Source organism: Hyla sarda, chromosome 3 (assembly GCF_029499605.1).
Source record: "Hyla sarda isolate aHylSar1 chromosome 3, aHylSar1.hap1, whole genome shotgun sequence".
In the NCBI taxonomy this organism is placed as follows: Eukaryota; Metazoa; Chordata; class Amphibia; order Anura; family Hylidae; genus Hyla; species Hyla sarda.
This window is the reverse complement of record NC_079191.1, coordinates 226,279,588-226,351,676: the sequence shown is the minus strand read 5'-3', so window position 1 is coordinate 226,351,676 and position 72,089 is coordinate 226,279,588. Positions and strand designations below refer to the sequence as shown.

The window sequence follows — 72,089 nt, the reverse complement described above, 5'->3', positions numbered from 1 at the left end:
ACACAGGAAGACAACTGCCCAGTATGAGTGCTGATCCTTTAGACAGGTCAAATATTGGGAGGGAACACATGCATGAGCAATCACTCCATCATTTATGTATCTAAAATGAAACATAAGAAAAAAATCTGGATTGACGGCACGATCCACCAAATAAGTAGATGATTTTTCCCCCCCTACGATTTAGTGAATTGTTCCAGGTTTTTATTTGTTTCATTTTGGATTTATTGCACTTTTTGGCTGGCACGCTCCACGCCGATCCTTGGAAGGCTGTATCACCCCACGCGCTTGCTAAGTGGTTGTGTCTCTCTACACAACCCAACAAGGTGAGCGATTTACAATTTGGGGGTTCCCTCACCCACCTACAGCACTCCACTCGTTGTCCACAATATACTTTCCTATGAGAAGATCTGCTTCTTTTTTGTTTTTTTTAGATTGCATCCATCATTTATGCGGCTGTTCATTTCCATTATTGTCAACAGCTAATCCCCTGTTTACATGGAGAGATGTTATGCTGATTTTTTTTTTTTGGGGGGGGGGGGGGGGGGGGGTTGTAGCGAAAACTGGGTGCTCCCGTATCCGGCCCATATGTAATGCATTTCAGTGAGCCGACCGGAGTAAACACTCTAATACTGCATGTACTAAATACTGATAGGCTAAGGATAAGAAGCAATTACAGTTATCACAAACTCTGGGTATGGTGTGTTTTTTCTTAAGCCACATGATCAAGACTTGTTAAAAAGCCAAATAAAAAATACCTATACTAATACAATTTATTTTTGGAAAGCCACAAAGACTGTATAATGGAGGAGAAAAAATTAGCAGGCAGTGTTCCGAGGACAAAAAACAATGCTAAACAAAAGTTATGTCTTTTTGTAGAATAAGTCCTGTAGACTAAGAAGACTCTGCTCTTACTGCCCAACCTTTTTATTTATTAAAGGGGTTCCATCCTATTTTCTTATTATTTTGCTTCAATGGTTGTGTGTATTGTAGCTGTCTTACCATTCCTTTTGTCTCCTCTTTTTTTTTTTTTTTTTTTTTTTTAACCTCAGTTGACTCACCGTTCGTCTTTTGGTTTCCTTTCCCTTCCTTCCTGTTTGTGGGCTATGTGAAACTACATTTCCCATCCTCCCAGTGAGTCTTTTTTTTTTTCTTTTGTGTCCTCCCTTTTTTCATCTTTGACCTTTCCTACTCCCTTTTGTGTCCACCCCAGGCTTGCCTTCCTTCATTAGTCTGCCATCTGTGTCTTTTTTCCCATCCCTGTTGCCATTTTGTTCTTATTGGCTCTTAACATGTGATCCTCCTTTAGCCACCATGGAATAGCTTCATGCGCTGCGCATCATGTGTAATTGGTGCAGCACAAAATTCATATCACAGCATCATTTGATCGCGGAAACGAGGCTGAAAAGTCACATGACTTTTGCAAAACCTTGCAGTTTTCTAAGACGAGGCTTGCTAAAGTCACATGACTTCACGGAATGTTCATTGGTTGAGCGAAGACGAGGCTGTAAAGTCATGTGGTCATGTCCACGGGCAGAAGGAGGATCACAGAACGAAAGTATGAATAATAAACAGATGGGCGGCGGGAGGCGGAACAGAGAAGGCAGGCTCAAATCACGGAACCCATCCCCATGAGGACAAAACGATCACTGAAACTCCGCAAGGTAAAAAGAAAAAAGGGCTCGGCATGAGCAGGAAATAGCTGAAACTACCAGACTTACTCCAAACGACAAAGGTCAGACAAAACAAACTATACACACATTTATAAAAACAAAAAACAAATAAAAAAAAACTATAATATAGCTCAATAGGAGATAAAGCATGGAACACAAACTGTTGCCATGGTAGTACCCCTTTAAAGGAAAAAAATCTCTCAGGGAAACCCAGCATATATATATTTTTTTAGTAGAGAAAACAAAATACTAAAAACAAGTAATATGCAAAACGTCAAGATAAATTCAGCTCCAAGTCAGACCCTACAATTACAGAAGTTGTCCAGAATTATGAGTTATAATGGCACACACACATCCTGTTTTTTTTTTTTTCTCGAGAAAGAGGTACCACAAATTGCTTTTATGTTGCACAAATACATTGCATGACCCTGTCAAAATGGGATACCACTTAGACTTTAAAGGGGTATTCCAGGCCAAAACTTTTTTATATATCAACTGGCTCCGGAAAGTTAAACAGATTTGTAAATTACTTCTATTAAAAAATCTTAATCCTTCCAATAGTTATTAGCTTCTGAAGTTGAGTTGCTGTTTTCTGTCTAACTGCTTTCTGATGACTCACGTCCCGGGAGCTGTCCAGCTCCTATGGGGATATTCTCCCATCATGCACAGCTCCCGGGACGTGACATCATCATTAAGCAGTTAGACAGAAAACTTCACAAGCTAATAACTATTGGAAGGGTTAAGATTTTTTAATAGAAGTAATTTACAAATCTGTTTAACTTTCCGGAGTGTGTTTTAGTTTCGTATCCTACAGTACAGCAAATCATGCTTTACAGTTGAGTCTAAACACACATACTTTTGGAAAATGACCCAAACTTAGTAACTAGCTGATGTCAATCAGGACTATAAAGTGTATGGCTGTGCATGGATATGTCAGTATCTAACTTTGACAGGATGCTGACGTATCCATGCAATATAAAGGCAAAATTGTGGGATGAACCTGGCCTTAATTTAGTTTCCAGATGTAAGAACCTACAAGTAATTGAAGACCTCAAACTTCAGAACTTACAGTTCAGACTGAGACCCAAAATTATTTCAAGCCCTTGCAAAAAAACACATTCTAACTCCACAAGTCTCCCAGACATCACATTGCACAATTAATTCCGTCTTGCATCCTCTCTAAGGTACCTTCTCAGTAGACAAGCCCCCACACCTAACACAGAAGTCCTGGCCACTTGTAGAGACGTTATTTGGGACATTGCTCCTGCTAGTAGAAGGGGTTCTTAAGTAAGGGGACCTCTAAGTGTTATATGCTGTAATAAGGTGTATGGACAGTAGAAAGGTTGTTTAAGACGGCTCACCTCAGTAATGCTTCCCACACCTGCGCACGGACTAACCGGCAGTGCCTCCGGTCCAATACGTAATAGCAGCCGAAGAAGTATCCAGCGCGGTGGAGTGCAAACAGGAAACTTTTATTAAAGATACATGGACAGCACAGGTAAAACCTGTGCTGTCCATGTATCTTAAATAAAAGTTTCCTGTTTGCACTCCACCGCGCTGGATACTACTTTGGCTGCTAAGGTATATGGACAGTTGTCCTACCTATGATGTTGATTCTCTTAAAGGGGTTTTCAGGGAGCAGAAAAGGTCTTTCATGTTACCTCTGCCTTTGATGCGTCGGAATTATACGTTCCAAGACCAAATCTTCATGTGCAGGCAAAACCACACCCGCATGCGATGTCCAGTGGCTGCAGGATGTCACTACAAGCTGTTGGCCAACACATGCAGGTGTGGTTTTACCCCCACGCATGTTGATCGCACTGGCACCAGCACCTTTTGTCTCAGAAGGTATACTCTGAAGACGTGCAGAGTGCATAACGGTGCATGCACACCCCTTTTTTGCAATCCAGTTCCCGTATCAGGTTTTTGATGAAAAACTGATTCCTCAAAAATGGACTAAACTGTATCAAAACGTGTGTACAAATTTCAACCAGTATACGGTAAAAAACTGTATACGGTTTGAAAAATGATGTCCGATTGCATCCGTTTTTATCTAAGAAACAAAGTATACATTTTTAACTTTTGACTCCATTTTGAATAAAGTTTCACTTGTTTGATTGAAATTCCAAGAAAAAAAAAACTGTGCAAAGTCAAAAACCGGATGGTGAAAACCGGGTGGAACCATACGCACATACAGTTCTGTACGGTTGCCGTTGACTCCCATGTTAAAAAAAAACAAACAAACATATACGGTTAAATACTGTTTTTCACCCGGACCAAAAAACGTGGTAGACTACGGTTTTGGGTACGGGTAAAAAAACTGGACAAAACCGTATAAGACTCAAAACCGGATGATGCGTTTGACATACGGTTTACAATGTTAAGTCAATGCATACAGTTTCTATACAGTTCCATACAGTTTAACTTGAAACCGTATACGGGAACTGCATAGCAAAATTTGCATGCACCCTAAGTGGGTGCCGGAGAACAGAGAAAGTGAGACCTTTTCTGCTTCACAATTTCCTTAACAATAGATACATATAATTTAAAACTTTATCTTCGTACATTGTTTTGTCATTTTCTCAATGTATAATATGCAAACAAGCAATGGTAAGGTCTGTAAAGAGCGAGTATTTATTTTGAGAATTGTTTTGTTTTTATATTTTTTTTAATCTTCAAGGGAAAAAAAATGTACCTATCATAGCTGCTATTTATTTTTAGATGTGATATATAAATTGTGCAAATACTGTATTTACATTGTTGTCCAGTATGCTGGTAATCATCTTTTTCCTGATGTGCCTCATAAAGCAAATACAGCAAATGCAATGTGTGATGTAAATAAAAATGTATTTTGTTGACCACTTGTTTTATTTGTCATGGTTATTATTGCATCTGCAGAGGTGAAACATTTTTAGAAATTTGCAGAACTTCAGTCATCACACTCTTGTCAGCAGCTGAACCAAGATGACATAAAGGTTCGTGCTGCGTTGTATCCATATTACAGAGACTCTACATGAAAAATCAAGATGATGACTATTCCTACAATGTCATTTTACACTGACATATGGAACAAACAAAAAGCCTTCATGTTGACTTTCCATCTCTGGAGAAGGGTATTAAAACAACCCATTTTAAAGGGAACCTGGCAGCGGATTTTACCATATATATAACATGTTGTTATATAAGGTAAAATCAGTTCTTACCATGTCCTTATGTCCTAGATTATGTCCTCCAATGTGCCGAAAATCAGCACCGGTGCACCAGACCAGTACACAGACATACTGCCTCCAGTCATATACTGCATATGGCTGGAGGCAGTATGTCTGTAGGGGCACAGAGGGTCTACAGCTTCAAAAAGGGGGAACAGAGGGGATCTACAGCTATATATGGAAGCACAGACCAAAAGTTTGGACACACCTCATTCAAAGAGTTTTCTTTATTTTCATGACTATGAAAATTGTAGATTCACACTGAAGGCATCAAAACTATGAATTAACACATGTGGAATTATAGACATAACCAAAAAGTGTGAAACAACTGAAAATATGTCATATTCTAGGTGGAAAGTGTCACCAAGTGCAGTCACAAAAAACATCAAGAGCTACAAAGAAACTGGCTCACATTCAGACCGCCCCAGGAAAGGAAGACCAAGAGTCACCTCTGCTGCGGAGGATAAGTTCATCCGAGTCACCAGCCTCAGAAATCGCAGGTTAACAGCAGCTCAGATTAGAGACCAAGTCAATGCCACGCAGAGTTCTAACAGCAGACACATCTCTAGAACAACTGTTAAGAGGAGACTGTGTGAATCAGGCCTTCATGGTAGAATATCTGTTAGGAAACCACTGCTAAGGACAGGCAACAAGCAGAAGAGACTTGTTTGGGCTAAAGAACACAAGGAATAGACATTTGACCAGTGGAAATCTGTGCTTTGGTCTGATGAGTCCAAATATGAGATCTTTGGTTTCAACCCCCGTGTCTTTGTGCGACGCAGAAAAGGTGAACGGATGGACTCTACATGCCTGGTTCCCACCGTGAAGCATGGAGGAGGAGGTGTGATGGTGTGGAGGAGGAGGTGTGATGGTGACACTGTTGGGGATTTATTCAAAATTGAAGGCATACTGAACCAGAATGGCTACCACAGCATCTTGCAGCGGCATGCTATTCCATCCGCTTTGCGTTTAGTTGGACCATCATTTATTTTTTCAACAGGACAATGACCCCAAACACACCTCCAGGCTGTGTAAGGGCTATTTGACCAAGAAGGAGAGTGATGGGGTGCTGCACCAGATGACCTGGTCTCCACAGTCACCGGACCTGAACCCAATCGAGATGGTTTGGGGTGAGCTGGACCGCAGAGTGAAGGCAAAAAGGGCCAACAAGTGCTAAGCATCTCTGGGAACTCCTTCAGACTGATGGAAAACCATTTCAGGTGACTACCTCTTGAAGCTCATCAAGAGAATGCCAAGAGTGTGCAAAGCAGTAATCAAAGCAAAAGGTGGCTAGAACCTAGAATATGACATATTTTCTGTTTCACACTTTTTGTCATGTATATAATTCCACATGTGTTAATTCATAGTTTTGATGCCTTCAGTGTGAATCTACAATTTTCATTGTCATGAAAATAAAGAAAACTCTGAATGAGAAGGTGTGTCCAAACCTTTAGTCTGTAAAAAAAAAAAAAATATATATATATATATATATATATACATACATACATACATACACACACGGGGAGTTTGTAAAGAGGTGTCTTCATGACACGGTCCAGGCCAGATAAAAAATTAAAAAAAAGAGGAAATATTTACGACTCCGATCAGAGAAGCGGTCCCATATGCTTTCTGCAGAGCGCTTGCTGGTATCTACTTCTACATGATCAATATGTGGAATTATTGGCAAATTTTTGGGCTGATTTTTAGGGAGGATTTAAGTATTCAGAATAGCGTATATTAGTACAGTGCAGAAAATAACTTTGCAGCACAGTGTTTTACTGCACCGCACTCTGCAATAATGTAATTAGAAATATAGGATTATAAAATGGGGGGAACTCAGGGGCAGGCTTTGAGCTGTGTAAGGGATGGCAGCCCTGACCGTTTTCAGCACATAAAAGTCAGTGGGTTGAATTTAAAAACAGGTTCTGTTTTTTCTTAGTTCACATTTGTGTATTTAGATCCATTTGGTGCTGCTGTTGGTGATATATAACAGGCTTCCTGGCTCTGCTGAAGAACCAAGGTGTTACCCAGGTAAGCTATAAAGCGTTTAGATTACTTTTATTCTGTGTGATACAATTCAGCTGCACATTTGAACTGGTCCATCTGGAGTGCTGAACCTAGGGCTCATTCTTATTCATGTAGCATGCAGGAACCAAACCAAGAAACATAGGAACCACCAAAATCACACTGGAGGGGAACTGATGGTCTAAAGTTCTGGTGCTGCACCATGTTTCAGTCTATGGGGCAATGGATGGCCTGCCGGGTGCAGAAGTTCCAACCTATTTCATACATCGTTCCTATCTGGACATATATGTGAACCCAGCCTTAAAGAGAATTATCGCCTAGATTTTCTTTTCTCTGATTAAAGCCAGATGGTGAAACATATTCTTTTTCTCTTTCTATTGTCTGATTGTAACTTTTTTTAAAGGAAAACTGTCAGCTTGCTCCCCCCGCACTAACCAGCGGTACTGGCTGTTAGTGAGGGGGATGCTGATCAGTTTTATGCTTACCGTGCCCGGATCCGCCGTGCCGTTCGGACGTAATCTTCAATTTTCGCTAAATGCTAATGAGGCACTGGCACTCTGACGTCACCACCGCCCAGCTCATCAATATTCCTCCCCTCTCTCTTCATTACAGAGTGGGGAGAGGCGGAGGGAGGGGAGGAATATTGATGAGCGGGGCGGCTCTGCAGCCAGCGGCGCTGACGTCAGAGTGCCAGTTAGCCCGGCCGGTTCCAGTTAGCACCTCATTAGCATATGCCGAAAATTGAAGATTACGGCCGAATGGCACGGCGGATCCTGGCACGGTAAGCCTCAAGCTGATCACCATCCCCCACACTACCAGCCAGTACCACTGATTAGTGCTGGGGAGCAAGCTGACAGTTTTCTTTTAATCAATTTTTTGTAAGTTATTATGGGGGCAGCCTGAGCTGTTTTCAGAAGCATTTAGTCATATGCTTTACAGCAGGACCCATGGACATTAACAATAGACAGAAGCTGTTGTAATTAATTGGAAAGGCTTCTGGGCATGCTCTGAGACCTTTACAGGCGTGTAGTTCAATCTCAGTCTCAAAATCTTTTCTTGATACATCTACTGTAAGGCAGTTTAGGATCAGAGATTTTATAAATTGTAAATCGGAGGGTATTATCTATCTTGCCCAACGTGAGTGCCCTTATGACTATGTAGGCAAAAAATGAGTTCTACCAAAAAAATTTAGACCACTACAACTATATAATTAACAATCGTAATACAGCTGTAGCTCGACATGTACATACATTTCACAATGGTGATCCAAACCCCATGAAATTTACAGGTATCCAATCGGTACCAAGAAATGTAATAACCTCTTATCCCAGTTTCCACTTATTACAAGTCAAATGCAAGTGGATATACGAGAAGGATTTATTGGAACCAGATTGGTCTAAATGAATCTCTAAATTTCTCCTGCTTTATCGATAACATTAATAGATACATTGGCCCAGATTCATCAGGCTGTGTGAGAGAGAATAGAGTGATTTTACCCACATCAACCAATTACAGATCAGCTTTCACTTTACCAGAGCTCATTAGCTGAGTTGTGATTGGTTACTGTGGGAAAAGCCCTCTATTTTTCTCTCGCACAGTTTGATAAATCTGGGCCAGTATCTCACATAAGTGAGTTCACCCCTCAGTTTTCTATTTAATATTTTATTATATGTTTTCATGCGACAACACTGAAGAAATGACAAGTAGTGAGTGCACAGCCTGTATAAGTGTTTAATATTGTGTCCCCTCAAAAAGTGAGTACACCTAAAGTGTCAATATTTTGTGTGGCCACCATTATTTTGCAGCACTGACTTAAAAGGTGTACTCCACTGCTCAGCATTTGGAACAAACTGTTCCGGACGCTGGAGCAGGGAGCTCGTGACGTCATAGCCCCGCCCCCTCATGATGTCACGCTCCGCCCCCTTATTGCAAGTCTATAGACTTGTCATGAGGGGGCAGGGCTATGACATCACGAGCTGCCGGCTCCAGCGTTTGTAACAGTTTGTTCCAAATGCTGAGTAGCGGAGTACCCCTTCAACCTCTTGGACGCAGGGCGTATGCATACGCCCTGCATCCCCGATCCTTAAGGACTCAGGGCGTACCTGTACGCCCTGGTCCAGTATAACGGGTTAAAACCGTTCTCATCGGCTGAGAACGAGTTAAACCCCATGGGTCCCGATCCCGGGCATTAACCCTTTAGACGCCGCGATCAAAGTTGATTGCAGCGTCTAAAGCAAAAGTAAAAATCTCGCCAGCTAAGCAGAGCTGATCGGGACTATCTCGTCAAAATTACGATGTCCCGATCAGCTTACCGGACGACAGGAGGGTCCTCACCTGCCTCACAGTCGTCCGATCGGCGATCTATTGCTCCATGCCTGCAGAGCGCCGGTTCCACTGATCAATGCTGTGCAATGGCATAGCATTGAACAGTGTAAGCAATCAGAAGTATGCATGTTGTAGCCCCCTATGGGGGCTAACATTTTTTTTTTTTTTTTTTTTAAGTGTAAAAAAAAAATGGGGTTGACTGAAGCTTATCGGTACAGCTCACCCTCCTTTCTACACCGCGGCACAGACAAGACCGGACCCAGGTCTCTTGGAATAAATAGATAGAGTAGGCAGAGTCCAGCGCAGTATCAAAGCAATGCATAAAGTTTATTCAGCAATCAGCCAACATGGAGAACAGGTGACGCATTTCGGCCACTGTAAGTAGCCTTAGTCATACCCTAGTATGACTAAGGCTACTTACCGTGGCCTAAACGCATCACCTGTTCTCCATGTAGGCTGATTGCTGAATAAACTTAACGCATCGCTTTAATACTGTGCTGGACTCTGCCTACTCCATCCATGAAAAAAAAAAAAAAAAATTATAAAAGTTTATTAACCCCTTCCCTATTAAAAGTTTAAATCACCCCCCTTTTCCCATTTTTTTTTTTTTTTAAATAAAATGTAATAAAGTATAAAAATCATCATGTGGTACCGCCGTGTGCGTAAATGTCCGAACTATTAAAATATAAGGGCCAAACTGCACGGTTGATGGTGTACACGTAAAAAAATACCAAAGCACAAAATTGTGCATTTTTGGTCACTTCACTTCATATACCATTAAAATATTAATAAAAAGATCAAACAGTCCCATCAAAACAAAAATGATACCGATTAAAACTACAGACGACAGCGCAAAAAAATGAGCCCTCATAATTCCCCGTACATGGAAAAAATAGAAAAAGTTATACGGGTCAGAACAAATTTGTGTGCATGTAGTTTACAATTTTTTTAAGTATTAAAATAAAATCTATATAAATTGGGTATCCTTGTAACTGTATGGACCTACATAATAAAGATAATGGGGGATATTTATCAAAGTTGTCTATGTCCCGCATCAATATAGACCAAACTACAGAGGGTTAGTCTGGTCTATTGTGCACCTAATTTATGAAATGGCGCACAGCTCTTGATAAATTCTGTGCACAGATTGCATGATCTATGCTTTAGTCTATATTTAAACCTGCTCCAACATGGTCTGACATTTCGGCGTACTTTCAGCCTATGCGACTTGTCGCTGAAAAGTCGCTTTTGATAAATTCAGCACCAATGCATTTTTCAATGCATTTCAGTCTAAAATAGACTTGCATGCATCATGTTCTAAAAATCCTCTAGAGCAAAAGTCGCAGAAAAGTCGCACATATTTAGACTGCGACTTTCTGTGCGACAAATTTAGACAAGAAAAACCAGTCTAAATCCTTTGATAAATCTCCCTCAATGTGTTATTTTAACCAAATATTGCACGGCGTAGAAATGGGAGCCCCCAAAATTTACAAAATGGTGTTTCTTTTTTTGTTTCACCCCACAAATATTTTTATTTTGGTTTTGCTGCAGGTTGTATTATAAAATAAATTAAGTCAACAATTGATGACGCAAAAAACAAGCCCTTATTTGGGTCTGTAGGTGCAAAATTGAAAGAGTTATGATTTTTAGAAGGGGAGGACGAAAAAACAAAAAGGGGTACTCCGGTGAAAACCTTTTTTCTTTTAAATCAACTTGTGCCAGAAAGTTAAACAGATTTGTAAATTACTTCTATTAAAAAATCTTAATCCTTCCTGTACTTATTAGCTGCTGAATACTACAGAGGAAATTCTTTTCTTTTTGGAATTCTCTCTGATGACATCACAAGCACAGTTCTCTCTGCTGACGTTATTATAATAATAATAATAATAACTCTTTATTTATTGTTGTCCTTAGTGGGATTTGAACCCAAGTCCCCAGCACTGCAAGGCAGCAGTGCTAACCACTGAGCCACCATGCTGTCCTTAGAATACATTTGCTATGCACAGTTGCTAAAATGGACAGAGATGTCAGCAGAGAGTACTGTGCTCGTGATGTCATCAGTGTTCCAAAAAGAAAGGAATTTCCTCTGTAGATTTCAGCAGCTAATAAGTACTGGAAGGATTAAGATTTTTTAATAGAAGTAATTTACAAATATTCTACGAGTGTGTTGGGCTGTATTGGGTGGGTGTATGTATTTATAAGTATGTCAATGTGTATGTATATAAATGTGTGAATGAGTGAGAAGAGAATGAAAGAGAGTGACAATATAGTAAATCTGCTTGTGGTTAGAGGATGGTGGTTGAAAATGTGGTTGAAAAAGCCCCCAAAAGTTACAAAATGGCATTTTTTCTTCGATTTTGTCGCACAATGATTTTTTTCCCCGTTTCGCCGTGCATTTTTGGGTAAAATGACTAATGTCACTGCAAAGTAGAGTTGGTGACGCAAAAAATAAGCCATAATATGGATTTTTAGGTGGAAAATTGAAAGGGTTATGATTTTTAAAATGTAAGGAGGAAAAAACTAAAGTGCAAAAACTGAAAAACCCTGAGTCCTTAAGGGGTACTCCGGTGAAAACCTTTTTTCTTTTAAATCAACTGGTGCCAGAAAGTTAAACATATTTGTAAATTGGGAAACCCTAAAGCATGGAGGTACTCTATCTAACCCCATAAAAATCTGACCGAGAATTTAGCCAAGGAGTGATACCCTCTCAGCACTCCAGAAAATAGTGGAAATAGACAATCAGTGGTTTGGCTTCTTCTCCAGGGCTAGATATGTTACGAGTGTGTTGGGCTGTATTGGGTGGGTGGGTGTATTTGTGAGTATGTCAATGTGTATGTATATAAATGTGTGAATGAGTGAGAAGAGAATGAATGAGAGTGTTAATCTGCTTGTGGTTCAGAGGATGGTGGTTGAAAATGTATTGTGGGTTAGTTAGAATGGGACTATGTAGAGGTGTGAAACTATGTAGGTGAAAAATGTGGTGTGACTCTGTATCAAATAAATCAATGTCTATGTCCAAGATATGAAAAATTATAATTTTATTGAACTACAGTATAAAATTACATAAAATGGGAGTGCAGGATCCTTGCACTCACTAAGGCAATTACACTAATCAGATACAGTAAGTTGTCTAAGTTAGAATTAATAAAACATGTGCGGCAAGTGTGATATATGTCCAGATAATAATTAGTACCAGTGGAGTGTGGTAAGAGCGCCGGAGTTGATCACTGAGGAAGGTCCTAGGCTGATCCATACACAGATAATATTAGCACCATCAGCGAAGCACCCTGCAACTCACCTTACTGCACCGGGACCCAGACCGGCATCACAGCTGTATTTCCACCGCACGCACCGTTCCTCCACATAGGCACCAGACCTAGGAGCGGGCGTTACAACTTAAGACCTACATCTGGACTCCGGACCGTGCTCCCTTGCACCCGGACCCTGGGCTCGACATCGAGGACTGCCATATCCTCTGACTCCAGCAGCGCTGCAACCAGACTCTGCATTGTTGCGCCCGACACCATCTTTGAGGACTGTCATATCCTCCGACTCCACTACTGTCCGGCCGCTGGACCGCTGGAACCTGACCCTGCACCGCTGTACCCGACTCCAACACTGAGGACCGCCACATCCTCCATCTAAGGGTAAGTGGTACTGTGTACCAGCCGGACTTCATCTCATGACAGCTGCCGTGCTGCCTATATTCACCTTATCATACAGCCGCCGCGCTGTTGTGACCCAGAGGGCCGGTGGATTCAGCTAAACCTATTGACTATACTTGTCTATTGAACTGAGTTGCTCTTTGCACAAACAGTGGGCTCCAAATAGGGGGCCTCCAGCGCCTGCAAGTGCACTGCAGGCGCTCTTACCACACTCCACTGGTACTAATTATTAATTATTATCTGGACATATATCACACTTGCCGCACATGTTTTATTAATTCTAACTTAGGCAACTTACTGTATCTGATTAGTGTAATTGCCTTAGTGAGTGCAAGGATCCTGCACTCCCATTTTATGTAATTTTATACTGTAGTTCAATAAAATTATAATTTTTCATATCTTGGACATAGACATTGATTTATTTGATACAGAGTCACACCACATTTTTCACCTACATAGTTTCACACCTCTACATAGTCCCATTCTAACTAACCCACAATACATTTTCAACCACCATCCTCTGAACCACAAGCAGATTAACACTCTCATTCATTCTCTTCTCACTCATTCACACATTTATATACATACACATTGACATACTCACAAATACACCCACCCACCCAATACAGCCCAACACACTCGTAACATATCTAGCCCTGGAGAAGAAGCCAAACCACTGATTGTCTATTTCCACTATTTTCTGGAGTGCTGAGAGGGTATCACTCCTTGGCTAAATTCTCGGTCAGATTTTTATGGGGTTAGATAGAGTACCTCCATGCTTTAGGGTTTCCCAATTTACAAATATGTTTAACTTTCTGGCACCAGTTGATTTAAAAGAAAAAAGGTTTTCACCGGAGTACCCCTTAAGGACTCAGGGTTTTTCAGTTTTTGCACTTTAGTTTTTTCCTCCTTACATTTTAAAAATCATAACCCTTTCAATTTTCCACCTAAAAATCCATATTATGGCTTATTTTTTGCGTCACCAATTCTACTTTGCAGTGACATTAGTCATTTTACCCAAAAATGCACGGCGAAACGGGGAAAAAAATCATTGTGCGACAAAATCGAAGAAAAAATGCCATTTTGTAACTTTTGGGGGCTTCCGTTTCTACGCAGTGCATATTTCGGTAAAAATTACACCTTCTCTTTATTCTGTAGGTCCATACGGTTAAAATGGTACCCTACTTATATAGGTTGGATTTTGTCGTAGTTCTGAAAAAAATCATAACTACATGCAGGAAAATTTATAAGTTTAAAAATGTCATTTTCTGACCCCTATAACTTTTTTATTTTTCCACGTGCAGGGCGGTATGAGAGCTCATTTTTTGCGCTGTGATCTGAAGTTTTTATCGGTATGATTTTTGTTTGATCGGACTTTTTGATCACTTTTTATTAATTTTTTAATGGTATAAAAAGTGACCAAAAATGCGCTTTTTTTTACTTTGGAATTTTTTTTGCGCGTGCGCCATTGACCGTGCGGTTTAATTAATGATATATTTTTATAGTTCCGACATTTACGCACATGGCGATACCACATATGTTTATTTATTTATTTTTTTTATACTGTTATTTTTTTTATGGGAAAAGGGGGATGGGGTAGGGAAGGGGTTAAATGACCTTTATTAACACTTTTTTTTTTACTTTTTTTTTTTTTTTTGCAGTGTTATAGGTCCCATAGGGACCTATAACACTGCACACACTGATCTTTTACACAGATCACAGGCGTGTAAAAGTGTTATCGGCGATTGACTGCTCCTGCCTGGATCTCAGGCACGGAGCAGTCATTCGCCGATCGGACACCGAGGAGGCAGGTAAGGGCCCACCCGGTGTCCTGCAAGCTGTTCGGGACGCCGCGATTTCACCGCGGCGGTCCCGAACAGCCCGACTGAGCAGCCGGGTCACTTTCACTTTAGAAGCGGCGGTCAGCTTTGACCGCCGCTTCTAAAGGGTTAATACCGCACACTGCCGCGATCGGCGATGTGTGGTATTAGCCGCGGGTCCCGGCCGTTGATGAGCGCCGGGACCGACGCGATATGATGCGGGATCGCGGCGCGATCCCGCTTCATATCGCGGGAGCCGGCGCAGGACGTAAATATACGTCCTGCGTCGTTAAGGGGTTAAGGTGAAAATAGAAGAGTCTCTAAGGGGTTAAGTCTTATGGGCATGGAGTTCAACAGAGCTTCACAGGTTGTTACTGAAGTCTTATTCCACTTCTCCATAATGACATAATGGATGTTAGAGATCTTCCGTTTGAGGATGCCCCACAGATGCTCCAATAGGGTTTAGTTCTGGAGACATGCTTGGCCAGTCCATCACCTTTACCCTCAGCTTCTTTAGCAAGGCAATGGTTGTCTTGGAGAAATGGGTTGGAGTTATCACGTTGGAATCCTACTCTGCGGCCCAGTCTCAGAAGGGAGGTGAACGTACTTCAGTATGCCACAGTACATGTTGGCATTTATGGTTCCCTTAACCCTTATGTTTCTCAAGCGTGGTCCTCAGGCCCCTCTCCCCGTTTTCAGGATTTCCTTAGTCTTTCACAGGTGATATAATTCTGGTCAGTAGACATGTGCAGAAGAAACATTTTCGGGTTTTTTTTTCGTTTCGTTTTTTCGGTTCAGTAATATTATCAGTTTTGATTTTCAGATACATTCGGTATTCGGGTGTCCAGGTTTCAATTTTTTTCGGATACATTCGGTATTCGGGTGTCCGGGGGCTCATTTTTTTTTCGGATACATTCGGTATTCGGGTGTCCGGGGGCTCATTTTTTTTTCGGATACATTCGGTATTCGGGTGTCTGGGTTTGATTTTTTTCGGATACATTCGTATTCGGGTGGGTTTGATTTTTCGTATACATTCGGTATTCGGGTAAATCTTTTTTAAGCAGGGGACCATTATCGGGAGTGTGTGTGTGCAGGAAAAGAGGGCAGCCGCAGAGATCGGAACATTGGAAGACAGGTAAGATAATATAATTTTATGTGATTTATATTAATACATAATGTAATGTTGAATGAATGAATAAATGCTGTATGAATGATTGTGTTTGATTGTCGGGTGATTTAGGACAATGACATGCATAGTAATTGCCGTGGGAACATTTTTCATTCATAAAACTGCAGACTTAATTGGATAATTGCAGTGTAGAATGTTTGGTGTCCTAAGCGTTCTACACGGCAATTATCCAATTAAGCCTGCAGTTTTATGAATGAAAAATGTTCCCACTGCAATTACTATGCATGTCATTGACCTGGTAACCCATTTCTGACAAAAGCCAGCGGAATTTGAAAATGAATTAAAAAGCATTGCGCGAATGCGTGTGTTAGCCAAAGTGTGCCTCCAGCTGTTGCAAAACTACAACTCCCAGCATGCCCAGACAGCCGCATGCTGGGTGGATGTTGTAGTTTTGCAACAGCTGGAGGCACCCTAGGAACAGTAAAACAGTAACTAACAATCAGAAACAGTGTAGCGCAAGGAACAATAAAAAAAATTAGAAAAAATTCTTTACTTTCGTTTTTTTACCACATGCATTCGGAGAATAACGAATGCATTCGTTATGTTGCTATTCGTTTTATCGCTGCTATTCGGAAATATTCGAAAAATGTTTTCGTGCATTCGGAACGGCCCGAATGCAAGAAAACGGCAAAATTCGGTAAATTTGACATTTGTGCCGAACCGAATTGCACATGTCTACTGGTCAGTGAATCAGGCATCACCCCATTTATATTGCCTGTGAAAGACTAAGGAAATCCTCAAACCATAGCGAACCCTTGGCCACGCCTATCTGACCTGCTGCTGGATACTATAGTGTTTATTGAGATAATAAAACCAGCAATAAAGTAGATACAGGTAATGCTGGATTGATATTCTAAGCCCATTTAACATACTGTTGTTACTTTATATGGCCTAAACGGCATGAAAGTTGTGCTTTAAGCCAAATGGGCCGGGTTAATGAACTGTAGCTCCCAAGAGACAGCAGCATTCATGCAGCCCCGGCCATGACACCACCCCTACACTTGACTGTAGGCAAGACACTCTTTCTTTGTACAACTCACATGGTTGGCATCATCTGAACCAAATAATCCATGTCCTTAGTCTGCTTACCTTTAGGAAACTGTAGGCTTTCTTGTGCATCATTTTTAGAAGAGGCTTTCTTCTGAGACCATAGCCACGCGGACCAATTTGCACATGACTGAGTCTGAGCTCTGACAGGCTGACTCCACTTTTACCTCTGTAGTAATTCTGGCAGCACTCATATGTCTATTTCCCCAAAGACAACCTCTGGATAGGACGCTGAGCACGTGCACTCAACTTCTTTGGTAATCCAAGGCGAGGCCTGTTCTGAGTGGAACCTGTCCTGTGAAACCACTGTATGGTCTTGCCCATCGTGCTGCAGCTGTTTCAGGGTCTTGGATCATTTTATAGCCTAGGCCATCTTTATGCAGAAAAACTATTCGGTTTTTCAGACCCTCCGAGAGTACTTTGCCATGAGGTGCCATGTTGAACTTCCAGTGACCAGTATTACATAGTTACATAGTTAGTATGGTTGAAAAAAGACATACGTCCATCAAGTCCAACCAGGGGATTGAAGGGAAGGATGTAAGGGGATAAGGGAAAGGGATGTAGTTAGAGAGAGAACATCAAATTTGTAACACTTGCTCCCCATCCACACCTGAGATCTTGTAACACTAATGAGTCACATGACATCTGGGCGGGAAAATAGCTAATTGGGTCCAATTTGGCCATTTCCACTTATTATTATTTTGTTTATTTATATAGCGCCTACAGATTCCGCAGCGCTTAGGCTATGTTCACATGCCAGAATTTCTGCATGGAATTCTATGGCCCAGATTTATCAAACTGTGTGAGAGAAAAAATATTGATTTTCTCACAGCTGCGCAGTTAAAGAGTACCCCTTTAACTGTAGTGAGGCTCACTCCATTCTAAATGCTGCTGTACACTCCTTCCCCAGTACCCCAAACACTGGGGTCCCCTGGAGGATGGGGGGGCCCTGGATATTTGCCGTTAATCCTCCCCAGCACTGGCCCTGTCCACAGGAATCATGCACATTTCCCATCACTAGTCAGACAGACTGGGTCATGTGATCACACATTTAACCCTCAGAAAATCCCAGTGCTTATCATGTCAGAGGAAGTAGTTTGTCCTGGGTCAGCTGACTCCCTGTGAACTATAGGATAGCATCATTACTTATTAACTCCCTCCTGCTAGCTCAGAGACCCCTCCCAGCTCTAGCTGTATACCACTGTTATCTCTAAGGCAGTGGTCTCCAACCTGCTGACCTCCAGATGTTGCAAAACTACAACTCCCAGCATGCCCGGACAGCCAACGGCTGTTTTATAGTAGTTATACATGAGGCTGAGTTTTTTTTCAGTTTTTGCCATGATTTGGGGGAAAAGGTGCTATTTTAACCCACGCTTGGCAAATGGCAGCAGAAATAGCCAATATGAAGCAAAAATGGCTGAACAATGCAGTAAAAATTTAACAGATGGACACAACCTAAAAACATTAAAACTTTAGTTGTGCAATTGTGACTAAAGATTAAATCACTTTTGTCTCATAAAAAATATTTGAATAAAAATAAATATTTGAATAAAAATAAAAAAAGGCATCTAAGCTGTTCATTTGGGTGAAGTCTAGAATTAGCGGCTTAATGAACAGGTGAAGAGATCAAACTCCACACCCAAAGCTGTTCATGGGAAATGTAGGCAGCATTATAAAATCACTTAAGTGCATGCCACCCCAGCTACAATAGGTAAGCACAAGGCATACACAAGAATTGCTATATAATTTTCAAATAGCCTATGTTGCACCAAATAAGCGGATAATATAATGAAATTGATAATAAGAAAAAATATATATGTTTAACATTTACACGTTATTCAAACACTAGGTTATATTTCTTTTACCAAAAGAATGTTGCAGCTTTTCTTAGTATTGTATTTAGTTTTCATACAATGTCACGTCAGTATTTTACACTACATGGCACATTGTAGTTTTTGGTTTTCTGTGGTAATAGAAGTCGTCCTCAGTGTACTTATCACAGGTGAGACATGCGAGAAGCTGGCATGGAGCCCAGCCATGTGTATGGGGGTCTTCGCTAGATAACAACCCTACTGTGCCACCACACGCCGGGCACCACCTCATCTCTACTGTGTCTCCAGCACAAACTGCACTTCCTATGGTGCAGCCTGCAGAGGGCGCCATGACGACCGTTTCCATGCGCAGACAGTGGCCGCCTCTCCTCCACTCCTCACTGCTGATCACTTCCGCTCTCCGAACCAACAGCGCCATATTGTGTGGCAGGAGAGCTCGGCCGCCATACAAGGACCCGGCGCTATCGGAAGAGGGGCGGTTAGCACGCGTCAGCAATCGGATTGCCCTCGGAAAGGGTTAATATAGAAATCTAGCGTACGCTGCATGTAAGTAAGTGGCGGGCTACGCGGGACATAGCAGCGGCGGCGGCAGTCGGCGGGGTCGGGGCCTAGCACGCAGGCGCTAAGGGCAGAGTGTTGCAGACCGTGTACAGCTCGCAGCTTGCTCTTATGGTTCCCAGGGGCGGCAGGCCCGTGTCTCGGCGGGAAGGGGAGCGGCTCTATATGATCTGCACCGCCACATGGGGCACACAGAGTGCCATTCACTTGTGTTACATAGACGTGTGTGGAGATGTATATTCAGCCCCTTTAAGCTGCAGGATCTATACATGATTATATTGTGTTATATAGACGTGTGTGGAGATATATATTAAGCTGCAGGATCTATACATGATTACATTGTGTTATATAGACGTGTATGTGGAGATATATATATATATATGTATATATATATATATATATACATATACAGCCCCTTTAAGCTGCAGGCTCTATACATGATTACATTGTGGAGACCCGCTGTTGTCCCTGGTTACCAGGCAGCCCCCACAATGTATATAGAAGCAGCATGTAAACAAGGGAGCTTCACAGTGGAAAACTATATTCTTTGTCAGGGAGAGTTTTCTATAAATGGACAATCCCCATTATAAGCATTGATAGCAGGTTCTGAATCTGGCAGCAGCTTCCCCCCGCCAATCCAGAACACGGCCAAGAGTTAGATGTGTGGCTGGCAGCTATATCATATGCATGGCCAGCTTAACCCTTTCCGTACTAGTGGTCTCCAGACTGTGGACCTCCAGATGATACAAAACCACTCCCAGTATGTGCAGCCATATATTGGCCATGTTAGCAGTTGTAGTTTTGTAACATCTGCAAGTCAACAGTTTGGAGAGCACTGTATTAGAGCATATAGATGCAATAGAGCGGGGGCTTGGGAACAAGAATGGGGAGCACTCTGGTGGACTAATGCCATTCAATGATATACCTTTGTTTACAAGCTGCAGTGGCTAATAGTCTGTAGTTTACATGAGATGTCATTTAGACCCTGGAGCCTTATTGCATACATGTAGGTGATAGTACAGGGGTCTCAAACTCGCGGCCCGCTGCACAGAGGGGTACTCTAGCATGGTGGAGCAGAAGCCATAAGCTCCCGCTCCTCCATTCACTAACCTTCAAGCTGTGTGTACACAGCATGTGAGCCGCGGGACGCGATCCGGAGCAGCCTGGCGTTATGTCACATAATCGCGTCAGCAATCCAGATTCTGTTCCCGCGGCTTGGAACATGCTTAGGGCCCAGGGGACATTATGGTACACCGCGAAAAGGTAATATTTAATGTGAGGGGTGCATGTGGCCCCCAGATAATTTGAGTTTGAGACCCCTGGGATAGTATGACTGCAGAATCAGAGTATGTTTTCCAGTTTGTTACTATAGGAGAGCTGTACATGCAGCATTAGAGGTTTCTCATATTTGGCGTGGTTATGTGGTCCACACTGGGCTGTCAGGTTGCCAAGGCAACTGCAACACACAGTGAGTTCCATGCACAGATCCTATGAATTAGAAATGGGTTCAAAACCTGCAGGGTATCATATGGTTGCCAAGGTAACTAACGGCATAGCATGCGTCTCTACGTGTCCAAGCTTAGAAACAGGCGGCAGATCCACTTTACCAGAACACTTTTATAATGACTATTTGCGAAGTTGCACATTTTTATTTTGATTATTTTGGGACAATACAAAGATGAAGCTTTCACCATGAGTGGACTGTGTTTCTGTTTTATTTAAATAGTATTAATAACAATACTGCTACTCTTGCTTGCAGGTGGTGACTTGCTGACTACGTGGCAACCATGTGGGATCAGGGTGGACAGCCTTGGCAGCAATGGCCATTAAACCAGCAGCAGTGGATGGAATCATTCCAGCACCAGCAAGATCCCAGTAAGTGTTCAGACCCCACCGCAAGTAAGTGCTCTAACTTTTAGTTCCTCTTAATACCATATATACAAGTATTATGTGATGTTGATGTGCTCAAATCTGTTTTATTCTTTGGTTTTCCTGTATAGGCATTTGAAACAGGTGTAATTTCATCATTAAATCTGTAATGTCCGCACCCCACTTCATATAGAGAATCTTGTCACTACGGCAGGCCTATTAAAGAATTTGTCCTGTGAACACTTTTATTTAACTAGTGTGCACAATAAAAGCTTTAACTCAACTTTCTCACTCCCTCGTAGCCTCCGGTATGAGGACACCCCGTCTGTTGCGGGGTCTCTGCTGACAGTCTGCTTTCGGGAGCTGTAGATGTGATGTCACAGTGCCGCTCTGCCAATCACTGGCTGCAGCAGTGTCCCACCTCAGTCAGTGACTGGCAGAGCGGCACTATCAGTTACTTAAAGGGGTACTTGGGGGAAAACCTTTTTTTTTTTTTCTTTTAACTGGTTCCAGAAAGTTAAACATATTTGTAAATTACTTCTATAAAAAAAAAAAAAATCTCAATCCTTTCAGTACATTTTAGGAGCTGTTTGCTACTGAGAAAAATCTTTATTTTTTTAATTTCTTTTTTGTGTTGTCCACAGTGCTCTCTGCTGACACCTGATGCCCGTATCGGGAACTGTCCAGAGCAGGATAAAATCCCCATAGCAAACCTATGTTACTCTGGACAGTTCCTGACACAGACAGAAGGGTCAGCAGAGAACACTGGACAAGACAAAAAAGAAATTTAAAAATAAAAGAATTTCCTCTGTAGCATACAGCTGCTAAAAAGTACCAAAAGGATTATGATTTTTTTTATAGAAATAGTTTACAAATCTGTTTAACTTTCTGGAACTTTCTAGTTCATTTAAAAAAAAAGTTTTCTACCGGAGTACCCCTATTAACCTGTTCAGGACCCCGGGCATACAAGTACGTACGTCTTAAGGACCCAGGATGTACATGTACGTCCGTGGGAATTTTGGTCCCCGCCACGCGCCGGGCAGAGACTGGACCAGGGTGACTGCTATCGATCAGACGGCACCCCGTGCAAATGCCCAGGGGGGTCATCAGACCCCCTCATGTCGGCAATCGCGGCAAATCGCAAGTGAAGTCACACTTGAGATTTGCGCGATTCCGGGTCTATGGAGACCCGGAATATAAAGGGGATCGCGGTTGTCCAGGACACCGACGATCCCCCCTAAGGGGATAGGAGTGAGGTGGCAGGGGTGCCACCCCTCCTATCCCTGCTATTGGTTGTATAGAAGTGACGACCATTAGCAGATCGGGGGCAGGGGGGTTACTTTCGGTTTCCCCCTTCTGCCCACCCACAATAGGCGGGGCAGGACGGGGAAACCGACAGGGACCGGCACCGAAGGTCACTTACCGATCTGCGGAGGCTGATAGGTCAGACAGTGTAGGAAAACGACCTGTCTTACCTATTGGGTATCAGGCTTTAAATGCAATTGCAGATAAAGAACTATAAAAGGCTGTTGCTACGGGTCACTGCAGCTGCTAATTAGGGATCGACCGATTATAGGTTTGGCCGATATTATCGTCCGATAATCACGATTTTGGGCATTATCAGTATCGGCAATTACCTTGCCGATAATGCCCCCACCGCACTGCGACCACCCCCCTGACCCACCGCACCGCGAACGCCCATCTAAGCCCCACCCCCACACGCACCTGTTCCCGTGGCCCACGCTACTTCTAGCTCCTGCTGCGTTACGCTGTGCGCAATGACGAGTGACGTGCGCAGTTTGACGTCACCGGCAGTGCGCACAGTGACAGCTCAGGAGGACGCCACCGGAGCCAGATGTAGAGTGGACCCCGGGAACAGGTAAAACCTGGGATGGGGGAGGCAGTGGGGTGGGGGGGGGGGTCGCGGCGTGGTGCGGCGGTGGGGGGAGCGGTGGTGGTGATAGGACTCAGGACCCCCGGACAGGTAGGGGGAGGGAAGCGGGTGGCGGCAGCATATGGCACCGCAAAAGCCACTGCAGTGCATTGATTTAAAGCGCCCGCTGCAGCGGTGTCGCAGGGGGATAAATAGCCGATAACTTATACCGGAATATCGGTATAAGTTATCGGTATCGGCCCTAAAAAAAAAGATATCGGTCGATACTGCTAATCCACTAACATCAATTTTTTTCTACTGCTGCTATATTGTTACGGACTTTTTAGTTAATACTATCCTGGTGGACTGATTTATATTGCAATTTTTTATTGCTTTCATTATGCACATTTTTATTGTGATGGTCACATATATATATTAATTTTATCTTTATTATTACCATTCTATTAGTGAATATCGTGATATCACAAGGGCCCTGTGAATCACTGGTACCAATGTTTATTACACTATCTTGTATATTTTTATAAGATCTTTAATAAATAATTGTTATTCATACCTACCATTTGGATCCACTATCTTTGATCTTTGAGCCCCAATTCTTTATATACCAATTTTAACAATATTTTTGGACACCGTGAGTATCGGTGTCACTATTGGGTTGCCCAGGTCTATATTGGTTTAGATACAACAAGAGCCACTCCGCTTTTAATTTTATTTGGAATTTTCATTAAAGTTGGATGGGAAAATGAAGAAAAAAAATGTTTCCACTAAAATGCTGTTACCCTAAAGTTTTCATTTTCACAAGGGAAAATAGGAAAAAAAAAAGCCTCCCAGAATTTGTAACCCCATTTCTTCTGAGTAAGAACATACCCCAAGTGCTCTGCGGGCGCACTACAATGCTCAGAAGAGAAGGAGCGCCATCGGGATTTTGAGGAGAAAATTTGTCCGAAATTGAAGGCCACGTGTGTTTACAAAGCTCCCATAGTGCCAGAGCAATGGACCCCCCCCCCCACATGTGACCCCATTTTGGAAACTACACCCCTCATGTAATGTAATAAGGGATACAGCGAGCATTTATGCCCCACAGGTGTCTGACAGATTTTTGGAACAGTGATCCATGAAAATGAAAAATGTAATTTTTCATTTGCACAGCCCACTGTTCCAAAGATCTGTCAAACGCCAGTGGTCGTTAGCCAAAAATTAACTTTAACGGGTAGCTCCCACCATCCTATATTTTTTTTTTCTGTCCCTGCCTATTGCCCATCTATCCCTAACCCCCTCCCTGCTTTAATTTTTTTGTTTTACTATATTAAAAATAACTTTTTGTCTGCCTGGTAGTGTGCTCACTACCAGGCAGACTTCACCAGTAGGCACAACGTCACTGATGCCTACTGGGGGGGACTTCCGCCCTTAGTTCATCTACACAGGGTGCCTCCAGCTGTTTCACCACTACAACTCCCAGCTTGCCCTGACATCTATTGGCTGTCAGGGCATGCTGGGAGTTGTAGTATTGAAACAGCTAGAGGCACCCTGTGTAGATGAACTATAACTTAGTGCCATGCGGCCCTACGCCCGCCGCCACATACCCCGTTCCCTCCGTTACACACAGCCCCGCATACCCAGTTCCCCCTGTCACAAACACATACCCAGTTCCCCCTCCTTCTGATGCTTACTGATACTGCAGAGTCTGGCAGCGGGCGTGCAGGGTCAGCGGCGGCGACGACGACACGTGCGGGAGGAGTGGCCTCCCAGCCAGTGGCCGGGGAGCCAATGCTCTCGCTCCCGCCTGTCTGATTGACAGGCAGGGAGCGAGAGCCGCCTAAATGAAAAAGGACTGATTGCCAGGCCAAAATCAGTCCTTTTTCAGGCGTGACGTCACGCCAGGCTGCAGCCGGCCACTAGGAGGGTGACCCCTAGTGGCCGGTTTTCAAACGTAAAATAATAATCAAACTCTGGTCATGCACCCTATCATGGGACAGCTCACCTACCCCGAACGCGTTTTCGCTTGCCGCTTCGTCATAGGATGCCCCCTAGCATTTTTGTGAAAAAAAATAATTTACACATCCAACTTAAACGAAAAGTCGTCAAACATCTGTGGAGTGTTAAGGCTCACTGGACCCCTTGTTACGTGCTTTGAGGGGTCTAGTTTCCAAAATAATATGCCATGTGGTTTTTTTTTTCCTGCTGTTCTGGCACCATAGGGGCTTCCTAAATGTGACATGCCCCCCAAAATCTATTTCAGAAAAACTCACTCTCCAAAATCCCACTGTCACTCCTTCCCTTCTGAGCCCTCTACTGTACCCGCCGAACACTTGACATACACATATGAGGTATTTCCTTACTCAAGAGAAATTGGGTTACACATTTAGGGTGATTTCTCTCCTTTTACCCCTTGTAAAAATTCAATAACTGGGTCTACAGGAACATGCGAGTGTAAAAAATGAAGATTTTGAATATTCTCCTTCACTTTGCTGCTATTCCTGTGAAACACCTAAAGGATTAACAAACCTTTTGAATGTCATTTTGAATACTTTTAGTGGTGCAGTTTTTATAATGGGGTCATTTATGTGGTATTTCTAATATGAAGGCCCTTCAAATCCATTTCAATACAGAACTGGTCCCTGAAAAATTTCGGTTTATAAAATTTTGTGAAAAATTGGAAAATTGCTGCTGAACTTTGAAGCCATCTGGCGTCTTCCAAAAGTAAAAACTCATCAATTTTATGATGGAAACATAAGGTAGACATATTGTATATGTGAATCAATATTTAATTTATTTGGAATATTTATTTTCCTTATTAGCAGAGAGCTTCAAAGTTAGAAAATTGCTAAACTTTCAATTTTTTCATCAAATTTTGGAATTTTTCACCAAGAAATGATGCAAGTATCGACAACATTTTACCACTAATATAAAGTAGAATGTCACAAAAAACAATCTCTGAATTAGAATGAAAGGTAAAAGCATCCCAGAGTTATTAATGCTGAAAGTGACAGTGGTCAGATGTGCAAACACCGTTTATAATCAGTCCCCGGAGCGTGTTCGCTTCGGGTCTGATTACCGTCGACCACAGGGCCGACGGTGTGTGACGTCACGCTCCGCCCCTCAATGCAAGCCTACGGGAGGGGGCGTGAAAGCTTCCACGCCCCCTCCCATAGACTTGCATTGAGGGGCGGAGCGTGAGGTCACAAGGGGGCGGAGCCGTGACGTCACTATACTCCATTCCCGTGATCGCCAGTAATCAGACCCGGAGAGAATTTTTGAGAATACAAATTATTATTTCAATCATACAAAAAATTCTGTTAAATGTAGTAAAAAAGATATACATTTGGTATCGCTGTAATCAAAATTGTTACATGGCAGCATGTTTAGATACACATTTCGTGGCACATAGAAATGTTAAAATGGTGGATGTTCATTCTCGGATTTGTGTGTAGCCTACATATAGAAATTCCAGCAGATGTGTGCGCCATAATTCATAAAGACCTTCATATGGAATACTTTGCCTGTACTGTTACTCCTAAACCTCTTTTGGCCATATCTGATATGTATGCAACAGTTGCATCTTGTTGCGCCAACCCAAAAGTAATCCATCTATGTTTTTGCAAAGTCATCCAGAGTGACTTATTGTGACCAAAAAAGGCCAAATGCTTTGCTCTTATAATTATACAAAAAATCCACTATGACCAGATAGTGTATCCAGTCTGTTACTTGTATTTACTTTTTTCCAGATACCTTTTTATCAAACAGCTTTTTTTTTTTCCTCGTAAACTTAAGGTCAGATCGATTGGGCAGCTTTAGCCCAGGCATGGATTGCACAGCGTGAGGCTACAGTGCAAGGAGGAGTGGAACAGCAAGGGATGATGTCTAATGGACAGGATCTGCCGCCAGTTCCACAGATAGAACCTGCCCCCAACAACCATAACTTTCAGGGTGACCCCAGTTTTAATCGAATGTGGCAGCCAGGTAAGTGATTTTGTTTCCATTTCTTCAGATTCTCTCTCCGACAGCAAGTGTCAATATCGCCAGTACTTAAGTTTTTCCCTCTTTAGTCAGCAGAGTAAGAAAACAGTTTTTTTGCTGACAGCCATCCTGGCAGCACCATTGACATCTTAGGATCCTGACAGCACCATTGACTTCTTAGGATCATGGCAGCACCATTGACATCTTAGGATCATGGCAGCACCATTGACATCTTAGGATCATGGCAGCACCATTGACATCTTAGGATCATGGCAGCACCATTGACATCTTAGGATCATGGCAGCACCATTGACATCTTAGGATCATGGCAGCACCATTGACATCTTAGGATCATGGCAGCACCATTGACATCTTAGGATCATGGCAGCACCATTGACATCTTAGGATCATGGCAGCACCATTGACATCTTAGGATCATGGCAGCACCATTGACATCTTAGGATCATGGCAGCACCATTGACATCTTAGGATCATGGCAGCACCATTGACATCTTAGGATCATGGCAGCACCATTGACATCTTAGGATCATGGCAGCACCATTGACATCTTAGGATCATGGCAGCACCATTGACATCTTAGGATCATGGCAGCACCATTGACATCTTAGGATCATGGCAGCACCATTGACATCTTAGGATCATGGCAGCACCATTGACATCTTAGGATTCTAATGCAGTTTACAGCTTTTGCATTCTTTTAAAGGCACCAGATGACACCAGGTTTCTTAGCTAAATTTGAAGCTTGTTTTTTCTTCTGTTAAGATTGGGGTGGAATGCCGCACCAGCCACCACCTCACCATCCTCCCCCTGAGCAACCTTGGATCCCCCCAGCCCCTGCACCAATGGATATTGTACCCCCATCTGAAGACAGCAATAGCCAGGATAGTGGAGATTTTAATGACAACAGGCACATGTTCAACCAAAATAATCACGGGTTCAGTGGACCTCCTGAAAACTTTCCCATGGCACCAGTAACGCAGTACGATTACCAGGTTAGTTATTTTTACTTGCATTTTAAAATTAGTTTTGTGTACATTATTTAAGCAACTAGTTTATATGATTTCCTTGAGTTTAACTTCAACTTTTTTTCTTTAAGCATGGTTCTGGAGGATATGGACCTCCTCAAGGCAGCTTTCATCCTCCGTATTGGCAGCAAGGGCCACCTGGACCTCCAGGTCCGCCTGCACCACCTCCTAATAGAAGAGAAAGGCAGTCTTTCAGGGAAAGACAGCGTTCACCTATACCGATACCACCAAAGCAAGAGCCTTTACAGATTGGTATGTATGGCATTCTACTATGTGGCCAAATACTATTCATATTGATAAAAACTTGTGGCTGTGTTGATTGGGGTGCATTCACACAACATTTTAGGGATCTGGCGGGAGACTTTAAAAACCGACTCCTGCCATACCTGTGCTGTCCCCCATTCACTGTAATAAGCCAGGCAAAGTCAGCTAGTGACTCCGGTCATCTAATTTTTGAACAGTATGTGTTTTGTTGCCGGACTAAAAACCACAGTCTGCCAACATCTCCACTGCAGTCCGTCAACATGCCTATTAGGGCTGCACGATATATTGCAATCCCAATCAAATTGCGATTATTGCGGATTGCGATAATTCAATTTGGCCCCCAGGAAAATCTTGCGATTGCCTGCACTGGCGGCTCCCATATCGGCAGTGTTTCAGACGGCGGCAGCAGCTTCTGCATAGGCTCAGCCCGGCTTCTCATGTAGCAGCTGATGTGCGGCGGCAGCAGTTCAGACATTGGTGGTAACAGCTCAGGCGGCATGTCCCGGCTGATGGGTTCCGCAGCATGCATCAAACTTTTGCTACCTCCCAGCAGTGCTTAGCACTGGAAGTGACTTGATGGTCACTTCCTCTCAGCGCTCTATAGTGAAGTGAAGCCGGGTGGGAGGAAGTATCAGCTGGAGAGTGTGCATGCCAGGTACATGAAATGGGGAGGAGGAATAACAATTATTCCTCTCCATTTTATATACAAATCAATGAACAGGACATAAGGGATAATGGGGGCTATATAAGGGGGAATGGCTTATTTAAGGGAAATGACTTATTTGATGGGGATTTGGAGCTATATGAGGAGGAATGTGGGCAATATGAGAGGGAATGGGCTTTATATGAGGGGGAATAGGGGCTTTATGAATTTCTTATATCCCATTCCCCCTCATACTGCAGTTCCCTCTCCTATAGCCTATATTCCCCCTCATACAGCTTCTCCCTCTCATATAGCTGTTGCCCAGCATACAGTCGTTCCCCCTCCTAGAGCCTATATTCCCCCCTCCTAGAGCCTATATTCCCCCCTCCTAGAGCCTATATTCCCCCCTCCTATAGCCTATATTCCCCCCTCCTATAGCCTATATTCCGCATCCTATTGCCATTCCCCCTCATATAGCCATTCTCCATCCTATTGCCTATATTCCCCCTCATATAGCCATTGCCCAGCATACATGGTTCCCCCTCCTATAGCCTATATTCCCCCTCCTACAGCTTCTCCCTCTCATATAGCTGTTGCCCAGCATAGTCGTCGTCCCCCCCCCCCCCCCCCCCTGTAGCCTATGTTCCCCCCCCCCCTCCTGTAGCCATTCCCCTTATTTCACATAGCCTTTCATAATATGAAATGAGGGGAATGGCTATATGAAATAGGGGGATTTCATAATTTTGTTTTTTATATCGCAATCACATATTGAAATCACAATATTTACCTTCATATTACCAATCGCACATTTTCCCCAAATCATGTGGCCCTAATCATGTTAGCAGATATATACGTTGTTGGCTCTTGAGTAAAGTCTGTTGAATTTTGCGTTTTTTTTGAGTGTCTCATTTTGAATAGATGATTTTATTAGTGATTGTCTTCTGTTTGACCCAGCTGATTCTCTAACTGCAAGGGCCATAGACTTCTAATTACAGATCTATGACTTGCAACACAGGTTTGGGCTGGATTACAGCTGTAACATTTCCTTTTGTAGATGCTGTTAAACGCAGGACTTTACCTGCATGGATTCGTGAGGGTTTAGAGAAAATGGAGAGAGAGAAGCAAAAGAAGTTGGAACGTGAGAGAATGGAGCAGCAGCGTTCACAAATGAAAAAGGAAATAAAGAACCAAAAAACTGAAGAGGGGGGTGATGGTCCACGTTTGCCGCAAAAAAGCAAGTTTGTAAGTAGGACCGGGAGATCTAGAAATCATATAATTTTTTCTCCTTTGTTGAAAATGTTGACATTTAAAGGGTTTATCTGGAAACTTTGAGTGCCTGGCTTTGCTGGCATGATGGCAGAATGGGTCGTGGCTTGACAAGCTGGGATAGAGGGGGTGGTTTGGATAATGTTAGAAAGGGGGCATGTTTTGTCTATATGCTACCAGAAAGGGTGTGGTTTACAACACAACGCTAAAAGAAAGGACAAAGTGTCACATGATCTCTCTGTTGATGAGGACAAAAAAGAGAAGGAAGAGCGCTCCACAGCGTAATACCGCCGGTCACAGGAGCAAACAGCCAATATAGGTTTGACCCTTACCGAAGGCGGTACAATGGTCAGCGTGATGTGAGCAATAAGCCTGGTCTTCAGCCTTCCCAGCCAGGTGAACAATACCAAGGGACAAACTTCCAGGGTTGATGGGAATCAGCGGCGCTGACCAGGAGTAGACACGTCAGGTAGTTAAAAGAATAATTTATTTTCCTATAATGCAACGTGTTTCACCGCGCTTGCGCGGCTTCATCAGGCATGGCATGCCTGAAGAAGCCGCGCAAGCGCGGTGGAACACGTTGCATTATCGGAAAATAAATTCTTCTTTTAACTACCTGACGTGTCTACTCCTGGTCAGCGCCGCTGATTCCCATCAACCCTGGAAGTTTGTCCCTCAGTTGATGAGGGGAGAGAGGAGACAAAGGATGGCAGGTTTGTCTTCACTTCCTGCTTGTCACTGCATTTTCCAACAGGGAAAATTATCCAGTACAGGTAATGGTCTGGCCATAAGGTGACAAGATATGAATGTTTTTTTTTCGGAGTATCCCTTTAATACAGATCCATCTGGGAAGTATTTTTGCTGCTAAAGATAAATGGCAAATTTGGTTACTTTCCAAATGGAAATGTTCCTTTTCACAGTGCGTTGTCATGTTCATTGTTCAGTAAGTTATGGTTGTTTTTGTTTTTTGTTTGGTATACATGTATTGTATAGTATGGAACCCTGAAGTAATTTTCGGTGCTGCCTTTCTTTTCAAGTATTGTACAAATTTTCTGTTTACGCTTTTTTGTTTTTGGTTTTTTTAGGACAGTGAGGAAGAGGAAGAGGATGATGACCATGAACAGGAAGAGGACAAAGCTAGTCCACATGGCAGCCGCAGTCCTTCTCCACCTGTGCAGGAAGAGAATAGCGAGCCAGAAATAACTGAAGAAGAGAGGGCCTATCAATTGGTAAGTGTTTTCTTAGTTGTGCAGTGTCCACATCAGAAAAGTTTTGGGTAATCCCCACCCAAAGGCTGAAATATATTTTCCTGCTCTACTCGCCTTTCACAATTATTTTCCACTGGCTAGGGCAGTGTTACCCACCCAGGGTTCTTCCAGCTGTTGCAAAACTACAACTCCCAGCATGTCCGGACAGCTGTTGGCTGTCCGGGCATGCTGGGAGTTGCAGTTTTGCAACAGCTGGAGGCACCCTGGATGGAAAACACTGGGCTAGTGTGTGGGAGATTTGTGTGTTCACTGATCTTGTTATTGGAGGAGTTCTGACTTGTCTTAGAAACTCACACAAATCCTTTCTTAAAGGGGTTATCCAAGAAAAAACATTTTTATATATATCAACTGGCTCCAGAAAGTTAAACAGATTTGTAAATTACTTCTATTAAAAAATCTTCATCATTTCAGTACTTATGAGCTTCTGAAGTTGAGTTGTTCTTTTCCAAGTGCTCTCTGATGACACGTGTCTCGGGAACCGCCCAGTTTAGAAGCAAATCCCCATAGCAAACCTATTGTACTCTGTGCAGTTCCAGAGACAAGCAGAGATGTCAGCAGAGAGCACTGTTGCCAGACAGAAAACAACAACTCAACTTCAGCAGCTGATAATTATTGAAAGGATTAAGATTTTTTAATAGAAGTAATTTACAAATCTGCTTAACTTTCTGGACCCAGTTGAGAGATAGAGATAGATATATATATATATATATATATATATATATATATATATATATCTATCTCTCTCTCTCTATCTCTATCTCTCAACTGGGTCCAGAAAGTTAAGCAGATTTGTAAATTACTTCTATTAAAAAATCTTAATCCTTTCAATAATTATCAGCTGCTGAAGTTGAGTTGTTGTTTTCTGTCTGGCAACAGTGCTCTCTGCTGACATCTCTGCTTGTCTCTGGAACTGCACAGAGTACAATAGGTTTGCTATGGGGATTTGCTTCTAAACTGGGCGGTTCCCGAGACACATGTTTTTTCCTGGAATACCCCTTTGAACTATTTTATAAACTTCTCTGCTTGTCGCCAAAGGATGCATTGAAGTAGCTTTACCCATTTACTGATATCCCAAATGGGAACGCGGGTTTGACATACGCGGGAATTATATTTTCTGATGATGTATTTTATCCTGTCTTGTTGCTATCTAGATGCTAATGACAAAAATGCTGCTGACAGAAATTCTTTTGGATGTCACAAATGAAGAGATTTACAGCGTGGCCAAAGAGACTCATCGTAAAGCAACTAAAGGTAGATGTTTCTGTTTTCTCCTGCATGCATGGCTTAGTTAGTGTGCTTTGGAGTGAAGCTTCCGGTTACCTGCGCTTCACAAGTATAAGCGATACATGTAGCTAAGCATTCAACAAGATATTTCAGTCTCCAAAAAGTAATGGTTTATTGTACGGATCTATTCATAATTATGCTTAATAGCTGACCCGCTGAGACTGCACTTATTCTTTTGTGTCTGTCTCTATTGAGATTTAAGCCCCCGATCTGTATTTATAGCTTAACAAGTCAGTTTGATTTAGTTTTTTCTTCCTGTTCAGTTGGCTGTTTAGGACTTTTGCAAAAGACTGCATGTTTTCCAGTGGATATTGTATTTTAACCTTTCTTCTCTCCCCCCAAATAGCAGCACTAGTAATAAATTTTGCATAGAAGCTCATGACTTTGCGGTCGTGGCTATGTGTGTTAACATGTTGTTCCTGTTGTTGATGTGATACAAAGCTCCTGCAAAGCAGCTGGCACAGTCCAGTGCACTGGCTTCCCTTACTGGACTTGGTAAGTATGTTTCACTGTTTATTGGGTGGGGTTATTTGGTTTATCTAGTGTGCATGACTTTGCCTAAACATGTCCAGTATATGTCTTGGCATAGCAGACTGCTCATATTTGCGTTTTGTAGCTTTTTCAACAACGGAGTTAGCTGCAGAATTGGTTAAGATTCCTTACTGAGCAGTTTTGTTATTGAATCAGTTTCTACATACTGGATATGTGTTGTAGCATAAAATGTTTGGTTAAGATTGAAGCTGTATGCCTTAAATTCTGGATTTCTGATACATTTGTCAGGAAGCATTCCCTTCTAATACCTACACACTCTCTCGTTTGGCCTATGAAAGATGGCACTTCATATAATTTCCTTTTTAGTTAATTTCTTTAAGTCACCTTTGTGTAGGTGTATATCAATAATTAGTCTTTGTCCTTTACATCCAACGGATGACCTTTTCATTATTGGTTGCATTTTCTTGCCAAATCTGTGCAGTAAAGTAAAAAGGTGCTGTCATTTCGGCTCCTCTACTTTTTGGCACACGATACATGATTGTTTTCATGCAGATAAAAAAATGTAATAAAAAAATAATAATAAAGTCTTCTATTTTTACATGGAATGCTACTTTTTCTTGTCTTATTTTGACGTGTCTTTAAGATACTGCATTCTGTTTACCTTACATCATACACTGTAAATACATTAGATTGGCTTTTACTTTGGCACTAAAGTATTCTGTACTTTTTAGGGAATTTCCCTAAAGGATAGGGGATAAGATGTCAGATCGCTGGGGACCCCCGGGATTTCCACTGCAGCGCCCCGCTATTATTACTGCACAGAGCAAACTCGCTCTGTGCGTAATGACCAGGCGATACAGGGGCCGGAGCATAGTGACGTCACGGCCCGCCCCCACAATACAAGGCTATGGGAGGCGGTGTGGAGGCCATCACGCCCCCTCCCATAGACTTGCATTAAGGAGGTGTGCCGTGACGTCACGATGCTCCGGCCCAAACTGGGTCATTACGCACAGGGCGAGTTTGCTCTGTGCAGTAATAAAAGCGGGGCTCTGCAGCAGAGATCCCGGGGGATAAGATGCTAGGGGCGGAGTACCCCTTTAAATAAAATGAATGCCCATATTGAAGTCAGCATCTCCTGTTGGGGGGGGGAGCATGCTTTCTTTTGAGTCTTAAAACACAGAGAAATGGGTTGGGCTGCATTTCCACTTGTCAGTTTTATGGAGAACTGCCACTGCAGTTTTTAGGCCAAAGCCAGAATTGGATCCAGCAGGATGAAGAGAAAATATATATATTTTTTTTATTGCTTTTGAATCTACTTAGTTTAAAAAAAAACAAAAAAAAAGTTATGAACCAATCATAAACGTTCTGCTGTAAAGCTAGTGAGTTAAAAAAACAAAACACACAGCTCTGCTTGTGGTAGCAAATCCAATTAACAATAAACCTTATCAGGAAATTGCTATGTATGTGATTTAATAATTCGCTTCACATTGTTAATGACTTATTTAAGTTCACATTAAGCAGATAAAAAAATCAAAAGTTTGGTCATTTTAGATGCATTTTATCACTTTGATATTGCTTAGAAAAATAATAATTTCTTGGACTTTGGTGGATGTTTCCTGTGGTCAGAGTATAGTTTTAGGAGAACTTGAATGGTTAGTAGATTTAAAGGGAAATCCAGTAAACATTGGCCCTGATTTATCAAAATGTGTGAGAGAAAAACTGGAGAGATTTTGCCCATAACAACCAATCACAACTCAGCTTTCACTTTACCAGAGTTCATTTAGATATGAAAGTTGAGCTGTGATTGGTGTGGGTAAAACCTTTTATTTTGATAAACCAGTGCCATTATCTTTTGATACGTCCTAGCTATGTGGGGAAATGAATCGGGTTGGTTGGTTGAATCTACTTTCGTTCTGCCTTGATCGTCAGAAAGTTCTGTAGATGCTTTTTTTCTCAGAGAATAGGGTTTTTTTTTTTTTTTCTAGATCTGACAATCAACGTCAAGAATATTGATTTGAATTGCACTTTGCTTAGAATTAGTTTTCCAGAAACTGAGCAGTGCCATTTGGGTCAGTGATGGTCCTGAGATCAGACTACAAAGTTCTTGTTAGATTCTTTAAGCACAGGAAACTTCAGTAGTGTATCCTGCTGAATGGCTTCAAAATTTACCATATATATAAAAAAAAAATAAAAAAAAATTGTTGCTTCTTTAGAGACTTTTTAATCGGACAAATTTGTGGCACAAATTATATTGCTGTTTGCTAGATTGGGCTTTATGTATGCAGGTGGACTGGGTGGTTACGGGTCAGCGGAGAGTGAAGATGAGAAAAGCGACAGAGGCTCAGAATCTTCTGATACTGATGAAGAGGAACTCCAACACAGGATACGACAAAAGTTGGAAGCATTTAAGCAAAAGGAAAAAGAGCAACAGTTACTTGAGAGACAACTTGAAGGTAAGGACCAGTCTTGTAGTTTTTCTGTAATGGTTATTAGATCACTTAAAATCAGTGTTAGGGTGCTTTCACACTACAATTGTAGTGTACGGTTGCTGGTATGCCACGGTTTTAGGTTCGGTCAGAAAACTGTATACGGGGCAAAAATGAGACAACCGGAGTCAGCGCTTGATTCCGGTCGGCTCATTGAAATGAATGGGGTTCGGGCTGGATCCGGCTGGGATACGGGAGCGGCCGGTTTTCGCCCCTCCCAACCGGATCCAGCAACCGTACACTCCAATCGTAGTGTGAAAGCACCCTTAGGCTACTTTCACACTATGACACTAAGTGGCCGTTACAAACCGACATTAAAGGGTACCTCTCATCAAAAAAACTTTTGATATATCATAGATTAATGTATGCAGAATAACTTCACAATTGCATGTTATTAAAAAATATGCTTCTTTCTATTTAATTTTCCACTTTGAAGAAATGACCACTAGGGGTCTCCCTACCAGTCCTGGCAGCAAGCATTTCAGACTCATGCTGGAGTCCTAAACACTAAGAGCTGCCAGTCTGCTTTGTTCACAAAGGAGAACACTCTGAGCTGCCAGCCTGCTTTGTTCACAGCCTGTTTGGCTGTGAACAAAGCAGACTGGCAGCTCTGAGTGTTTAGGACCCCAGCATACAATACATACAATAGAAAGAAGCATATTTTTCATTAACATGCTATTGGAAAGTTATTCAACATTCATTAATCTAAAATATATCAAAAGTTTATTTGATGAGAGGTACCCTTTAAGGGCTCCTTTTTTTTTTTTCTCTCACTTTGACTGCCCTTAACGTCCGTTATTGTAATGGAGCATAACGCGAGTCATAATGGGCAAAGAGGATCCCATTCACTTGAATAACCTTCCTCTAACGTCCGTTATAACTCCCGTTGTCGCGGCCAAAGATAGCAGGAAATTTAGCATGCAAATTTTTTTCCCGCTATCTTCCTAACGGATGTCACCTACCGGGCAAAAACGGTAGTGTGGGTGAAAGGAGCCTTACTTTCTGTTCAAGGAGAACTCCCATTTATAAAAACTTATTCCCTATACTAAGGATAGGGGATGTGTCAGTGTCAATCTTCTGAATGGTGCATTTTTTTATTTTTTTTAAAAATGGGAGTTCTCCTTTTACGTAATTTTTGTAATAGGTTGTCAACACTTTTTCAATATCTAAAATTAGACTAAAAGATTATCACTATTTACTTTAGGAGTTTGTATTCGGTTGACTTATTTTAAGAATTTCTTTAGAATTTCTTTCTTAGAACCTTACACTTAAACTAAATCCATACTGTAGATTTAGTCTACTAAAATCTTGACAGTCAACTAAAACAGATTAACACTGCCTACATTCTTGAATACTGTACAAAACTACTCCCCCCACAACCCACCTAAATGACTACTACAGTAATCAGTAAATCATAAAGGAAATCTGTCTCCAGTGTCACCTCTACTAACCTGTCAGTACCAACAGGTAGTGCAGGTGACACTGATGACAATGGTACTTACCTTGTCCCGTTCTGCGCAAGAGATCTCCGGTAATCTTCTTCGTTTGCTTCAGATCCGGGCGCAGCTTGGGCCATAGGCGGAGCTTAGTGACGTCACCACTGCTGTTCTTTAGCAGCAGGACCCAGCGGAGAACAGCAGTGGTGACGTCACTAAGCTCCGCCTGTGCCCAAAGTCGGGTCCGGAGCTGAAGCTAACAGAGATTATTACCGGAGATCCCCTGCACGGAACGGGACAAGGTGAGTACCGTTGTCATCATTGTCACCTGCGCTGCCTGTCGATACTGACAGATTAGTGCAGGTGACACTGGGGACAGATTTCCTTTAAAATATGCTTATTGCTAATTTGCTAGTTGCTAATTGCTAATTTTTTTGTGTAATACAATAGTATTGGTGTGTTAGCCCAGTATAACACACAAATAGTTTTTGGTGTAGGTCTGTTTTCTGATAAACTTTTGGGAGCTTTTCCCTCAGGGCTATGTAGAATGGTTTAAGGGGTTGTTAAAATATCAACATTTCAATATAACAATTTCTTTTGTTTTCAGAGGAGAAACATAAAACAGAGGCACATGATAATGAAGCAAATGAGCCTGTTACAGATCTTCCAAACAATTTAGAAGTACATGAAAAAAGAAAATTTGAGGCAGATTTGGAGGTTGATAAGAAAAAAGTGAATAGTGAGACATTACCTTTAGCTGATGTCAGCAAAGAACCTAAGGAAAGAACAGTTGCTAGTAAGTCCAGAAGCTCAAGCAGTAGCAGCAGCAGTAGTAGCAGTAGTAAAGACCGCAGCAGTAGTAGCAGCAGCAGTAGTGTGTATAGCTCTAGTTCTTCAAGCAGTCTGAGTTCATCTCCCTCTTTACCGAAGAGGAAAAAGAGACGGAGTCATAGTATGTCACCATCACGTAAAAACAGACGTAGCAGAAGTAGGAGTACAACACGGAAGAGTCGGAGGGAAAGGAGTAGAAGCAGGGAAAAAATTAGTGAACGTAGAAGGTCTAGTAAGAATAGTATTGAAAGGGAGTGGCGTAGAGATGATAGCCGCAGCAGAGAGAAAAGGGCAAATCACTCCAGGGACAGACATGGTCGTAGTAGAAGCAGAGAAAGACGTAAAAGTGATGCTCATCGTAGGAGCTCTAGCAGGAACAGACACAAGCATAGGGGCAATAGTCGAGAAAGGGAGAAGGCAAGGAGCAGAAGTGTTGAGTTGGATAGGAAGAGAAGGGAGTCAGAAAAAGACAGGAAGAAGGAGAAGCTAAAGAGGGAAGATAAATCTAAATATACAGTTCAAGATGATGAAAAAGTTAAAAGTAGGAGAGAGAGTGAAAGGACATTATCCCGCAGTGAGTCTTCCTCCTCAAAGGTGTCTCGGCAGGATTCTAGGCAAGATGGTAAAAAAGGCTCTACCAAGGAAAGTAAGAAACGGGCATCTTCTAGTGGAAGAAGCAGTTCAGAATCTCCTGTTTACAAGGATAAAAAATCTAAGAAACTGAAACGTAGCCGGTCCCGATCTGTGGAGAAACCTCAAAGGTCTGGTAAGAAGGCAAGCCGCAAACACAAGTCTAAGACCCGATCAAGGTAGTACACTTTTTCAATATGCTGCTTAATATAATTTATGTAGATTTTCTGTGTGTGATGGGAATGGTTATGACTAGTATTTCCTTTATCAGGTTTATTTATATTTTTTTTTTTACCAAAATATTTCCACAAAGCTCTAGAGTAACTTATGCTCATACTGTGTTTGTTTTTGTTTTGCAGATCATCTACTCCTGTTCGTCGTAAACGCTGATGGCTCACAGACCATGACATTAATTTTTAAAAATTCCATGAGTTTTAAAGGCTTGTCTCATTCTAGAGGCACATTACGGCTACGTAGGTGTGAAAAATGTATTCTTTCTCCTTTTCCATTTCCTTATTCTCTACTTTTTAAATATGTATATATATTTTCCATTTTCTTGCTCCTGGAAGTAAAAGAAATACTAAAACTTTGTATGGCATATTTTCAACATACTAGGAATGGGTATTTTATTTTTAGCTGTAATGTTCTCAAAACAGTTAACTGTCCTGTGATGTTAATAAAGCACTGTGCTTTTTTTTTTGTTAAGTTGCCATTACCGTTTTGTAGGTTATGCTCTACGTGCAACAATTTTAAGGTTTGTTCGTACACAATAGGTTAAGTTCCACTAATTGTGTACTTGCACATAAGAGTAATTAGGTGTGTTACACAGTTAGTTAAGCTGACTGCCTTATATTGTAAATGGCTGGAAATAAAATCTAAGGCTAGGTTTCCACCCAGGTTTTCGTCAGGCGTGTTTTTTTTATTTTTTAAACCTCTGCTGCAGTCTTTTTAGCCAAAGCCAGAAGTGTATTCAAAAGGCATAGGAAATATAAATGACGGACTTATAATTCTCCTTTTTGCTGGATCCACTTCTGACTTTGCCTGAAAAATTGCAGTGGCTTTTTTTCCAAAAATGCCAGAATAAAGCCTGTGTGGACACCTAGCATAAAGCTAGTTTCACATACGCATAATAAAGGAATATTTTTGCACCATTATGGCAGAATGTCCCAACCATAAGTCTAATGACCTGAACTGACAGCTTCTTCTACGTACAATATGCTGTTTGGCTGGGACATTGAAGTGTCTGTATTACACATGTGAGTTTAGTCTTACAGAAGTACTGTGGTGCCATACAACTTATCCCCTAAATGAAAGAAAGGGCAACGGCCCCCCTTTTAAAGGGAAACTGTCACATGGAAAAATGCTGTTTCATATTGATAGTAGCACAAAAAATACCTTTTGTGTATGGCTGTAGCTTCTATACATTTGTTCAGTCAATTGAAGAGTCTAAAGAACATCTGATTAACAGGCAGGGCTGACTAAGCTCTTCTGAAATCCTGTAATATATATTATACAGTACCTCTGCCATGCCTCTTGGACTTTTCAGATTGTTAGACAAAAGTTGTTGTTTTTTTTGTTTTGTCTTTTATAGTAAAGGTACTCTTACACTCTGCTACTATCGCTATGAAACTGTTTCAAAGTGTAACAGTTCCCCTTAAATACTATGCCCTTTGTATTCTTGCTCTGGGATCTATCAATAAAGCTTCCAGTAGATTTCCCTGGGACTGCATGTGTGCTACAGTTTTTTTTTATTTTTTATTGCTATATCACAAAACAAAGGAAATACCTTGATGTGTGGTTATGAACATATGTTTTTTATTTTTATAATCCAAGACAAAGCAAGATTGTTAAATGTCTTGGCCAGGGGTGTAAAATTCAATATTGGCAGTAAAAGCTTGAGCAGCCTTGCTTGATCTGCACCTCTTGGTAATGAAGAAATAGTGTGAGCGAGTAGATTGCTTTGAAATGATTCATGCAAACTGTCTGGATGTCCACCTATATAGTCATAAGCTTACTGTTCAAATCTGTAGGGTATATGCACCAATCTACCTATTATTCTAAACTCGTGTAAACTGGCATACTTGCAATGAGAACAATCTCCTGTAGGAATTGTATCTCCATTTTATTCTGCTCTAAGCCTATCATCAAGGGGGCAGGGCTTAGTGTTGTCCTCTACTATTCGTATAGAAAGACCAGTGGGAGGCTATTTCAGCTGTGCCATAGAGCTACATATAAAGATTGTCTAGGGACTACTTTTTTATATGTGAAAATATGCTGATGCAGGGTCAAAAAATATAAAACGTGTTCCCACATTTCCTGTCATCTTTCCAATGGTGCCCAGTCCCATTGCACAGGACGTGCTGGTCTCGACACAAGTAAATGCCTAGCTGTTCACATACTGCATCTGTGTCTGAAGAGCTGGCTCTTCCATGCTGTGCAGCAGAGACAATAAAGTGCGAGTTGCAGTTAGGGCTGAAACAACTAATCGATTTTAAATATAGTTGACAACTATTTTCATAATCTATAAATCGGTTGGTCAGCAAATTTCTAATGTTCACATACTTAGCGATTATCACTATGTATATATGCAGCTGTGGTCCTTGGCAGCCTGTGTAGTGATGAGGGGGCCCAGCACATACAATCTTCTGCTTCCTGCAGCTTTCTTGAGTTCCCAGTTTTTCAGGCTCTGTGCTAAAGGCCAGACTCGCAATAGTTGTAGGCAGAAGATTTAGGAAGTAGAAGATTGTGTAATGGTGGCCCCCTTTTCCCTAAATGGGCTGCTGGGGGCATGTAGGATAAACACCCAGGGAATGTGCTGCCATGTCTGGCCACAGGTAAGAAACAGGGAGCCATTACAAGGGGGAAAACAAATAAAAGAATTATACATATTTATAATAAAAAGCTACTCCTCCCAGTATCTAGCCGACTCAAAAAAAAAAAAACTCTTAGGGTCTATTCTATTCACATGTACAGTATTCTGCGCAGATTTGATGTGCAGGATTTTCTGCTGAAGATTTCAGTGTAAACTGAACACAGCTTGAAATCCTGCGCATCAAATCTGCGCACAATACTGTACGTGTGAACACCCAGAAGACCTTCAGTTGATCCCCCCCCCCCCCCCTCAATGATCTAACTAATCTTCTCCACTATGATTTTTTTTTTTGTCTATTACTGAACAATAATCTGCCAACTATTTGATTATGAAAATAAGTTAGTCGCAGTGGAACGAGGCACTATGGAAACAGCAGTGGTTTGGGGGGGAGGTGAGGCGGTGGTTGGTTGTTTTTCCTCCTACCCAATCACATTTACATATAAAAGTTCAGACAACCTTTTTAACCTAAGCTTTATAAGGGGGGAAATGATTGATCTCCTTGGACATGCTGAATTCCCATCTATTTCAGTGGTTGGCAATTGAGTGACAGAATTGAGTTAAAGGAGAGAATCGTATTAACTAAGTAATTTTTTAAATTTTATTGTCTACTTTATACATTTAGTGTTTAAGTACTTTTATACTGCATATCAAATAGCAATTGTTCTGTCCCATATGGTTGTTTTAAACCAATAAATGAAATACATGCAGTACTGCTGCAGTTGTCGCAGCCTTTTTGTTTTATCACCTTGTTATGGACATGTGCCTTTGTAGTTATGTTGTACATGATACTAAAAATCCTGGCAAGCAAGTCAGGGAGGCAACTCACTTAAAAGGTATTGTAAGGATGCATTTGAACAGTTGACAGGCGTTGTCCCAATGACGTGGATAAGACTGTTTTCAGGGCATGCTCTGTGACCAGTGCAGAGGTCATTTTACAGCATTATTTCTCAAGAGCGGTCCTAAAGACTCCCCCAGCAGGTCATGTTTTCAGGATTTACCTAGTCTTTCACAGGTGATATAACTGGTGATGCCTGATTCACTGACCAGAATTATATCACCTGTAAAAGACTAAGAAAATCCGGAAAACAAGACCTGTTGGGGGGTGGGGTTGGAGGACCGTGCTTGAGAAACACTGTTATACAGAGAAGAGGAGGCTAAGTTGTGAACATCCCCTATTGTCCTGACTTATCTACATATTGGTTTAGCTTATAACTGTACTCCTGTCTGTGGTATGAGGGACACTGCTGGAAAGTGATCTGTATAGAACCAGAAGTCTCAGCTGAATATTAGGCTTGGTATCCAGAATGAAAACTGAAAAACTTCAGGGATATTTTAAGATATAGTTGGAAACATGGAAAATTAGAAGAAAAAAAATATTACTGAAATTCTTAAGTATGTTCAATATAAAAACTTGATTTAAATAAAAGATAATTTATGATGACACATTATAGGGAAAAAAATAGTTTTCACACAAACAGGTTAAGGGGTAGTCCAGTGCTGAAAAATGTATCCCCTATCGAAAGGGTGGGGGTCCGACTGCTGGGGCCTTGTACAGGAGATTGGGGGGGGGGGGGGGGCAGCGGTTTGATCCCCTGCGATCTGAAATGTATCCCCTATCCTTAGGATAGGGGATAAGTTTTTCAGCACTGGATATCTCCTTTAAAGGGAAACTGACAGGAAGGTCACCTGCACTAAGCTGAATATATATATATATATATATATATATATATTTATATATATATATATATTTATATAGCAACAGGAGAATACAGCAGCACACTGCTAGCACATATATATATATATATATATATATATATATATATATATATAGCAACAGGAGAATACAGCAGCACACTGCTAGCACAAAGATATAGATAAAACATGAAAAGCTATACAGCTGTAGTGCAACAAATGAAATTATGAAACAGTGAGGTGCTTAGCTTGCAAATTTGGCGGCCAAATAGCTTGGACCATCCCACCACGGTAAGGTGACCTCATTTTGGGACGGACCCTACACTATGAATATGCCTTTGTGTGAACAGTTCAGCAGGCATTGCAGGATCTGAAACATCCAAGGCACCTTATATACACCTAATAGAGGTGGGTGGGGTGCCGGAGCCAACATGGATGTAGCCACTTCCCCGTATGTGTAATACAGCCAAAGAATAAGTTGGCCAGCACTGGCCAACTTATTCTTTGGTTATATATATCTCTTATAAGGGGAGATTTATCTAAACCTGTCCAGAGGAAAAGTTGCCCCTAGCAACCAATCAGATTGCCTCTTTCATTTTTAACAAGGTCTCTGTAAAATGAAAGAAGCGATTTGATTGGTTCCTGTGGACTACTGGGCGATTTTTTTTCTCTCTCCTATGCACATGTTTTGATAAATCTCCCCCTTAGTTTGGCTGATCCTCTTTCTAACAATGTTTTGCTTACTCAAATCCATCCAGCCATTGCAGAGATATACAAATTTTGAGAAACTAGCAATGGGGATGTTCTATTGTACTTCCAACAATCCTGATGCTGCCATGTCAGTTTCCCCTTCTACAAAATTGGTTTTATTTAAGATGGATAATTGAAAATATTTTGCCATTACAATTGCATGAAAACTGAGGCATAAACATTGTTCTCCATTTTTTGGGGGCATGTTGGACCTAAAATGGTTAGTTGTTTCAGGTTCTTCCACAATACATATATAGAAAAATCTGTGCAGAATTTGTGTGCTGTGCACCACTCTTCAAATCCAGCTGCTTGGTTTTCATGATTACACAATTGTGTATAGGTGAGTTTAACCACTTCGCGACCATGACTGTTCTAGTCAGCCATGGAGCTGTTAAGGATGTATGCAGTGCGATCTACATGTTGATCAGCACATGTTGACTAATGACCATTTAGGCTTGCACCTTCCTGGGACTAAATTCCCAAAACTCGGGAACCCTACAATATAAAATGTAACTTTATTTTCTTTATTAAAAATTATAAATTGGTGAGAAATCAATTAGTGAATTAAAACCACAAGCATTGGGTCAGATTGGGGTTATTATAGATCATTCCCCTTTTTTTTATTTTTTTTTATACCGTAATTTACAGTTGGATATATATTTTATCCATTTGCCATTGATGGAATTTCCTATTGATTATATTTTTATTACACATGCTCTGTCCCAATACTGCTGTTTAAAATGGTAAACACTACACCCGTAACCGGCTTTATCAAGGGTCGGGGTGCTAATGGAGTGCTCGTGGTTTTAATTCACTAATTTTGATTTCTCATCAATTTATAATTTTTAATAAAGAATATTAAGTTACATTTTATATTGTAGGGTTCCCAAGTTTTGGAATTTAGTCCCAGGAAGGTGCAAGCCTGAATGGGAATTGGAGAAAGTGTTATAACTCCCTGGGAGACACCTTATGGGTAATTTGGATCTGTAATGACCATTTAGGTCTCGCTGTCACAGAAGACAGCAGCATTTAAATGCATGTTGCACTTAACATTGGTTGTGCAGTGGATCAGATCGCTAACCTGAGCGTCAGTCACTGCCATGGATCTTCATGGTAGTCTCAGAATCTACCAAAAGAGCACAGATTTTATGGAGCAATGAAGTACAAAATACATTAATGAAACCGCATGGTGAATGGTATAAACATAAAAACAGACCCCAGAATTGCATTTTCTTTGATAACCGAGCACAGTTCAAAAAAGGAGCCTTAAATGGGCACGGTCGTTAACCTCTTCAGGACGCAGGGCATATGGATACGCCCTGCATTCCAAGTCCTTAAGGACCGAGGGCGTATCCATACGCCCGTGGGAAATCCGGTCCCCACCGCTAGCCGGTTGGGGACCGGAGCCGGATGCCTGCTGAAATCATTCAGCAGGCACCCTGGCACATCGCCCAGGGGGGTCCTGAGACCCCCCCCCATGTCGGCGATCGGAGAAAATCGCATGTCAATTCAGACATGCGATTTTCTCCAATTCTGGGCTGATCGGGTCTCTGGTGACCCGATCACCCAGAAAATAGGGCTGATCGGAGTTTTCAGCAACAGCCCCGATCAGCCTAAAGGATAGGAGTGAGGTCGCAAACCTGCGATCTACTCCTATCCCCTGCCATTACTCAGAACAGAGTTCTGACCAATGTCAGCGCAGGACGGGGGTTGCCATGGCAACCCCCCATTCTGCCCGCCCCTGGATGTCGAGGGGCTCTGGGACGAAGATGGAGGCCGTACCTGCAGGAGAAGATGCCTGGGGACCTGGGATCTTCGCTGGAGCCTGCAGGATCCTGATCAGGTAGGGAATCGACAGTGGGGGGGGGGGGGGGATTGAAAGTGAAAGTGAATCGATCTTTACTGTGGCAACCACTAGGGGGGCCAAACTGCAACTCCCAGCATGCCCAGACAGCCAAAGGCTGTCTGGGCATGCTGGGAGTTGTAGTTTTGCAACATCTGGAGGGTCACAGTTTGGAGACCACTGTTACAGTGGTGCCCAAACATTAGCCCTCCAGATGTTGCCAAACTACAACTCTCAGCATGCCTCGACTGCCCCGGCATGCTGGGAGTTGTAGTTCTGTAACATCTGTCCCTTCAGATTTAGCAATTTTCATGACATTTTTGAAAATTGCTGCTCTACTTTGAAGCCCTCTAATTTTTTCAAAAAGCAAAAATATGTCCATTTTATGATGCGAACATAAAGTGGACATATTGTGTTTGTGAAGAAAAATAACATTTATTTGGAATATCCATTTTCTTTACAATTAGAGAGCTTCAAAGTTAGAAAAATGAAATTTGGGGATTTTTCACCAAAAAAGGATGCAATTAACGCCAAAAATTTACCACCAAAATAAAGTACAATATGTCATGAAAAAACAATCTCAATCAGAATATTCGGTTAAAGCGTTTTGGCGTTATTAATTCGTAAAGTGACGGTGGTCATAATTGCGAAAAAGGGCTCAGTCCTTAAGGTGAAAAAGGGCTGCGTCCTTAAGGGGTTAAAGCTCATTTTTGCTATTTCACTCCTTATGGTAAATAAGAAATTGTTCTAATGTACTTTGTTTAAATAAAAATGAAGTTATATTTGTGTTAAAAAAATAAAATAAAAAGCTGCCGCTAGGTGTCTCCCTTCTTGTCCAGAGTACATTTCCCCTATCTTTTGCACATACTTTGGACTCCTGCTGGCCTGGCAGAAGTCCAAAATCAAGAAATGCTGAGGGTGTGTGTGCGCACAGCCTTAGCCAATCATAGATCATCTCACACACTGAACTGCTATGGGCTGTGTATAGCAGAGTGAGGGACGAAGCTCTCCCCTGTATGGCTTCAGATGATGTCAGCCCTCACTGGAAGAGTAATCGCAGTAAGTCACCAATTAAGTATTCTAATAAGTTTAAAATGTTAATTCTTTAACCCCTTAAGGACTGAGCCATTTTTCGCAATTCTGACCACTGTCACTTTAAGCATTAATTACTCTAAGTAGCTTTTACCAATTATTCTGATTCTGAGATTGTTTTTTCGTGACATATTCTTCTTTATTTTGGTGGTAAATTTTTGTCGTTACTTGTTCCTTTCTTGGTGAAAAATCCACAAATTTCCTTAAAATTTTGAAAATTTCGCATTTTTCTAACTTTGTAACTCTCTGCTTGTAAGGAAAATTGATATTCCAAATAACTTTTATATTGATTCACAAATACAATAGGTCTACTTTATGTTGGCATACTAAAATAGACATATTTTTACTTTTAGAAAAAATAAAAAAATTAGCAGCAATTAGAGATGAGCGAATTTACAGTAAATTCGATTCTTCACGAACTTCTCGGCTCGGCAGTTGATGCCTTTTCTTCTATAAATTAGTTCAGCTTTCAGGTGCTCCCGTGGGCTGGAAAAGGTGGATACAGTCCTAGGAGACTCTTTCCTAGGATTGTATCCACCTTTTCCAGCCCACCGGAGCACCTGAAGGCTGAACAAATATATGCAGGAAAAGTCAGCAACCGCCGAGCTGAGAAGTTCGTGACGAATCGAATTTATTGTAAGTTCGCTCATCTCTAGCAGCAATTTTCAAAATTTTTATGAAAATTGCAAAATTTGAAGGCAGATGTTGCAGAACTACAACTCCCAGCATGCCTGGGCAGTCTAGGCATGCTGAGAGTTGTAGTTTGGCAACATCTTGAGGGCCACCGTTTGGGTACCACTGTAATAGTGGTCTCCAAACTGTGACCCTCCAGATGTTGAAAAACTACAACTCCCAGCATGCCCAGACATGTCTGGGCATGCTGGGAGTTGCAGTTTGGCAACCACTAGGAAGGGCAGCAGTAAATATCACTTACGGCCCCCTTCCTTTCCCTACCTGCGCCGCTGATCTCTGCAGTCTCCAGCGATGAACGGCGATCCCCACGGCAGGTTCTCCTCAGGTAACTGCCGCCTTCTTCTCCCCCCGTTCTGCCCGACATCCAGGGGTGGGCAGAGTGGGGGGTTTGCCATGGAAATTTTCTCCAATCGCTGACATGGGGGGTCTCGGGACCCTCCTCGGCGACGTGCCAGGATGCCTGCTGGATAATTTCAACAGGCATCCAGGTCCGGTCCCCAACCGGCTAGCGGCGGGCACCGGAATTTTCATGGGCGTCCCGCAGCTGTGGACGCCCGTGATCATGCATGCGGCACGTTTGTAATCGGTCCCCGGAGCTCCGGGTCTGATTACAGTCGACCGCATGGCCGGCTGCGTGTGACGTCACGCCTCTGCCCCCGTTTGACGTCACGCTCCACCCCTCAATGCAAGCCTCCCGTAGGCTTGCATTGAGGGGTGGAGCGTGACGTCACACGCCGCCGGCCCTGCGGTCGACCGTAATCAGACCCGGAGCGAACACGTTCCGGGGACTGATTACAAACGGGGTGCCGCATGCATGAACACGGGCGTCCCCAGCTGCGGGACTCCCGCGATCAGGCATCTTCTCCCCTATCCTTTGGATAGGGGATAAGATGTGTAAGCACCGGAGTACCCCTTTAAGGACTTTAAAACGGGGGCGTATGGATACGCCCGCCGTCCTTAACAGGTTCAAATAAATAAGTGTGAATATAAAGTAGACATGAAAGTATACATTTCTTTGTTGCTCTTCATTGGGGGGACACCTTACAGATGGGTATATGCTCTTGCCACTAGGAGGCACTGACACTAGGAAAAAAGTCTTCTCCTCCCTGGCAGGATATACCCGCCCACCTGCAGTGAGGTAATCAGTTTTAGCTAGTGTCAGCAGGAGGCAAGACACAGGTCTGGGAGCTCCCCAGACCTTGTCTTTCTTTTTATCTTCTTCTAGTAAGGGCTGTTTAGTTAGGTTCTTTACTCACTTTTGTTTCCTTTTTCAGGTGGGGGTTTAGGAGCATGGCACTACCTGTTCCCCCATATATCATTAGACACAACAAAATACAGCACTGTAATTTAACCTTCATAGGAATAGCTAACATGGTAACCATATCTCAATAGTGCTGTGGGTCTATGAACTAGTGCTTCAGTATAGCTCCAGAAATTAACATTGTACACTTGAAGAAGAAAGATTGAGCCATAGCTTCTGATAAAGAGTAATTTTATTGATATACTTTAAAATCACAACTGTGACTAGTGTTTAAAATCCAAAATCTATGCGAGTGAACAAATGGACAAATCCGAAAAAGAAGGTGGGACAGGTACAATAAGGTGACTGACTGCTAATGCAATATATATATATATATATATATATATATATATATATATATATATATATATATCTCCCAATGAGAGCTGTAGTGGATGCCTAGCACTAATGTCATTAGGACAAAAAAGAGGGGTATATGACCTCTAGTAAAAGTAATACCCTGCTGCCTACCATGGACCGCTGGAATAGTCACCACAAGTGCTTTGGAAAGTACTGCACTAAACAAAGCTGCCTCTTACCCATGATGGAGACCTGTCACCACCTGTCCCACCTTCTTTTCGGATTTGTCCATTTGTTTACACTCATTGATTTTGGATTTTAAACACTAGTCACAGTTGTGATTTTAAAGTATATCAATAAAATTACTCTTTTTATCAGTAGCTATGGCTCAATCATTCTTCAAGTGTATACTGTTCCCCCATATGCGGCTAAGGGGCACGGGTAATTAATGAATGCACCGTTAACCCCTTCCCGCCAGCACCTGGGGTTGTCCAGGTCCCCCTATTTTCCCTGCTCGTCTTGGACTGTAGCAGCATGACATGATGCTGGTGACTAAAAAGCTGGCTGAAGACATCTATAGGTGAGGATGTGAAAATAGGTGAGAGTGTCTCCCCCCCCCCCCCTCCCACCACAGGACTTAAGGGGTTAATATCTCTTTTGGCTATGGGCAATTTCAGGGGTAATTGGCATATCTTTATTGGGGTCGGGTCTCCCTGGTAGTCTCACCTTCCGTTTCATGTCTCGGGGCAGCCACTGACTTTTGCGGCTGCTCCCTGTACTTATTTCTCCACAGTCACGACTCTCTGCCCTCTGGGTGCTGTGTTGACCAGCGGGAGCCATAATGGTGGCAGGTAACTCCGCCCCTCTCTTCTTCCCTACTTCAGAGCGGGATTCTGAGGGTCAACAGCGGGCTGACCCTCTCCCTACTCTGGCGGCGCTGGCTTTCGGAGCGCCCAACAGGGAGGAATCTGTGCCTCTACTACGGAGCTCAGCTACGCCCCTCTCCTTCCTGCAGCGAGCCCTCCAGACTCGGTGCGCTGCAGGGGTCTTTGGTGTTACCTGGGATGGCAGAGGCGGTTTTCTTTGACTCCCTGTTTTTTTGGACCGTAGTCCTCCAGCCCGCTGGCCCTTCCCAGCCGGGCACCGCTTTCCCTCTCCCGTCGCTGAAGAGCCACGGACTCGGAACGTAGCTCTGCCCCCGTCCTCTCTCTTTCAGAGAGGGACCTGGCAGTTTCCCTATTTTTCCTTACCAGCAGCCATTATAGCGGGGGAAAGGATAGCTCCGCCCTCCTCCCCCTCACAAGTGCTGCTGGACGGGGACTCGGAGCATACCACCATTTTCAATGGGGCAGTATTTGCTTCTATGCCCCAACTTTTTATTTTGGAGTTGGGGGAATGGGCATTGTTCTGCCCTCTTTCTCCTCCGCCCTGGAGGCAGACAGGTCACTCTCACAAAAATAATAAAAAAGTGAATATCTTTTGCTAATCTTTAAGGCCATTTAGTTAGTGATGGTTGGCGTCCTCTTGTGGCCTAAACTTAGATTGTGCCTTCTTTTTTTCCATGCACCCTTGTGACCTCCCGGTTCACAAAATTGCAGCCTTAGCCTGTGCGAACTATCGCTTCTGGCCTTTTTGACTAAGATCAGTGCAGTGTAGGTTCTTATCAGTTTAATATCTGATACTTCCCCTATCAGAGGACCATATAGTACATGGATTTTTCACTTCCTGGGCCGACATGGAAGCTTGCTTTTGTCGCCCCGTGCATTGACCCGCTATGGGGTATCTTCGGGTACAGTACACCAAAAAATATCTTTTGGGCCCTTCTTTTTCTGGGTATACGGGGGCCCCCTTCCTGTCTCCATCAGCCTGTATGGGTCTTAATATGACACTGCATTGAGTCGTGGAGGTGTGCCTCTGGCATTCCTGCTTTCGCCAGGTTTCTCACTCTGTTGGAGACATACGTGACTCACTGTGGCGGGTCGTGCCAGGGATATCATGTTTCCTTGTAAGTATACCATGGTTACAGTCAGGACTGTTTCTCCTCTACCACCGGTTGTCATTGCCATGTTTGCCGTGTCCGCAGGTGTTCTTGACTGTGCATACATTATTCACTCCTCCACAGGCTGGAGTGCACCGTTGTCTACATACATGGACCCATACCTGTAAGCCAGACAGTAGTCTGCATGGTTTTCTCTGCTGCCTGTCGCTTCTCCAAGGGCTGAAGTATCTATGGCTGCAGTTCTGGTACCTCTCTGCTAGTGTGCGCTGTCCGGTGGAGTGACCTGGCATGTCCTGTGTACCCTATGCTGGCCAAAAAGGATATAATCCATGGCTCCCAAGCCTCCCAGGGTGACGGGGATCCTATTTCTGGTTTCTAGGTTTCACTGCCTTTCCACATGCATCATGGGGCCAAGTTATTGCTATCTGACTGTGTCCCCTTATCACCAGTGCCTGGAGGGGCACTCATTTCGCTAGACCGTTGTCTACAGTTTCCTTCCGCTGTCGGTCTCCCATCGCTGGGCTGCCGCATACAACTGTCTGAGGGTTCCTGCCGGCAAGGGTCGGCTGACAGTCAGCCGCTCTTTGTCTGCATGGTCTCCTACACCACCAGGTCGCCCATAAGTTTGGCCGCACTCTTTTGCCCCACTGTCTGGGTGAGGTTTCAACGAAGTTTTCCTGTGTGGTCAGGAATCCTCACCTGTCATCCGGACGGCTGTCTCTGTAGTTTTCTGCTGCATCTCGTCAAATACCATACACTTCCCATTGTGGTGGAAGTTCTGGTAACCCACTGCTTCGGAGTAGTCCCGAGTGGGTCTCTCGATGTTGCTCTTGTGAGCCCTCTGCAATGCGCCACATGCTGATTAGTGGAGTTTCCTACTTTATTAGGTCCCTCTCCACATGCCTGACGCTCTCTTGGCTTCAGGCTCGTAGCCCACTTTTAGTGTGTGGTTCTGGATGCGGGACCCAGTGTGGCCATGGTCTCTCTGCCAGGTAGCCAGACTGTGCCTGCATGGCTTTCGAATCCACCAGGTCATCTCCCCCATTCCTGCCGCTTCCGTGGCCGCAGTCCCGTGACTCCCTCCATGTGAAGTTCAACTCAGTGTGCCTTTAGGTTAATGGGACATATTCTGGGTCTGCTTGTTTCCTGCCCCACATGCATCCCTCATCTCTTGCATCTGTGACAGCAGTCCAGGGGTGTAGCACCATTAGGGGCGTGGGCGTCTCCTGCAGGTTCCATGGCTTTTCTTGGCTACAGCTGCACTCTCTGTTTCCCTTTTCTAGGAGTACCACGTTGGTACGCGCGGTGCATGGTGGTGACACACCTTCGGGTGCTGTGTTTTTTCCATTCTGACGGACTTTGGGATGTCTGCAGTTTGGTTCCCCTCTACTTTCGTGAGTTAACCATGTCTGTTTCCCTACGTAGGCTAGGTCCTCTGCACATGTAGAGTCCTCCCTCCCTTCTGCTCGGAGTGGTGCCTCGGGCCTTCCTGTGGTCTGGTTCTGCAATCCTGCGACGGTTGAGAACCTCTGTTCTGGGCCTGCTGGGGCATCAGTTCAGCTCCTCCCTATGCCTCCCAGGTACTTTTCTGGAGGTTCGGTCTAGGGTGGCTCAGGCACCTACTCGGTTGCCTTTGCCACTGTTTGGCATGATTCTCCAGTGTGAAGGGTTTCCATCCCTCTGGGGACACGTTGTGGCTCCTCCAGACAGCGATGGGTTGTCACTGGGCCTGGGGGCTACGTCACCCAGTACTTGTCCAATGGCTGTGGGGCAGAATTTCCCTGCTCCTACAGTGCCTGGGGCACTTTGCCAGTCCCCTTTCTACAGGGGGTATGGGGATCAGGGTGCTTGGCATGAGTCAGTACCTAAGTTTTCTCTTGTTCACCATTGTTACCCTCCACTTGGGGACTATTTTGTTGAGTTTTTTCTGATGCCAAGATGTTGTCATCTCACTGTTTCCACTATATAGGTGGGGTATCTGACAGGGCCTTTGGTTTTTGCTGAGAGCAATCAACAGAGTTTTTTTGCTGTCCAGGCTTGAGTGCTTACTGTCCTCCATTGCAGCCTGCCTCTTTTTCGGTTTTATGGATGTCTGCTGCTGCTCTCGCAGCCTTGGCTCTCCTCTGGTAGGAGGAGTTTGTCCTTTTTGTATGGCCGGCGTCAGCTGGTCTAGCCACCGTCTGTTTCGGGTTCTACTTACTTTTTTCCTCCCTCGGAGCAACCTTCTTGAAAGGGTGTGTTCTGCATTCCCCTTTGTTTGGGTCAGTTTGTACTGCACTGACTCCATAGTCTTCTGGAGTAATCTTCCTGTGCCCAGAGCCTGCGAGTCCCAGCTGGGTTCTCATTTGTTTCCCCCCTCCATTTCCGTTCAGGCGGGATGTTTCTCCAGAGTGCTCTGGTCCGCTCGGACCTCTAGGGTCCAACACCGGTTGTCTCCTTGGCTTGGACTCTGTCCTAGGGGGCTGTGACGTGCCTTCAGACTGCTCTTCCGGTTTCTTGGGCCTTAGTGATGGTTAAGGCCTTGGGCATGTGTAGTGAGCCGACCTGAACTCCTCCATCGTCCGTGGAGTTTTCGCAGACGACGTTTCAGGGGTGAGTCTTCCATTACAGGTCCATCTTCCAGATGGCTCAGACATCTCCAGTTTCCAAGTCGGTTGCAACGGTTTCTGGGATTTCCCCCATTCAGGGCCTTCCACTCCTTTTTTCGTTTGGGGTCCAGGTCCTCCCGAGAGAGAGGGCGTTCAGGTCTTCCGGATTACACTAGTGCGGCTACTATGGCCTTCCAGGTGCTCATAGCGGGCCCCTGGTTCAAGGTTTTTTTGGTCTGCAGCAGTTCTGTTCTTTGTTCTCTGCACCAGACCTCTCCAGACCAGATTCCGTCTTTCTTTTTATCCTGTAGTTTCTGTTCTTCACCTCCTGTGGAGATCAGGCGTCCCACTGATCTCCCTGCAGTGTTCCTGGGACTTTTTCCTATCTGCTTCCGGGATGGTTTCGGCCCATCTGGCTTCCTGGTCGACCCTTTCTGGTTTCTCTATAGGGTCCGGGTGTCTTGAGTCTACAAAGGATGGTCACTTCTTTTGGCGTCCTAGTCCATCTCCATGGAGCGGGGATTTTCCGGGAGCTCGATTACTGGGCTTAGTTTGTCTCTGGCCTGGGGGCTCGTCCCCAGGCCTTGTTGGTCTCGGCAGCTCAGTCTCGGGACTGACTCCTTTTCTCTGGTGGTTGGTTTTACCCACCCTAGGGGACTGCTTTGGTACACCCATCTGTAGGGTGTCCCCCAATGAAGGCTACGAGAGAGATTTCACGGTAAGCACATACTTCTATGTAGCTGTACATTGCTTTGTACAAAAAGGCAGTGTCCAAATTTTTTGGTTGGGCAAAATGTTACCAGAGTTCCTCTATAATACAGTCAGGCATGCCAGATAAAAAAAAAAAACACAAAAACAGGCTCAGTCAAAGAGTACCTGTCATCATCTAAACTTTCCCTGATCCCCCTTCCCATCTGTCCCCTTCTCTAACTATGCCTATCCCTGTGTTTATTGAGGTTTAACCCCTTAAGGACACATGACGTTCTCATACGTCTCCATTTCCGAGTCCTTAAGGACACATGACGTATGAGAACGTCATGTGTTTTACCGGCCCCCCGCAACCATCTGGAGCGGAGCCGGTCCCCGATGCCTGCTGAAATCGTTCAGCAGGCATCGGGGCATATTGCCCAGGGGGGTCATTATGACCCCCCATGTCGGCGATGGCCGCAGATCGCTGGACAATTCAGTCCAGCGATCTGCGGCGGATTCCGGGTCAATCGGGTCTCCAGTGACCCGGTGACCCGGAATTATTGGCTGATCGGGGCCGTCAGAGACGGCCCCGAACAGCCATAGCCAGCAGGGGTGAGGTGGCACTGGTGCCACCTCACGATCGCCCTGATTCGTCGGCCGGATTACCGGCCGACCAATCAGGGCGCCTGCTGCGGGTGTCACTCCCGCAACCCGCTCCGCCCCTCTTCCGGAGGACGTGAGCGGGTGCGGGACGTGCACCCCGGGTGCTGGGGACCCCGATCCCCGGCGCCCCTGTTGGGATCGGGGCCCCAGGAGCAGCGGCGGCGGCGGAGACGACGAGGGACTGACCTGATGCGGCGAGGATCGTTGGAGGTGAGTGACAGCCTCCTGCTGTTGCTTAGCAACAGCTCCCAGCATGCAAAAAGGGCATGCTGGGAGCTGTAGTTATGCAACAGCAGGAGGCAGACCACCACAACTCCCAGCATGCCCTTATGGGCATGCTGGGACTTGTAGTTTTGCAACAGCTGGAGGCACATTCTTTCTATGGAAAAGTGTACCTTCAGCTGTTGTGTAACTACAACTCCCAGCTTGCACAATCAGCTAAAGTGCATGCTGGGAGTTGTAGTAGTGCATCTGGTGGTTGCATAACTACAACTCCCAGCATGCCCGTTGGCTGTCGGTGACTGCTGAGAGTTGTAGTTTTGCAACAGCTGAAGGCACACTGAGTTAAGTAGTAAACCAGTGTGTCTCCAGCTATTGCATAACTACAATCCCCAGCATCCCCAGCCAAAGTAGTATGCCTCCAGCTGTTGCATAACTACAACACCCAGCATGCCCTTCCGCTGTCCGTACATGCTGGGGGTTGTAGCTTTTGCAACAGCTGAAGGCACACTGGTTGCAAAACACTGAGTTTGTTACCAAACTCGGTGTTTCACAACCAGTGTGCCTCCAGCTGTTGCAAAACTACAACTCCCAGCATGCACTGATAGACCGTACATGCTGGGAGTTGTAGTTTTGCAACAGCTGGATGTCCCCCCCCCAATGTGAACGTACAGGGTACACTCACATGGGCGGAGGATTACGGTTAGTATCCGGCTGCAAGTTTGAGGTGCGGCAAAATTTCTGCAGCAGCTCAAACTGCCAGCGAGAAACTACTGTGAACCCCCCGCCCGTGTGACTGTACCCTAAAAACACTACACTACACTAACACACAATAAAATAAAAAGTAAAAAACACTACATATACACATACCCCTACACAGCCCCCCTCCCCTCCCCAATAAAAATGAAAATGTCTGGTACGCCACTGTTTCCAAAACGGAGCCTCCAGCGGTTGCAAAACTACAACTCCCAGCATGCACTGATAGACCGTACATGCTGGGAGTTGTAGTTTTGCAACAGCTGGATGTTCCCCCCCCCCCCCAATGTGAACGTACAGGGTACACTCACATGGGCGGAGGATTACAGTAAGTATCCGGCTGCAAGTTTGAGCTGCGTCAAATTTTCTGCCGTAGCTCAAACTGCCAGCGAGAAACTACTGTGAACCCCCGCCCGTGCGACTGTACCCTAAAAACACTACACTACACTAACACAAAATAAAATAAAAAGTAAAAAACACTACATATACACATACCCCTATACAACCCCCCTCCCCAATAAAAATGAAAAACGTCTGGTACGCCACTGTTTCCAAAACGGAGCCTCCAGCTGTTGCAAAACAACTACTCCCAGTATTGCCAGATAGCCGTTGACTGTCCAGGCATGCTGGGAGTTTTACAACAGCTGGAGGCACCCTGTTTGGGAATCACTGGCGTAGAATACCCCTATGTCCACCCCTATGCAAGTCCCTAATTTAGGCCTCAAATGCGCATGGCGCTCTCACTTTGGAGCCCTGTCGTATTTCAAGGCAACAGTTTAGGGCCACATATGGGGTATCGCCGTACTCGGGAGAAATTGAGACCTGTAGTGCGCCAGCAGAGCACTTTTCACACCCATATGGGGTGTTTTCTGAATCGGGAGAAATTGGGCTTCAAATTTTGGTGGGTATTTTCTGCTATTACCCTTTTTAAAATTGTAAAAATTTTGGGAAACCAAGCATTTTAGGAAAAAAAAATATATATTTTTTTACATATGCAAAAGTCGTGAAACACCTGTAGGGTATTAAGGTTCACATTACCCCTTGTTACGTTCCCCGAGGGGTCTAGTTTCCAAAATGGTATGCCATGTGTTTTTTTTTTGCTGTTCTGGCACCATAGGGGCTTCCTAAATGCGGCATGCCCCCAGAGCAAAATTTGCTTTCAAAAAGCCAAATGTTACTCCTTCTCTTCTGAGACCTGTAGTGCGCCAGCAGAGCACTTTTCACCCCCATATGGGGTGTTTTCTGAATCGGGAGAAATTGGGCTTCAAATTTTGGGGGGTATTTTCCGCTATTACCCTTTTTAAAAATGTAAACATTTTGGGAAAACAAGCACTTTAGGTAAAAAAAAAATTTTTTTTTTACATATGCAAAAGTCGTGAAACACCTGTAGGGCATTAAGGTTCACGTTACACCTTGTTACGTTCCCCGAGGGGTCTAGTTTCCAAAATGGTATGCCATGTGTTTTTTTTTTGCTGTTCTGGCACCATAGGGGCTTCCTAAATGCGGCATGCCCCCAGAGCAAAATTTGCTTTCAAAAAGCCAAATGTGACTCCTCCTCTTCTGAGACCTGTAGTGCACCAGCAGAGCACTTTTCACCCCCATGCGAGGTGTTTTCTGTATCGAGAGAAATTGGGCTTCAAATTTTGGGGGGTATTTTCTGCTATTACCCTTTTTAAAAATGTAAAATTTTTGGGAAACCAAGCATTTTAGGTAAAAAAAATATATATTTTTTTTACATATGCAAAAGTCGTGAATCACCTGTGGGGTATTAAGGTTCACTTTACCCCTTGTTACGTTCCCTGAGGGGTCTAGTTTCCAAAATGGTATGCCATGTGTTTTTTTTTTGCTGTCCTGGCACCATAGGGGCTTCCTAAATGCGGCATGCCCCCCAAAAACCATTTGTCGCTCCTTCCCTTCTGAGCCCTCTACTGCGCCCGCCGAACAATTAACATAGACATATGAGGTATGTGCTTACTCGAGAGAAATTGGGTTTCAAATACAAGTAAAAATTTTCTCCTTTTTATCCCTTGCAAAAATTCAAAAATTGGGTCTACTAGAACATGCGAGTGTAAAAAATGAAGATTTTGAATTTTCTCCTTCACTTTGCTGCTATTCCTGTGAAACACCTAAAGGGTTAATACACTTACTGAATGTTTTTTTGAATACTTTAGGGGGTGTAGTTTTTATAATGGGGTCTTTTATGGGGTATTTCTAATATGAAGACCCTTCAAATCCACTTCAAAACTGAACTGGTCCCTGAAAAATAGTGAGTTTGAAAATTTTGTGAAAAATTTCAAAATTGCTACTGAACTTTGAAGCCCTATGGTGTCTTCCAAAAGTAAAAACTCATAAATTTTATGATGCAAACATAAAATAGACATATTGTATATGTGAACCCAAAAAAAATATATTTTGAATATCCATTTTCCTTACAAGCAGAGAGCTTCAAAGTTAGAAAAATGCAAAATTTTCATTTTTTTCATCAAATTTTGGGATTTTTCACCAAGAAAGGATGCAAGTTACCATTAAATTTTACCACTAAGTTAAAGTAGAATATGTCACGAAAAAACAATCTCGGAATCAGAATGATAACTAAAAGCATTCCAGAGTTATTAATGTTTAAAGTGACAGTGGTCAGAATTGCAAAAAACGCTCTGGTCCTTAAGGTATAAAATGGCCTGGTCCTTAAGGGGTTAAAACGCTGTGGAAATACCTTTTTTTTATCCCTCTTCATTAGCTCACGAACACTGTCTTTCTGGGGGGTGGAAGGAGGCGGGTCCCAGCAGGCATGATGTCACATGAAGCTTGGCTGGGACTCTGCTTCTGCCAGTCTTCCTGTATGCTGCTCTCCCTCTGCAGCAGTGTTTCCCAACCAGGGCACCTCCAGCTGTTGCAAAACTACAACTCCCAGCATGCCCAGACAGCCAACAGCTGTCCAGACATGCTGGGAGTTGTAGTTTTGCAACAGCTGGAGGCACCCTGGTTGGGAAACACAGACTAAGTACAGGGTAGGGACAGCAGCCTGTCTCTCTCTCTCCTGTGTCTCTCTGCACTAAAAAGTCAATGCTGAGAACCAGGGGCAGTGGGAGCAATTACAGAGGCAGTAATTAAGATGAATGTCAGGGGGGGGGGGGGGCACAGAGCAGGGAGTGCAGTGAGATAATACAATGTATAAGATAACGTGTGGTGAGGGGCAGGGAGAACACAGAGCAGGGGGAGGGGGAGGTGACTGGCTGTTATATGAGAGGCATGTGCAGGTTTGTAGCTCACATGGCTGGGAGCGAGTCCTGAGCTGAGAATACTGAACTTCCGGTGGAAGGACCAGAGCCCTTCAGCATTAGTCCTAAAAGCTGTACACTTACTATGAAAAGCATAGGAAGCTGCCTGCAGACCAGGCATAGAAGAGTGACCCCTAGTGGCCAAAAGTATAAAATGAAAAAACTGGTATAAAAATATTTTTTAATGAAGATATATTACAATATCTCTTCATCAATGATTATGAACAACATATTAAAAGTTTTTGTTGATGACAGGTGCTCTTTAATTGTCGTACAGTCATAACACCTTAATTATGCAGCAGTTTTTCGTTTTTTGCGTTTCAATTTTTTCCTCCTTGCCTTTTAAAATCCATAACTTTTCCAAATTTCCATATATAGGGCTTGTTGCAGGACTAATTCTTCTCTGTAATTGCAGTACACTTTATGGTAAAATATCCTGTTATCTTTATTCTGTAGGTCCACAGGAATACGATACCCAATTTATATTTTTACTATAAAAATAACTTTAGTAAGAAAATCAGTATGCTTTAAATTGTCCTCTTTTGACCAATATAACACTTTTGTTTGTATATGGGGCTGTATGATGGCTTATTTTTTGGGACATGATCTGTAGTTTTTATTGGTACCATTTTTGTTTTGGTTGGACTTTTTGATCGATTTTATTATGGTGTATGAAGTGACCAAAAATCTGCAATTCTTGACTTTGGTATTTTTTTTTTACATCTATGCCATTCACTGTATGGTTTAATTAACCCCTTGTTGCAAAGTGGCACGGCAGGGGTATAAAGCTTGCTCAGGAGCTGAGTCTGCTTCATACCTGGTTGGTCTCAGCTGCTATCAGCAGCCGTGACCTATGGCTAATGCTAGGCATGCTGGTAGCTGATTCGGACACACACGGCAACCCGATCAGCCATGACAGGTTGTAGCAATGGAGTGCTGATAATACTGTTCAATGTTTTGCTATGGAATAGCATTGTTCAGTGTTTTATTTTTAAATTTCTACCCACAATAATTTTTTTTCCATTTTGCTGTAGATTTTGTGGTAAAATAAATTATGCCCTTACAAAGTTCAGTTGGTGGTGCTAAAAAGACCTCACATGGGTCTGTAAATGGTACATTTTAAGCATTACGGCTAATAGGTGAGGAGTTTAAAAAAAAAAAAAAAAAAACCTTCCTCTAAAGAGTTGGCCTGGTCCTTAACCCCCCCCCCCCCCCTTAACATTATAGCTACTGAAGAAGGGGACAGCCTTGATACCCTGAGACGCGTTTAGCCATTAGCACTTACACTTCCACCATCTGCCCACTTGCCTACTGAGGCTTCAACCATCATTGTGCCGTGCTGAACTCACAAGAGCAAATCCAGCACCACCACTCTTCCTCCTCGTGCTTACAGCCGCCCGTGACCCGCTAACTTGGCAGCGGCTAGGCGTCACTGTTAGAGCAGGACCGACCGCAACAAGCCGGGTGAGAGGTTCATTGCATCACACGCACTTTTCCATACTCCTATGATTATTGCATATTGGGATCACCCATATTACCAAGAGGATCTGGCGTACTTTGTTGGCACATAGTGCCGTCTTTGTCGGTAGTACCTTTTGGTTCATCTACAGTCACCAGTATACTGGGATACTCTCCTGCTAAGGGGAGCAGCAGAAAACCACTGTCAGCACATAGTGCTTTAGTTGAAGTTACAGCATACTGTTCATGAAGTGTGCATAACTCACTCCATAAGTGGACAAGACATTGTCTTCTTATATGTGCAGTGAAGTGCATGGACAATAAGCTATATATTTTGTGTTTTACATTATTTTTTTATACTATATTTTAGGGATGTCCCGATACCATTTTTTTAAGACCGAGTACTGATACTTTAATCCTAGTACTTGCCGATACCAAGTACGAGTACTTATATTTTAAAGGGAATCTGACACCAGGGTTACCCGGTTTCTGGCTCTGCTTACCATGCTGATTGTAGGTTCCCTGCTGTGTACAGTGGAGGCGGATGCTGTAGTATGAGCCAAGATTTCTCTTTTCTCCATTGGGCAGAACAGGGAATTTGTATTGGCGGTGAGATTGATGTGCACATGGTGAGCAGTGGTAGAAACCGGGTCACCTGCACTATATAACTATAAATTCAAGTTAGTGCAGGTGACTCTGCTGTAAGAGTGCCTTTAATAGTAGGTAATATCATCTTGCAGACATTAGCAGCAGTCATTAATAGCAGCCCCCCTTGTAGACATTAGAAGCCCCCTCTTTAGACACCAGCAGGCCCCCCTGTAGACATTAGTAGCAGCCCCCCTCCTTGCAGACAGCTCACCTGCGGCTGTCCTCTGTCAGGTGCTGCCGCTCCACTGCACCGTTCTCCCGTCCGCATCATGGCATCCTATGGAGGAGCATGTGACATATACGTCACTCTGCTTCCTCCGTAGCGTTACGCTGGGTGTAGTGGAGGAGGTGGAGTGACTTATGTGTCACATGCTCCTCCATGGAACACTATGATGCAGACGGGAGGATGGGAGAACAGGGTAGCGGAGCGGCAGAAGGTATCGGACATGGTATCGGGGACAATAAACGAGTCCCCAATACCATGCAAATGGATAGTATCTGCCCGATACTAGTATCGGTATCGGGACATCCCTACTATATTTGATACAAGGAGACAGCTGCAAGGGCCCTACAGCAGTCCCTCATGTTGTATTTGCACCTTTATCTATTTTTAACCTCTTAAGGACGCAGGGCATACCTGTATGCCCTGGTCCCGATATAATAACGTGGGGTCATACCGGGTCGGTTCCGGTGGCTTATGAAAGCCGGGACCCTGGGCTAATAGCGTGCGGCACCAATCATTGTGCCGCGCGCTATTAACCCTTTAGATGCGCCGTTCAAAGTTGACCGTCGCGTCTAAAATGAAAGTGAAAGCTTCCGGCAGCTCAGATGGGCTGATTGGGACCATCGCGGTGAAATCGCAATGTCCCAATCAGCTAGAATGCGAGCTGAGGTCCCCTCACATGCCTCAGTCACGTCCGATCGGCGATTGCTCCGAGCCTGAAATCCAGGCTTGAGCAATCGACCGCCAATAACACTGATCTTTGCCGTGTCAATGTACGGCAATGATCTGTGTAGCAGATTAGTGTGTGCAGTGTAATAGCCACTAGGGGAGGGCTATAACACTGCAAAAAAAGTGGAAAAAAAGTTAGTAAAGATCTTTAACCCCTTCCCTAATAAAACCCCTTTTCCTATATATAGATATATATATATATATATATATATATATATATATATATATATATATAAACTGTAAATAAAAATAAACATATGTGGTATCGCCATGTGCGGAAATATCCGAACTCTAAAAATATATAGTTAATGAAACCGAACGGCCAATGGCGTACGCGTAAAAAAAATTCCAAAGTCCTAAATAGCGTATTTTTGGTCATGTTTTCTATCATGAAATAATTAATAACAAGCGATCAAAAAGTCAGATCAATATAAAAATGGTACCGATAAAAACTTCAGATCACGGCGCAAAAAATTAACCCTCATACTGGCCCATTTAAAAATAAAAAAGTTATAGGGTTCAGAAGATGACAATTTTAAACGTATAAATTTTCCTGCATGTAGTTATGATTTTTTTTTTTAAGTAATACAAAATCAAACCTATATAAGTAGGGTATCATTTTAATCGTATGGACCTACAGAATAAAGTAAAGATGTAATTGTTACCGAAAAATGCACTGCGTAAAAACGGAAGCCCCCAAAAGCTACAAAATTGCTTTTTTTTTTCTTCAATTTTGTCGCACAATTAATTTTTTTTCCCACTTCGCCGTGGATGTTTTGGTAAAATGACTAATGTCAATGCAAAGTAGAATTGGTGGCGCAAAAAAATAAGCCATAATATGGAATTGTAGGTGCAAAATTTTAAGCGTTATAATTTTTAGAAGGTGAAGAGGAAAAAATGAAAATGCAAAAACTGAAAAACCCTGAGTCCTTAAGGGGTTAAGCATTAACAATAAATCTGCACTTATTCTTATTACCACAATTTGAGCTACATTTATCTTACACCATCACCACCCATACAGTTCCATTTATTCCACACCATCACATTTGAGCTACATTTACCTTTACCCCATCACCACCCATACAGTTCCATTCACTCCACACCATCACATATTTGTCCCACTTCCATAACACCTTTTGTGTGTCAGTTATTGCTTGAAACCTTGGGGCTTGGTTCTCCTTTACATAATCCTCCATCAATTGACCATTATCCTGTGTCAAGGATTTCCCTTGGAAACTTTCTGAGAAACGATAATTATGTGTCTCCGTTTTCGGTTAACCTCAAGTTTTGCATACTGTGAGCTGCACGTTCCCTAAACTATTCCTTCATTATATTTGACTAGTTCAGACATTTCTGAACATCGTGATACTATGTAGCTTTTATTTACATTATTTTATTTGGAAATTGGGGAAAGGGGTGTGATTTTAATTTTTATTAGGGGATGGCTGTTTTATATTTTTACAATACATTTTTTTTTTTTAATGAAAGGGGTACTCTGGGGAACTAAGCCCCAAGCCCACCCTTTCCCTCTCACCAACCTATTTGTCTAAATGTCATTCATTACTATATAGAGTAGTTTCCCTCTAGAGATGAGCGAACTTACAGTAAATTCGATTTGTCACGAACTTCTCGGCTCGGCAGTTGATGACTTTTCCTGCATAAATTAGTTCAGCTTTCAGGTGCTCCGGTGGGCTGGAAAAGGTAGAGACAGTCCTAGGAGACTCTTTCCTAAGATAAGTCATCAACTGCCGAGCCGAGAAGTTTGTGGCGAATCGAATTTACTGTAAGTTCGCTCATCTCTATTTCCCTCTTTTTGCTGTCACTTACATGGAGGGAGTGAGAGAAAGATGTCATATTCAGATCCTGCTTGTCTTTGTGTAAACCCCTCACTAAGACCTAGCCCCCCCCCAAAAAAAACACGTGATTCCTGGCTTCACAGGCACACCTCCCCCTTCCTCTGTGAGGACCTTGCGGGAGAGAATCCAGTGAACATTCTCAACCACAACTCAGCACATAACGCTGCTCTTTTCCTGCTGTAGATCTAATCAATGACTGGTGCCATTCAGAGTATATCATGATTTATTGATGGGGGGAAGGATCGTTTAAAAGAAATGTAGTGTGTGCTGCTGACTGTTTACAACACCACACATAGTGAAAGCAATTGGCTGGCGGCCATTAGACAGAGCTGCACTGACTTCTGGGAGTTGTAGTTTGGGCTGCAAGGAAAAAGAATATTACGTAGACTACAGAGGCCACAAGAGCTGCCTCGTGGCACCACCTGGCCAGTAGTGACTCCTGCATTCTTCCACTTAGTGCTTGTTCACACACAGTAGTGCCAGACGCTGCATCTCATATAGTTAAATGCTTAGATCGCTATTACTGAATAATAATGGTATGCTATAGTGTGGCGATCTGTAAATCGCTCGGGGACCTACATATATTTATTTTACTTTATTTTTACTTTGTTTTAATTGTTTCACTAGGGGACTGGATTCTGTTGATCTCACACATAATACAGATACATAATACAGATCTGCACTGCAGTGTTTTGTGCCTGTCGATGCTAAAATGGCCGATCAGACTGCCTCAAGAGGCTGTTCTGGAGGGTGCTAATGAGGAGCAAAAGGAACAGACCCCAGAATCTAAAGGGTTACTCCGCTCCCCAGCGTCCGGAACATTGAGTTCCTGAAGGTTGTGTGCTGGCTTCCGTGTTCACGGCTGCCCCCTCGTGATGTCACGGCCTGCCCCTCAATGCAAATCTATGGGAAGGGGGCGCGACGGCTGTCACACCTCCTCCCATAGACTTGCATTGAGGGGGCGGGACGTGACATGACTGGGTGTGACGTCACGATGGGGCGGGCGTGAACATGGAAGCCCGCACACAGCTTTCAGGAACTCAATGTTCCGGACGCTGGAGAGCGGAGTAACCCTTTAACTGCCAGGATCAGAACACAAAAAAAAAAAAAAAAACAGGTGCACACCTCGTTAAGACTGCATGGATATGTAAAAGCAATGGGAGGTAAAATTGGCTTCTTACTGATAGGTTAAGAGCACAATACCTTTGAAAGCGTTAAGGATAGTGTGTGGTCAGCCGCCTCATGGTCCATCCGTCTTCCAATGGCTTGGGCCGGTCTGGTAATCTCAACGATAGGTGGACACGCAGGAACACCGTTAGAAGAAAGAGGACTTCTAGAAGGGCACTTCTCCACAATAAGTACAAATCCGAATTTCAAGCAGAATGATAGGAATTTATTGGTAATAAAATGCAATGCACAGATAGTGTTTCCAGGCCGAAATGGGCTTTTCGTCAGGCAATACAATGAACTGAACAATTGGATGCTTACATAACACAAGGACTTCGGTTCGGGGTCACCGAGCAAACCACCGGCGGTGGAAGGTCAATTGCTACAAACATGTAATGCATCACATGTAAAACAACCTACAGATAAAATGTATACACAATTCAATGGTAACATGTAGAACAAAAGAGCAAAGTACTAATAGTAATACATGCAGTATTAAAAAGCAGTATTGATGAAATAATTTGATAATAAAAATAATAAAATCCTTATTTTACTTAATTAACCCCTTAGGGTCTCAGCCCATTTTCACCTTAAAGCGTCAGATCCAAAAAAATAATTTTTTAATATATCACTCAGTACCTAATCCTGACCATGTACATCTATTTTTTTTTGTGTCTAGCACCTTTATTTATTTTATTACACTTTTAATTTAGCTCACTAGTCTGAATTCCTCTCAAAGGGAGGGGGTGTGGCCTCACTGTGCAGGTCTCCGCCCCCTCCCTCAGTATGCTGTCTGCTCACATCCCCCCTAGCATTAACAAAACTACAACTCCCAGCTTGTCCTCACTGACAGTAGCGGAACACAAGCTGACAGTGGGAGGATTTTTCCTCCAGCTGTGAGCACTGCGCTCACAGCTATCAATATTTTTATGGTATTTGACCATAAATTCACAATTTTGGACTTTGGTCCTTTTTTTTATGTGTACGCCATCGACCATGCAGTTTAGCTAACCTTACATTTTAATAGTTCGGACATTTACGTACGGGGCGGTACCACATATCATTTTTTTATTACATTATTTTATTTAAAAAATAGGAAGAGCTCAGTAAGCTGGGATATGGCGATTCTGTCGCTATAGTCCCGATCATCTCCGCTGAGCTGCCAGGATAGTTTTAGTTTCATTTTAGACACCTCAATCAACTTTGATCACGGCATCTAAAGGGTTAATGCCGGGCATCGACACAATCGGCGATGCCCGACATTAACCCCGAGTCCTGGCTGCTGATAGCAGTCGGGACCGACTGGGTTTGAAGCGTTATGAGCGCTTTAAACCCCAGTAACGGGACTCAAGATGTACAGGTACGCCATGAGTCCTTAAAGGGGTACTCTGGAATAAAAATGCCCCAAAGCCACCACAATACCTGTTCTGTGTCTCCTGTAGTTATCCATGTGGTTTTGGCAGCTCCTTTACCTCCTGATGTCTCCTAAATACATTTTTTCCTTGTTTGCAGCACAAACTACAACTCCCAGATGCCAGTGCAGCTCTGTGTAATGGCCAGCCAATTGCTTTCACTTTCCCTATCTGTGTGCATGCTATTTTGTAAACAGTCAGCCTCACACACTACATGTCTTTTCTTTTAAACGATCCTTTCCCCCAGCAATAAATCATACTGTAGTCTTAATGGCAGCAGTCAGTGATTTGATCTATGTAGACAAAGAGCAGAGCTAAGGAGACTGAGAATCTTTACTGAGCTCCTCTCACGGCACACAGGGATAGGAGGCGGAGGGGAGGTGTGGCTGTACAGCCAGAGCTCTAGACCAGACAGAGATCATGTGGTGTTGTCTTGAAGGGAGGGGACTAGCTCGCTCTTACTAAGGAGACAAGGTGGATTTGATATTTACATATTTCTCCCACTCCCTACATGTAAGTGACAGCTGAAAGAGGAAAACTGCTCTATATAGCTAATGAATGATATTAAGACAAATACATAGCTTGGTGAGAGGGAAAGGATGGGCTATGGGTTTAGTTCCCCGGAGTACCCCTTTAAGGACTCGGGGACGGGGGCGTACCTGTACGCCCTGCGTCCCCAAGTGGTTAAAGACACTTATTGGAAATATATCCTATACTATATAAATGTGGCCAAAAGTATTGTGAATATATACCCTTAATACATAGAAGACAACTTAACAAAATAAACAGGAATTATTGATGATGAGAACTGTGGTTATACAGTGGAAACTCCATCAAGTGGAGCATAATTGCTGTAATGACGATAAGCAGAGGGGGGTGGTACAAACACTATGTCCAACTGTGGGTGGCAATACAAACGCAAACTAAGTTTGGGATAGTGGGTGATAAATGTCCAGTGTAGGGCTGATACGATTAATTGATGAAATCGAAAAAATTTGATAACTGGATTCATTGTCGACGAATCCCATTATCGAATAATTGCCCGAATCGTTGTCCATGGCGCCAGCGGTCATAAGGCTGCTGCGGGCAGTCAGGCACTATACTGCACCACTGCAGCAAATTCCTAGTCCCACCCTCCGCTGACCCACCAATCACGAGCTGCTGCTGCTTTGCTCTCCTCTTCCTCCGCCTGTGGACTGACTCCCCGTCGTGCCTCTATTTTATGTGGAGCTGCAACCTGCCCTAGAGGACCTCACCCGTTCTGCGCACCAGTAAGTCAGGACATTACTGTGTAATGCGCCCTGCTCAGGGTTCATGCAGCCACTGTTACTGCCACATTCATATTGTCATAGGTTTATGTGCAGAGCATTGCAACTAGGGTGCAATGCTCTGCACATACCCCTATGTGTATAGCAGTGTATATGTACTACATACACACTGCTATACACATAGTGTGGTATGTGCAGAGCATTGCATCCTAGGGTCTGTATTACTGCCATGTGTATAGCAGTGTATATGTACTGCATAGTTACACACTGCAGTACACATAGGGGTATGTGCATTGTAGTAATACACCAGCTTAGCAGTAAGTAATACATATAATATCAGACTGAGATACCACCGATCTGCAGACAGCATCACACATTGGGCTGAGATACACCAGCTCAGCAGTAATATATATAATATCAGGCTGATATACCTCATATCTGCAGCCAGTATCACACATGAAGCTATGTTTAATGGCTAGTAGTAGATAGCAAGTATATGCAAATGTATATGGCTGCAGTGCTAGAAAAGATGGATTTCCTTCTTTTCCTTTTTTTTTTTTTTGGTGCTAGAATACAGAAAAATGAAGGATTAGCTGGAACTAGAAACCAAATGAAGTGGTTTTCTGCTGCACCTCCATTATCTCATTTCTAAGAGCAAGCAGCTCTGTCTGGACTTTTGCCTGCACATTTATAATTTTTCTCAGGTTTCAAAAACTTTAATTTTCAAAATCTTGGATACAGCGCAGCAGAAATAACGACAGGATTATGGACTTGTTCTGGAAGGATATCACTCCATCTGCTGTAAAGCTGGTTGGTTGCAGTGCATTGGAAGCACCTCATGGCCAAGTATTCAAAAGTTACAGACTCACTGGACCCCACAGTAGAAGGTGCCTCAAGAACACTCCATTTTTCTGGCTTTAGGTTCTGATGGTTCTGACAGGGTTCCAGTTACTGCCCATGTTTGTTTAAGTTGTCTGTCAACCATGTAGTAAGTGCTGTTCCATCTGGTGCTGACATCTTGCAGCGGTTTATGTTCCACTGTATCCAGTATCCAATTTTCTGTTCAGTAATTTTTTTCAGGTTAAATTTTGCGGATACATTCGGTATTCGGAGTATCGTATAAATTTTTCGTTTAACTTAGTTTTGTTTCGTTACTTTTAGTTCTTTTTTGCCCGGGACCCACGAAAAAGAAAAGTTGTAGGGAATTGTGAGAAACAATTATTATTATTTTTTTATAACGAAAAGGAGATTTTTTAACACTTACCGTAAAATCTCTTTCTCGAAGGATCCATTGGGGGACACAGACCGTGGGTGTATCTTGCTGTCTCTAGGAGGTGTGACACTATTGTAATAAAAAAAGCCAGCTCCTCCCAGCAGGATATACCCGCCTTCAGGCTCTGAGCTAGTCAGTTTAAGTTCCAGAGCAATAGGAGGAGACCAATAGGGCAAAGAAAAACCCAAAACTGTCTGAGAACTAGAAGAAAAAACACAACTGAACACACCCTCAGACAGAGAGCCAAAAGGAAAAACCCCAAAAGGGCGGGAGCTGTGTCCCCCAATGGATCCTTCGAGAAAGAGATTTTACGGTAAGTGTTAAAAAAATCTCCTTTTCTCTATCGGCTCCATTGGGGGACACAGACCGTGGGTGGGCAGATAAGTAATCAGGCAGACGGCCGATCCACTGCCGCCTGCAACACTTAACGGCCCAGACTAGCATCAGCCGATGCGAAAGTATGAACTTGGAAAACCTCGAGAAAGTGTGCAAAAACTACCAGGTAGCCGCCTTGCAAATCTGCAAGGCCGAGGCTCTAGTCTGGAGAGCCCAGGAAGCCCAACAGAACGTGTGGAATGAGCCACAACCCTGAAAGGAGGAATCTTCCCCTTACAGCGATAGGCTTACGCAATGGCGGACCGAATCCACCGAGAAATGGTGGCCTTGGAAGCAGGTTGTCCCCTGCGACGACCTTCCGTAAGGACTAAAAAGGAATCACACTGACGAAACGAAGAAGTGATGGAGAGATAAGACCGAACAGCCCAAAACTACATCCAGCTTGTGTAGTAAGCGCTCCTTAGGATGAGAAGGAGCCGGACAAAAGGACGGGAGGACAATGTCCTAATTGAGATGAAAGGCCGAGACCACCTTAGGCAAAAAGGAAGGAACTGGCCGGAAAACGACCTGTCCTGGTGGATCACCAGAAACGGAGAATGTCAGGAAGAACTGCCAGTTAGCAACAAGAAATGCCACTTTCCAAGAAAGGAGGCGGAGAGACACCTCTCTAAGGGGCTCAAAGGGTTCACCCTGGAGGGCACTCAGAACCAAGTTCAAGTCCCAAGGGGGAGAAGGTGACCTCAAAACCACGGTCTAAACCGCCACGCCAACAAATGCAGCGACTGTAAATTGGGGTGGCAAGAGGACCCTGAGAGAGTAGGTCCGGGCGGAAGGCGCAGAGGAGCGTCGTCCAGGAGCCTGACTACGTCGGCATACCACGACCTTCGGAGCCAATCTGGAGCTACCAGAATGGCGGGGATGTCCTCTGTTTTGAGCTTCCTCAGCACCCTGGGAAGGAGGGGAAGGGCACAGATACGGTAGGGCAAACCCCACCCAAGGAATCACTAGGGCGTCCACGGCTAGAGCCTGAGGGTCCCAGGACTTGGACACAAAAGGAAGGATCTTCCGATTGTGCCGGGACGCGAAGAGGTCCACGTCCGGAATGCCCCAGAGGTCGCAGAGTTGCGCAAAGACCTCTGGATGTAGAGACCACATGCCGGGGTCGGGTGAGGACCGACTGAGGAAGTCCGCTTCCCAGTTGAGCACTCCCGAAATGGGAATCGCCGAAATGGCCGGAACCTTGCTTTCCGCCCAGGTGAGAATCTTGGTCACCTCGGCCATAGCTGCAGAGCTGCGAGCGCCGCCCTGTCAATTATGTACGCCACGGCCATGGCGTTGTCCAACTGAACGCGGACAGGACGAAACTGAAGACGGGACTCCCAATGAAGAAGACGAAGAAGAATCGCCCGTAATTCCAATATGTTTATCGGAAAAAAGGGGTCTCCAGGGGAGACTAGAGTCCCTGGACCGTCCAATCCCTGAACACGCCGCCCCAGCCCGACAGGCTGGCAACCATTGTAACAACCTGCCAGAGAAGGGGAAGAAATGACCGCCCTTGGAGAAGAAAGGGGGGAGCGGAGCCACCAGAGCAGAGACTGACGGACCCTGCGAGGGAGAACAATCTGACGATCAAGGGACAGAATGGACCTGTTCCATCGAGAGAGAATCGCCAGTTGAAGGGGACGATAATGAAACTGGGCAAAGGGTACGGCCTCCATAGTTGCCACCACCCGACCCAGGACTTCCATACAAGTGCAGATGGAGACTGATAGCTGGGTCCGAAGGGAGCGGACCCCCGACCAGAGCGCCAGACGTTGTCCGGCGGAAGACAAATGCAGGCAGAGGCCACGAATCGAAGTCCCAGGAAGGTTAGAGACTGGGTAGGACAGAAGACTGACTTGTCCCTGTTGACCATCCACCCGAAGCAAGTCAGAAAGTGGAGAGCTACGTCCAGATTCTCCAGAGTCTGGGCTCTGGTCGGAGCCTTGATGAGAGGGTCGTCCAGATAGGATATCACCGAGATTCCCCTCGACCAAACAGGCCCAACACTGGCGCAAGGATCTTTGTAAGGAGCCGAGGCCAAACCAAGGGGGAGGGCTACGAATTGAATATGCCCCTCCAGAGCCGCAAGCGGAGGTACCGATGATGGTCCGGAAATATTGGCACACGGAGGTAGGCATCCTTGATGTCCACCGATGAAGGGAACTCCCCTTGTTCCAGGGACGCCACCACCGAACGGAGAGATTCCATTCTGAAGTGGTGGATGAGAAGGTGACGG

At 43.6% G+C, this 72,089-nt stretch overlaps 1 protein-coding gene, 1 long non-coding RNA gene and 1 other non-coding gene across 5 annotated transcripts; all 3 read left to right on the top strand.

The window, feature by feature from the left end:
- Positions 1 to 570: 570 nt before the first annotated feature.
- On the top strand, positions 571 to 7,195 carry LOC130362147 (uncharacterized). The gene is made up of 3 exons (XR_008891293.1): positions 571 to 1,661; positions 6,819 to 6,910; positions 7,022 to 7,195. It is a non-coding gene; the product is annotated as an uncharacterized LOC130362147 (long non-coding RNA).
- An 11,928-nt stretch (positions 7,196 to 19,123) lies between these two features.
- Positions 19,124 to 41,207, top strand: PNISR (PNN interacting serine and arginine rich protein). Of its 3 annotated transcripts, none has more exons than XM_056566170.1 (12): positions 19,124 to 19,328; positions 21,100 to 21,215; positions 26,875 to 27,063; positions 27,844 to 28,073; positions 28,178 to 28,358; positions 30,068 to 30,255; positions 31,365 to 31,508; positions 32,699 to 32,798; positions 33,273 to 33,326; positions 35,609 to 35,776; positions 37,853 to 38,885; positions 39,066 to 41,207. In XM_056566170.1, exons 2-12 carry the CDS (start codon positions 21,128 to 21,130, stop codon positions 39,094 to 39,096), a joined length of 2,406 nt encoding a protein of 801 aa, XP_056422145.1. In that variant the 5' UTR covers positions 19,124 to 19,328; positions 21,100 to 21,127; the 3' UTR covers positions 39,097 to 41,207. The 3 variants fall into 3 exon arrangements, with proteins under 3 accessions (XP_056422145.1, XP_056422144.1, XP_056422143.1); XM_056566169.1 differs by having other exon boundaries at positions 19,126 to 19,332; positions 21,100 to 21,239; XM_056566168.1 differs by having other exon boundaries at positions 19,128 to 19,328; positions 21,100 to 21,239.
- A 9,657-nt stretch (positions 41,208 to 50,864) lies between these two features.
- LOC130363320 (U2 spliceosomal RNA) lies at positions 50,865 to 51,053 on the top strand. The gene has a single exon (XR_008891790.1). It is a non-coding gene; the product is annotated as a U2 spliceosomal RNA (small nuclear RNA).
- The last annotated feature ends 21,036 nt before the right edge of the window (positions 51,054 to 72,089 follow it).

Excerpts from the sequence above, each read along its gene's own strand:
- PNISR (XM_056566169.1), top strand. The coding sequence starts at position 21,128 with ATGTGGGATCAGGGTGGACAGCCTTGGCAGCAATGGCCATTAAACCAG. Across the intron at positions 28,074-28,177 it reads TAACGCAGTACGATTACCAG|CATGGTTCTGGAGGATATGG; the intron begins GTTAGTTATTTT and ends TTTTTCTTTAAG. Across the intron at positions 38,886-39,065 it reads AAGTCTAAGACCCGATCAAG|ATCATCTACTCCTGTTCGTC; the intron begins GTAGTACACTTT and ends TTTGTTTTGCAG.